The sequence below is a fragment of the Schistocerca nitens genome, chromosome 2, assembly GCF_023898315.1.
Source record: "Schistocerca nitens isolate TAMUIC-IGC-003100 chromosome 2, iqSchNite1.1, whole genome shotgun sequence".
NCBI lineage: Eukaryota > Metazoa > Arthropoda > Insecta > Orthoptera > Acrididae > Schistocerca > Schistocerca nitens.
This window is the reverse complement of record NC_064615.1, coordinates 919379046-919451134: the sequence shown is the minus strand read 5'-3', so window position 1 is coordinate 919451134 and position 72089 is coordinate 919379046.

Sequence of the window (72089 nt, the reverse complement as noted above, 5' to 3'; positions counted from 1 at the left end):
ATGGAAACCAAAGTTTTTGTTAATCATGCGTTTTGCGTTCTGCTGTAGATATTTCCACAGCAACAACTTTCATCCTTGAACAAATATTTCCTTGAGTCCAAACGAGAAGCGATATACCAATTTTCCTATATTTAGCATTCAATTTTTTTAAATGTAAATAAATATTTTCATACAAATTTTCATGCTTTATTGCACTGCCTTAGGGATTGAATTTCCATAAACAGTGAAGTATGTATTTTTTAAATTTTGGCTGGGAGGTCAAATACAATGTCATACATGTAGCCTTAAAAGTTATTTAGATGTTTTTAGTAAATATTTGTTCAAAAATCTTTCACTCTCTATTTTACCCCCTTAATGTTTAAATTTCCAAAAATGATGAAATACGTTTTTCTTAATTTTCTGATTGAGAAACAAAATAATAATTTTCGTAGTTCTAGTTTCAGAATTCCCTTAATTGCCTTTCATCTCGTATTTCACTTCCTTAGGAGTGGAGTTTCAGACAATTCATTTTTAAACGATACCTACCATGTAACAACGCCATCTCCAATGTTCAAGTTTCTGTCCTTAGCTGTTTGGGTTGCGTAGTGATAAGTCAGTGAATCAGTCTGACCCTGTTTCACCCCCTTTGTGGTTGAATTTCCTAGAACAGTGAAACACATTTCCAATCTTCAAGATTCCATCCCTAGCGGTTTGGAGTGGGCGATGATGACTGAGTGAATCAGTCTGACCCTATTCCACCCCCTTCGGGACTGAATTTCCTAAAACAGAAAACACATTTTTTTTTCTCTAAGCGAGAAGCCAAACATCAATTTTCATAGATTTAGCTTTAAAAATGCTTACACAATAAAATATTTTGATAAAACGTTTCACCGCTATTTCACCCCCTTAGCGGTTGAATTTTCAAAACAGTGACATACGTATGTTTTATTCCCAACACAGAAGCCAAATATAAATTTTCGTAGATTTAGCTTCAAAAACGCATGTGCAACGAAATATTTCCTTAACAACTTCAATCCACTGTTTGACCCCCAAAGGGGGTTGCATTTCCAAAAACAAAGAAACACTTTTTTGTAATTTCTAATTGAGTAGCCAAATTAAAATATTTCGCCCACTTAGAGGTTCAATTTCCAAAAAAACACTGAAACACGTATTTTTTTATTTGCAACTGCGAAAACAAATACCAATACAGCTTTAAAAATACTTTAGTACTTCTTTAATAATGATACATTTTCAAAAAAAGCTTTCGGTCACTATTTCACGTTTCACCTCCGCTGGGTTAAATTTCCAAAAATGCTGAAACATGTATTTCTTCATTTTTGACCGAGAAACTAAATAGTAATTAACGTAGGTCTAGCTTCAAAATTGCCTTAATGACGACTTTTTCAAAAAAAGAACTTCATCCCCTTAGGGTTGGAATTTCAAAGAATCCCTTCTAACGTCTACAGTATAAGATCCGCACCGTCCCCAGATTTCAAATTTCAGTCCTTAGCGGTTTGAGTGATTCATTGCTGAAAACAATACCATGCCATTCATTAGGAATTCACACTTTCCAGTTACAGCACAAACTACAAATGGAGCCATTGCTGTTGTGTTAATCCAGCTGATGCTAGGCTCCGACCAATGGTGTGGGTTGATGCAGAAAGTTTCAGGGAATCCCTTACTTGATACTGGATGTCGGACCAGATGTGAATGGGTTATGATGTGCTTGGTGCAGTATACGACAATCTTCGTTAGCGGTGGTCAGACGTCAGTAGGGTCCCAGATAAACATGCATCCCACCCAGTAAGCACCCTTTCCAAAACACGTTGATGGACATCAAGAAAAATATAGTTATCTCGGCAGCCCATGGCCATGTTACCAATACGAGATTATGATATGCTACACCACAGTTGATAAGCAGTAGGTTATCAGTCCGAGTTCTGGTCGAGATAAATACCTCATCACATCCAGTGTCAGATGTGTAGTGATCTAAAATTTTGTACATAGCTGCAAGTTCAACGACCGTGAATAGTTACAATTGAAAGAAAACAGCCCTCGATCACTATTTTTAACAAATTAACCGGGTTTCAACACTGCTAGGAGTATCTTCTTCAGAACTGAAATGAATGAATGGTCTATAACATGGTCACAGAATTATGACTAAAAACGTAAGATACAGAGTATAAGTACAAAATCATCATGAAAGACTGGCGGTACTTATATGTCATTCACAAAATAATAAATATGCCAAAAGGGCATTAGTCACAAAGATATTTTAGATAAAAAGTTGTGGTGGCGAGCCACTAAGCGCTGCTCAGTACTTGCGCGGTTACAGGTTACAAACAGACTGAGGTGCCCGCGTTAACAAATGCGGCCAGGTGAACATGGCACTGCAACGAGCGCGCCATCTAGTAGCCGTAGATACAATTAGGCTACTTCACATTGAAATATAGGCAAAAATGATTGTAAATGAACAGTATTTGGTATATAATGGAAAGCAATGTTTGTTTGATGGTAGCATATAACATAACATTTATCTACGTCGAAGCTTATAACAGTAAGATAAAACATGAAAACATTATTATGAAAATGTAGATAGGACTGAATGACAACTTGTAGAAAGCAATATTGACGTGACATACAGCCAAGAAGCATTTGATAATTAGAAAACATAGGACTACCTTAGAAGGAAAAGAATATTTCGGCAACATGTACAAGGATACCCGAAGTCAGATATCGAGTAACGGCTTTATACCGTTGAAGAAATTTTTGTGACGTAGCTGTAGCAAGATGTTTGAAAATCTCTAATTTTTCTAGAATATCTAGTCTACGCCCATTTTTTCGGTGTGCAAAATGTTGCTATCACAGATGGCTTTACGTGAATGACCTGTAATTAGAAGATGGTCGGCAAAAGACGAATTTTGGAGGCTACTGCCATTTTTTCTTGTCAAGTGTTCTTTATATCTGTTAGTGAAGGCACGTCCAGTTTGTCCTATATAGTAAGAGGAGCAAGTATTGCAGACAATTTTGTAGACACCAGAATTTTCTAAAGGGGAACGAATAAAATGTAAATTATAAATGAAGTTTATTTTCAAATTGTTATTAGTAGAAAAAGCAAGGTTGCAATCGTATTTCTTTCGAAGAATGCGTTGGATCTGATAAGAGATAGGCCCCACGAAAGGAATAGAGGAATATTTCTTTGAGTTAGACACGATAACAGAAGTGCCTAGCGTAGTAATTCTTTTAGCAGTTTTCTTTTTAACGACGTAATCTTCTATGTTAGGTTTATACTCGATGTTAACTGCTATTGTTTTAAGTACATTGATTTCGTCGTTGATCTTTTCTTTAGAAAGTGTGATGGAAATGGCTCGATGAACAGCAGAATGAAAGAAGGAATTTTTATGCGATTGTGGGTGAGTAGAAGATGCAGGATCGATATGGTCGGTATATGTTACTTTACGAAAAATATTGAAAGAAATTTTATTTGATTCTATGGTAAGCGTCAATTCAAGGAAAATTAATCGGCAAGCCTCTTTTTCAAATTTGATAGGGAAAGAAATTTTGTCATGAAGCTCATTGAATATGTTAAAGATACGCTCAACACCGTCAGTGGCTCCTTTGTGGATGATTAGAATATCGTCAACGTATCTGGAATAAGAAAGAATACCTTGTGACGCAATTGGAAAACAATTAAATAATTTTTCTTCCAAGGAGTTAATGAAAATATCAGCGAGGATACCAGCTAACTGATATCTGACTTCGGGTCTCCTTGTGCAGGTTGCCGAAATGTTGTTTTCCTTTTTTTTTTTTTTCTTTATTGTATTTCAATTCCCCATCGGAGCGGGCTGGCAGCAGCATAGGCGCTGCTCTTCAGCCGAAAGACATAGAACAAAACAATAGAAGACATTTAAAAAACAGCAAAGGAGAGAATAAGGTGAACATAGATATATAAAAGGGGGAACATCATGGAAGGCAATAGACAAAAAACGGGGTGACTGTAAAATGGAGATAAAAAACTGTTTAAAAGTAGCACACACATAAAAACCACACACTGCGGCGGTTAAAAGAACACAAGGCACAGTACGACAGGAGCATAAAGGTAGCGACTGAAGGCATAGCACATAACGTAACACTGACGGCGAACCTCAAGGCAGTACACAATTAAAATCACACCTCTAGACGCACACGAGAAACAGCACTAAACACAACACTGATGATGATCAATACAGAGGATCTGCCAGGCGCTAGGAGATGAGGGAGACCTGAAGAAGGGAGGGAGGGGAAGGGATGGGGGAGATGAGTGGGGGCGCGCGGAAGAGGGCCAGGTAGGGAGGGATGTGGGAAGGAGAGAGGCAAGTAGGGGGTGCAGGGTCTCAGGGGAGGGGGGGACGGAGGAAAATCCGCTCTGGGAGAAGGAGGAAAGAGGAAAAGGGGCCCTGGGGAGGGGGGGGGGTGAACAAGGCCAGGTTATAGTTGGAAGGAAGGGTAGATGTCACGGCGAAGTTCGTCATCTGGGAGGGGGAGGCGTTGGAAATTGCCCTGATGAAGGAGATGGAGGGTGTGGAGGTGGAGAGAGGGAGGGATACAGCGATAGAGGCGCGGCAACAGGCGGGGGGTGGAGAGGAAGGAGGAAACCAGAGGGTGGGGGGGATCAAGCCTGCGAACAATGTAAAGGATGCGGAGATGTTGGAGGAACAGGAGGAGGTGGGGGAAGGGGATCATTTCATACAGGAGCCGTGTGGGGGAAGGAAGGCGGATACGGAAGGCAAGGCGGAGCGCATGGCGTTCAAGGATTTGGAGGGCCTTGTAAAAGCGGGTGGGGGCAGAGATCCAGGTGACGCTGGCATAACAGAGGATAGGACGGATGAGGGATTTGTAGGTGTGGAGGATGGTAGAAGGATGTAATCCCCATGTCTGGCCAGACAGGAGTTTCAGCAGGCGGAGGTGGGAATGGGCTTTCTGCTGGATGGTCAGGAGATGAGGGGTCCAGGTGAGGTGTCAGGTCAAGGGTGAGGCCAAGGTATTTCAGGGTGGGGGTGAGTTGGATAGGACAACCATAAAGGGTGAGGTAGAAATCATGGAGGCGAAAGGAGCGAGTGGTGCGGCCTATGATGATTGCCTGGGTTTCGGAGGGGTTGAGACGGAGGAACCACTGGTTACACCAAGTGGTGAACTGGTTAAGGTGGGTTTGGAGCGTACGTTGAGACCGGTGAAGGGTAGGATAGAGAGCCAGGAAGGCGGTGTCATCAGCATATTGGAGAAGGTGGACTGGTGGGGGTGGCTTGGGCATATCAGCTGTATACAAGAGATAAAGGATAGGGGAGAAACAGAACCCTGGGGGACGCCAGCCGTGGGATAAAAGATACGGGAGTTGGTGTTGTTCTTTTCCTTCTAAGGTAGTCCTATGTTTTCTAATTATCAAATGTTTCTTTGCTGTATGTCACGTCAATATTGCTTTCTACAAGTTGTCATCGAGTCCTATTTACATTTTCATCATGATGTTTTCATGTTTTATCTTACTGTTATAAGCTTCGATGTAGAGAAAATGTTATGTTGTATGCTACTATCAAACAAATATTGCTTTCCATTATGTACCAAATACTGTTCATTTATAATCATTTCTGTCTATATTTCAATGTAAAGTAGCCTAATTGTATCTACGGCTGCTAGATGGCGCGCTCGTTGCAGTGCCATGTTCACCTGGCCGCATTTGTTAACGCGGGCACCTCAGTCCGTTTGCTACCTGTAACCGCGCACGTAACGAGCAGCCCTTAGTGGCTCGCCATCACAATTTTTTATCTTATATATCTTCTTGACCAACGCCCTTTTGGCATATTATTTTATGAATGACATATAATTACTGTTAGTCTTTCATGATGATTCTGTACTTATACTCTGTATCATACGTTATTAGTCATAATTGTGTGATCTTATTATAGACCATTCGTTGATTTGAATTCTGAGGAAGACACTTGTAGCAGTGTTGAAATCCGGTTAATTCGTTAAAAATTGTGGCCGAGGGCTGTTTTCTTTCAATTGTAACTATTCACGTTCTCTGAACCTGCAGCCCTGTACAAAATTTTGCGATTTTTGCCTGCCCAAGCATCCAAGGCTGCCAACAAATATAACGTTTTAAAAAAGAAAATACTGAATACAAGTATGCCTATTAATTCTAATAAACAAAATAAGGGGATTAGTCCATACCTACTTGAAAGCTTGTATTAACTTTGCTGTTTGTAAGAAAAATCCTAAATCCTTCAGACCTTTCATGAAAAATCTAATTTCTGATAGAATTGAAAGGCTATTTACCAAAAAAGGTCTTCTGAACGAAGAAGCTTATTACCAGTACTTAGAACTGACAAATATTTTTCATTTTAATTACAGTTTTAATATTGATGATCTGTGGAAGATAATTAATGAACAATTCAGAAACTTGTAAACTAGGCACAATACAGAAGCATGAAAAGAAACTCAGCAAGCTTTTCTATCTTTTCCCTAGTGAAAAATGTCCTCAGAGTACGTTTAAAAAAAGTAGCCATACTTTTTACAAAAGAATTCTGAACAAAACTAACGTTATTTTTACAGAGAATGAAACTGTCCTGCTGGAAAAAGGGCTCAAGTATAATGTCTCGCCCTACTTGTCAAATAGAAATGAGATTGAAAAAGTGTTTGTAGGTCTTAAAGTTGGTCTTGAGAGTAAAAAAATAGATAATGCTTGGCAAACTCGTATTGCTTATCACGTAGCTATCATTTTTTTCATGAAAAATACAACCCCTATTCATAACGTTACGCATAATGATAGAAAATTTGTCGTTTCCATTAATAATAAACTTAAAGAAGCAGAAGCCCTAATTACTAAGTCAGACAAAGGGTGCTCTTTAGTTATTGCTTATAACTCTGAATATGTTTCCAAAACCTTAGATTTCTTTAACAAAAATAATATTTCGGAGCTGCACGAGGATACAACTCCAGTTTTACAAAAAGAGGTCAGGACAGCCATCAACAGCGCAAATTAACTACTGAAACCGTTTCAGAAGAAAATGCTCATTAACCTGAACCCTCAGCCCCCAAAACTTCGGTCTCAATTTAAAATCCACAAACCTAATCATCCGATACGCCCGATATCTAATAGTATGCATAGTGCATACCACGATCTGGCCAAATTTCTACATGAAACTCTGAGAAATTCATTCGTTTTTGTAAGCACTTTTTCCGCCCCAAATAGTCACACCTTAGTCCTAAAAATAAAAGATTTAGGATGCAGTGCAGACACCAAGTTAGTTTCTTTCGATATCAAAAATCTTTATACTAACGTCCTCGTACAGGAAGCGCTTACAATTGTAGAAAAAAAATTACGTCGGTTCAAAAAAGTTATTTCCTATGGACAAATCACAGACTTCATGAATTTCAGCTCAGTCGTAGTCAAGTACAACTATTACGAATTTAATGGACATTTGTACCAGCAAACCGACCGTCTCGCTATGGGAAATCCGTTAGCTGGTATCCTCGCTGATATTTTCATCAGCTCCCAAGAAGAAAATTTTTTTAATTGTTTTCCAGCCACGTTACTAGGTAATCTTTCTTATTCCAGATACGTTGACGATATTCTAATAATCTACAAAGGATCCGCTGACGGTGTTGAGCGTATCTTTAACCTATTCAATGATCTTCATGAGAAAATTTCTTTCACTATCAAATTTGAAAATGAGGCTCGTCAATTAAACTTCCTTGACTTGACGCTTACTATAGAAACAAAATTTCTTTCAATAATTTTCGTAAAGTAACATATACCCGCCAGATCGTTCCTGCATCTTCTACTCTCCCACAATCGCATAAAAAAAATCTTTCTTTCATTCTGCTGTTCACCGAGCCATTTTCATCACACTTTGTAAAGAAAAGATCAACGACGAAATCAATTTACTTAAAACAATAGCAGTTAATAACGGGTAAAAACTTAACACAGAAGATGACGTCCTTAAAAAGAAAACTGCTAAAAGAATTACTACGCTAGGCACTTCTGTTATCGAGTCTAACTCAAGAAAATATTCCTCTATTCCTTTCGTGGGGCCTATCTCTTATCAGATCCAACGCATTCTTCGAAAGAAATACGATTGCAACCTTGCTTTTTCTACTAATAACAATTTGAAAATAAACTTCATTTATAATTTACATTTTATTCGTTCCCCTTTAGGAAATTCTGGTGTCGACAAAATTGTCTACATTACTTGCCCCTCTTACTATATAAGACAAACTGGACGTGCCTTCACTACCAGATATAAAAAACACTTGCTAAGAAAAAATGGCAGTAGCCCCCAAAATTCGTCTTTTGCCGACCATCTTCTAATTACAGGTCATTCACGTAAAGCCATCTGCGATAGCAACATTTTGCACACCGAAAAAAAGGGCGTAGACTAGATATTCTAGAAAAATTAGAGATTTTCAAACATCTTGCTTGAAAGGATAGCCCCATCCTTAACGAACAGCTACCGCCACGTCACAAAAATTTCTTCAACGGTATAAAGCCGTTACTCGATATCTGACTTTGGGTATCCTTGTACACGTTGCCGAAATATTCTTTTCCTTCTAAGGTAGTCCTATGTTTTCTAATTATCAAATGCTTCTTGGCTGTATGTCACGTCAATATTGCTTTCTACAAGTTGTCATTCAGTCCTATCTACATTTTCATAATAATGTTTTCATGTTTTATTTCACTGTTATAAGATTCGATGTAGACAAAATGTTATGTTGTATGCAACTATCAAACAAACATTGCTTTCCATTATATACCAAATACTGTTCATTTATAATCATTTATGCCCATATTTCAATGTGAAGTAGCCTAATTGTACCTACGGCTACTAGATGGCGCGCTCGTTGCAGTGCCATGTTCACCTGGCCGCATTTGTTTACGTGGGCACCTCAGTCCGTTTGCAACCTGTAACCGCGCACGTAACGAGCAGCCCTTAGTGGCTCGCCATCACAATGTTTATCCTAAATATCTCTGTGACTAATGCCCTTTTGCCATATTTATTATTTTATAAATGACATATAAGTACTTATACTCTGTATCATGCGTTTTTAGTCATAATTGTGTGACCATGTTATAGACCATTCTTCGATTTAAATTCTGAGAAAGACATTCCTAGCAGTGTTATAACCAGTTTAATTCGTTTAAAACAATGACCGAGGGTTGTTTTTTTTTTCAATTGTAGTGATGTAACTGTGTAGCCGTCAGGGGGCACAAAAATGGCGTCACCTCTCTTCCAGACAATGGGAGCAAAATAAAATGACGGGATCCCCAGTGGACCAATGTGGATCAATGTAGTTCAACTTTGCTTAGGCCACATCATTCGAGGTCTGAGCACCATGGGAGGGAGGTGCAGGTTTTGTCATAAACAATAGCAAATTGGTCACAATAATTTTCTTTGTTGCACTGCAAGAGGTCAGTCAATTGTACCATGTAGTGAAATATTTTGTAGATTATAATACTGATATAAAAAATGTGTTACAGTTTGTTGACAATGGTTTTTATTTTTAACAATTTGTATTTTTTCTTACAACGGTTTTGGATGAAATATCTCAGTGTTTTTGTTGTACGAAGCATTTTCACATGTATAGTAATTTGCATAGGCAATTTTTTACAAATAATTTTATTGATGTCATAGCACAGCCACTCTATTTTTACTTACACATAGATGCAATCTTTTTGTTTGCAAAGACATTTTCTTCTTATGACTGTCAGCTACATTTATTTACAATATTGCTGGAAGAACTTCCCATTTTGTTTCTGTATTCACATTCGTAAAACATTTACATTTTCTTTGTGATTGGTTTTCATTATCATTTAATATTTACATCTTTTCGTTCTGATTATTCTGATCATATGTTGTATTTACATTTCAATTAATGTTCTGTTTACTGTATACACCTCAGCAGGTGAAGAAGAAACCACACACCCCTCCCAGCCTCAAACCCCCCCCCCCCCCCCATACAAAAGTGTATATGCAATCTTTTATAAGTGCACATAGTATGCAGACAATATATATGCACACGTACTGTGCAATGAAGGATTCCTACTTTCTCATACAAAACTATGACACATAGCTCACCAAACTATTCCACACACACACTCACACATCCGTTACTTACAAGTAAATACAGATTCACACACTCAATGGCTCCAGAAAACAGTGTGAGTACAGGACGGTCCCAATCCTATCCACAAAGATGAACCATTTCTCGTCATGGCATGATAGAGCCCTACTTTCAGTTTCAGTGGAGTATGTACATATTGGTCTCTCAATACAAAGGTTATCTGGCGTCTCACGTGTGGATGTGCACCAACGACCTTCAGAAGGCGTCAGAGCCTTCCAGGACAGATGATAAATACCATTAGCCCGCCTCTGGGTGGCATCTGTATTTATACAGTAGGTGTAACTCTTAGATCTGAGCCCCACAAACTCCACAATCTGCAAACCAGTTGCTTCGCCTTTCAACAGGATCATAATCTTTCGTTTTAAAGTGTTATTACTAAAGGATTATTAGTCGCATATTCAGATGTTTAGAATACTTTGTAATTACTTCATATGGATCGCAGCTTTTCACTCAGTAGATAAAATTATCTATAAACATGTAAAGTAGCGGTGGTATTCAGCTTAGCAAAGTCGCAGTGAAAGTGATACTTGTGAAGTTTAGAGAGGCCCAGAACACACGTAACTAAACAGAAAAGTTCTGTGAGGGGCACTCAAACCTTGGCCACCTCCACAGTGACTAATCCTTCATTTAAGATGGTAATCCATTTGAAATTTGCTCTGGTGACGTAATCTCTTGCTCCATAGCGCCAGTCCTGCCAGTCATGTAACTGAGCCTCATAGAATTCTGTAAAGTTGTCCTCGGTTTTTCCAAAAACTGAATTATTCATTAATTTGTAACAGTCGTTTTGGGAAACACATGGCGTAAGAGGTGATGCTGACACGTTTCATCCCCAACCTGAGAAACTGCTGGAAGTTTCTGCAGTGAATTATGTGACGTTGTTTGTTCATTGGTGTTGCCAATAGTGTCCGGATGGCATCTTTTTGTGGGAATGGACTCTCTGGGCATAAAACCAAGTCGCTGTGCTCATCGTGCAAATAGGTGAGATATTCCAGCTCTACCTCCAAGACATATCCCTCACCAGCCTCCTCAGCGGGCATCCATTGGAAACCTTTATGCGATAGACTTTGTTGCATGACTAGCCCACGGATATTGTTTACATCCAGGTTAAGGCTGTAACTTAATTCGTCAGATGGCATGTACTCCTTGACACTCATTCGTGGGTTATTTGCCTTTGCACACCTGAGCTTCCACTGGCAAGCCCCTCATGAGTAGCGCATTTTAGAAGACCAACATGTCAACATTGGTGAAAAGTTCGATACTGACACATGTCTTTCTTAACACTGTGTTCCACGGAAGCCCAGATGCGATGAAATAGAAGGCAGGATCCAGGAAGTATGTGCCCCGGCATATACTCGAGGATTTCTCAGAGATGTCTATGTGCAGGTGAACGTCAGTATTTGGGCATTATTTTTCTTATTCGCCTAAATTAGTAATAACGAATTCCTGCCAAACACTCAACGTTTGCTCATACACCGCATTCATTATAGCCTGTTAGTTTACTGGAGAATGTGGTAACATTGGGCAATGTATTTTCGCGGAGTCTCTCCATTGAGTACAATTTTTGGTATGGAAAGACTCCCTTCTTCTTCACAAGCTGAAACCTAGCGTTATCGAGATATGTGGCTCAGTATATCCTCAGTAAAAATCGTTTCAGCAAGTTTCTGAAGAGACACTTGCACGTAACAGAGCGAATCCAGGGAGCGGATAGTTATTCATGGGGTGCTTCTCCTTGAAAACAAGATGTACTTCTCAATGGTGTCAGGAATGTCACTGGCCTTATCGTCCTTCAACCCAAAAACACTCGAATGTTCAATTAGACAGTGTGCATCATACCTACTCAAATTGTGGAAATGGGTATGTGCTGCGGGTATGTGTTGATGAAGTTAAATGCTTTGTCAGCAGCACCGTGGAACTTCAGAGTTGTACGAAAATGGTGTCTACGTGGAGTTCCCGCATCCCTATCCAACGACAGCCCACACTCAACTGCCTGGTTGTGCAATGCATAATTCTCCTCATAGTTGGTCGTGGGGAAACGAGCAACCATCTCGCAGGATTATCATCAACATAGATTCGAATTTGTTTCGACTAGAGTCGTATGTGCACACAACTTGATACGATGATACACGTTGTACGTGCCTTTCTGTGAAGGACGTATGGGATGCAGAGGAGTCGCCTTCTCAATGAGTGACAGAAGCAGAGGCACACGAAAACGTTGTAAACGACGAAGGGACATTTCTCCTGGTGGTGAACATTCGTCATCGTCAAGATCTTTTTGTTCTCAGCAGGCTTTACTACAAGTACCAGTTTCTGACTCGAGCAATTAATGAGGTGCGTTTCAAGACACTGCTTCGTGATAGTTGAACTGCGAAATATACAACAAGAATGTCGTTTATGTTCGTGTTTATTCATTTGGTAGGACATGTTTTGGATCTACGCACAGCGTTGCTTATCGCCATCGAAGATGAGCTACAGGTCTACATATTAGGGATCTTTATCAGATAACTCGGAAAAATTGAGGGGTTTAGCTGCTCTACGCTGTACTTCTTTGTTCTACATAGTGTGCTCACACTCGTGTTCATCTTCTGGCTCATCACCTCACATGGTGTAAACATGTATCGAATAATTAGCTTTCTGCCTGTATGATTTCGGGAAGTCTTGGAGATTTATGGGGAATGATATGGCATGGAAATTATAATGCTTGCAGATGTTTTGATTTATTTGTATCCTCAGAATCAAAGCTATAATTTCTATCGCCAGTCTTCTCCAGCGTAAGTGTGGAATAGAGCCTTTCTATCCAATGATGATGGGCCACCAATAGTATTCATAAGAGTTGAGCCAAGAACGCCCGTTCTTCTGCATCAGCCCAGGAATATTAGCCTATGACAATGGACCACCAATGGTAGCCAAAAGAATTCTAACCGATACTCCCACTTCTCCAGAACAAACGCCAGAAAACTCCCCTTTATAGGAGAACGCGACACTGGTCTCAGACAGTGTTCTAGCACTAGAGGACACTGGAACATCCTGAAGATGATCCCAGCAGAGGGGTAGGAAAGGTCGATTATTTTAGAAGGAAATATGACGCGGCCTAAGAACCCAGAAGATTTTAACTTTAGTGACAACGGCCACGAAAGTCTGCAGACTTACATATTAATTGTTGTTGTTTGACATTTTTAACGGGTTCATAAGCGATCTGTTGGTTAAGAATTCTACTTCAAGATCGCAAAATTTTCTTTATTGGTTATCGGTTTTGGCACACTGACGAGCCATCCTCAGATCAATGTAAAATGTTGTTCAGTGTGTGACAATCAGTACACATCATGACAATCTTACAGCGAAGTCGCCCTAAAAAGAAAAATCATAGTTAGTTACGTAAACTGAAAATGTTTATCACTAATCAAGCTAATGAGCTGACGCAGGTAATCAATAAAAGAAATTTGTGATCTTGATATAGAATTTTTGTCCACATATGAGATAACCCACTGTTTATCACGTCTGGTGTATCATGTCATAAACCTGTATTGACAACATAGCTGTGAGCCACTGAAATCCTACAACTTTCCTCGGTGTTTGTCAATGCGTTTGGGAAAGGATGCGAGATGAAGCACCAGAAGTAATGCGTCACTCGATGTTTACCTGTCTTTTACCGGTACTGGTATCCTACAGACATTGTTAAGCCAGAACCTTTCTGAGTATGTCTACCCCCACGTTCCCATGGAGTCCAAAACTAGGCTACTGTCACGTTTGAATGCTCCACAAATCTGGACATTTTTCGATTCGACCAACTGGCCAAATGGGGCCCTAAGATGAAGTCTCTTTCCATCTCTATGAAATGCTGATAACGTTACCTCATACGAGCACACGGCAACTCCGTGTCCTTCACAGTGATCATTCAATACCTGATGTTGTTGACAGCGCTTGTATATACTATGACGCCTGGTAACAACAGAAGACACGTATAACAGTAATGCACTCTTGTGACTGTCTACCTATCAGTAATAATTGCAATTCTAATCATTTCATATCTGCCTTGGTGATCTGATCATGACTTCTGGGTGCTTAAATGTTTTTTGTTACGCACTGTAATTGTATAGGTATGATACTTTGAACTGAAAGATTGCTGTCAAAGACTACAACTTTCTTACCAAACACTAAGTACTGTAATGTATATCACGGTGAAAAGAGTTAAAGACTGTTCTTACTTGTTTTGTAGAATTTATTCTTGAAGTAACAGAACAAGATAAGACAAAATAATAGCGTGCAGAGAGTTGGCTTCATAAACCAATGCCACTTGGAATTGTTGGGAAAGGTCTATTCTCTGTTTTTTACAAATTCCCGACATACCAACAGAAAAGGTATTTACCATCCATGGCATTGCAGTACCTCCGGGTGCTGGATATCTTTTCAATAAAAATAACTTCGGCTTTTCAAAGTTAGTGCTACTGTTATGGTAACACCTGTCTGATTAAATGATTCATGATCATGTTGTTGTCTATAGTTACATTAATCGTATTAAAATGGTTAATGTAAACATAGCTATCAAAAATCTGCAATCTGCTTTTAACCATTTATTACAGTGGGGACTGTTTTGTTTTTCGATGTATTATGTAATTTCGTAATTCATGTTTTCGTTCTTTAGATTTTTTTTACAGTGTGACTCTTTTATTAATAAGAAAAACTGTATACGTAGGGAGTTGACAGCAATTTCCATCTATTTAGAGTAGAGATTGACTTTTATATTTAGTTTTTGACACACACATTGCACTTAATACCATACGTTGTCATTATTAGAGAAAATATTAAGTAAATGTTTGTCACATTATGATTTTTATTATGTACTGTGATATTTTGTGATTCGTGTTGACCTGGGAGTGGTTCTCTATAACGAAACGAGTATCCTGTAAGAAAAATAAAGAAAAAGTGCGACTGTAGGCCAAAATAAATAGTTTTCAGTGCCTTTTTGTTGACTATGTGGTGTGTTTCCTTAATTTTGTATCTGAATTTTTTTGTAATTTTGTAGGATGTCCAGTTTTCCGGTTTCGTTTTATACATATATTAAAGATATTAAAATGTAATGTTCTTCCTATCAACGCCCATGATTCATCGGTATTTCCGACCTTATTTTCTCCTGTGTCACGCACATACGTGACTGCTATCGCCTCGTTGGATTCACAGCATACTGCTCCTGGCTCACATTAGAGGTTATCGTGTTAGAGTGAAGGATCTCAACGATGCGTGTTGATGACAATCTCCCTCGACGATTACGTCTGAACCCTCGACGTCCCCTCAGGGATATTCGACGTGGTTGCAGCAGACAATTGCATTTCATATTACTTTACCATGATTGCAGAATCACACGGGAAACTCGATTTCTGTGCGGTAAAATCTCGGATAAGTTGCCCTAGGCATAGGAGGTAAATGTCAAATGACGTCTACAGATAGCTGGCCAAGTTCGCAGTGCGTTCAAAGCGAAAAGCACATCTCTTTTCTATTTTTGTTTTCCTGGTGCTCCTATAACGTTTAGTAGTGACGCATGCAGCTGCATGAAAGGGATGTCCTCTGCCCGGCATTTGCTTGTCAACGACGCTTGAACTGCGAGTGAATGTCGCTTAGAGTAAATGGTAGTAGCTGGTAACGCCCGTTTAACAGTCCGCTTAAATGCATCGTTTAGAATGAAGATATTCGGTTTACATGTGTGTGACACCGAGTTCACTTTATCAAATGAAACCTATGGTTTTATTTGCCAGGGATAGGATCACTGTGCCCAAAAAAACTGTTGATTCAAAAACGTTCCACTTAAAAATCCTAAGTTCTCACTTTTTCTTTTTCTTTAGTCAAAAATGTTTGCAAAGAATGCTATCGTTTCCACCAACTTCTAATTTTAAATGAGCACTGTATTAAGCACTACAAGCCAGTAACGATTGTGCTCATTCTGAAGTGCACAAGGAAACGCTCTAAAACGAATCTATTAATGATGTAGGGGTTGTTGGAAGCTATTCACAGATGTAGCATTAGTCTACAGGAATAGTGCGACACCGGTCAACTATAGCTAAATACAGAAACACCTGCAGATGATCGACATTTCAAACACAGGTTGCACACTTTCTTTTGCGACTGTAATAAGAGCCTTACTTGGGCTATACGTTTCGCTTTATTTCAAAGCATCTTCAGTGATCACAGTAACAACGTAGCTTCTCTTACAAACGTGTTTGTCAACACCGTAAACAGTTCTAATGTTTTACATCGCTGCTATTGAACAGAAAAAAATGTTCAAATGTGTGTGAAATCTTATGAGATCTAACTGCTAAGGTCATCAGTCCCTAAGCTTACACACTACTTAACCTAAATTATCCTAAACACACACGCCTATGCCCGAGGGAGGACTCGAACCTCCGCCGGGACCAGCCGCAAAGCCCATGACTGCAGCGCCCTAGACCGCTCGGCTAATACCGCACGGCTATTAAATAGAATTAAATTAAAATTATTACTCACTCCTTTTTACTTCCCACCTTATTCCGCATTTTCTACACGTAGGTGTGCGTTTTTAGAACACTGCACTTCAGTGCCATTGGATGTATTTACTTTTTCATATTGTGTAGGTGCACTTAACAGCTTGTGTAGTTTGTGTCGACGTTGTGTGATACGACTGTCGTTTGTTTTGTTTTCTATGCTTGTGGAAGCATCTGCTGTTAGTCTGTGTGTGCTTATATTTCTTCCAGCAATAAGTGTGTGTGTGTGTGTGTGTGTGTGTGTGTGTGTGTAGCATAGACATATGTCATAACTTACGTGTGTCAAATTATTTCTTTGTTAGAGCTACTTTTTCTGGTGAAGAAAACTAACAACGGTCGGGAAAGCGGTGTGCCGATCATACGCCTCTCCATATCCTCATCCAGTGACGCCTATCGGTTGCGGATGATACGACCGTCGATCGGTACCATTAGGCCTTCCGAGGCCTGTTCGGACGGAGTTAACTAGGTGGATGATTATGGGTGGGTACGTTGGGTGGTTCTTGTGATACTGTTTTTGTGGTGTCTAGAGGGATTGTTATTTGTTCATGTATGTTTCATTGGTTTAGTAGTTGCGTAGTTTATTTAATAGTTGATAACATGTTTCTTTTCTGTGATTGACATTTAGTTTCTGGCGGTAGAACTTCAATAAATGTAAAGTATTTCGCATAAATAGGTGAAGAGATCCACTGCCGTTCGATTACACAACTGATACCAAATGGATGGGAACACCGCGGTACTGCCGTAACCCACGTGAGAGTAACCATAAAGAGCGATCTATAGTGAAAATGGCTGAATAAAAGAAACTATGCGAAAAGCAACTCTCAAATATGTCTCGTAAATCGACAAGGACGAGAAACTGAAAAAGGTTAGTGCCGACATCGACGCTTAGCAAGAATTATTCTTCTCACACGCTGTTCGCGAGTAGAACAGGAAGGGGAAGGAGAGAGGCACCGGCAGTACTCCGCCAAACACCTTAAGGTGGGTAGTGGAGTATAAATTAGGACGTACTAACTCTCTCTCTCAGTCTCTTTTCACACTCTCGTTGTGTAACAGAAATAAGTGCGTGATCGACTTTAAGGTTTGTTGCAGTGGTATGTATCTAATAACCACACACTTGTCGCATTACTCAGTTAATTTCTTATAACTTGATTAAATTGCAGGCAAGGTTATGGCAGGCGAAATCAAGAAGTGTCCATGAAACAAGTGGCTAACTAAAATGTTTACTGAACGCTTCTTGATACCACTAGTGACTGATTTGTGAGCTTCATCAAGAATGCAGCAGGTCTGGCTCCCTACATTACTGAACATCATATTTTTAGCCTTAGACAAGCAAGTGAGAAGGCGTACCTTAAGTGTCAAGAAGACCATCCAATATTTGTGACGCCTGCCACTGTGGCCGAGCGGTTCTGGGCGCTTCAGTCTGGAACCGCGTGACCGCTCCGGTCGCAGGTTCGAATCCTGCCTCGGGCATGGATGAGTGTGATCTCATTAGTTTAGTTAGGTTTAAATAGTTCTAAAGTCTAGGGGACTGATGACCTCAGATGTTAAGTCCCATAGTGCTCAGAGCCATTTCAACCACTTGAATTTGAATATTTGTGGCCGCGTGGTGTAGCCGTGCGGTCTTGGGCGCTTTGCTACTGTTCGCGCGGCTACCCCCGTAAGAGGTTCGAGTCCTCCCTCGGGCATGGGTGCGTGTGTTGTTTTTAGCCTAAGTTAGTTTAAGTTAAATTAAGTAGTGTGTAAGCCTAGGGACCGATGACCTTAGCAGTTTGATCCCATAGGACCTTACCAAAAATTTAATTTTTATTTTAATATTTGTAGCCACAGAAAATGAGTATTATTCTGTTTTCATAAATGCACTATGGGAAGCGATGGAGTATATAAGTAAAGAAGCACAGCAAATAACCCTTATTTGGAGAATGTGCCACCAAACGTTATGCAGAAGTAAACCTAGGGAGAAGCTAACTAAGCCATTCCAAACATCAAAAGGACGTAGTCCGGGTTGCAGGGTGTCACTGACTCTGTTTATTTTTGCAGCACACATTTGAATGAGGGAATGTATCGTGTGGAGGTACAGTGTAAGAGGTCCGAGCAGATGTAATTTCGATGTATTGCTCATGCGCTGCCTGCGATATGCAAGGTATAAGAAAATCTCTGACCAGAGAGCAGTGTTGACTGCAGTAGGAACTGTGTAGCTGTAGCAGTAAGTTGTTGCTAGTCTGGAGTCTGCTCTGGTCTGGTATGGTGTATCGTGTTGGCTGTACCCGGTCGCGGTGCAGCGATGTCGGAGCCTGAGTATTATTGTATAAGGTAAAAAGCAGCCTCAAATCGCATGTAAATGTTTTAAAACTCTCGTAATAATAATCTTCCTCATAAAAAGTAACTTTTAACAACCATTCATTTCAATTTAAAGAATTTACTAATTTCTCCCATCCATGATCATCCTGATTATTGCAATAGAAAAATCAGTTGCTTCCTTTCATAAATGACAGATAGGTCGGCCAGCATTGCACAGAGCTGTGCCGGAAAAATTTATTGTAAGAGCAGATATATCCGGCGACTTCATTGAGGTAAGAATTTTTCCTCTTTTATTCAGAATGATCTTTCAGGGCCATGACGCAGCATTGCTGTCGTCCAAAATTTACCAGGTTAAATTCACAGTGAATTATTGAAAAGTCATAAGTGAGCGACAGTTTAATTGAGAGGTTAGTTACATTGTATTATTACCAGGTTACTGAATTTATTTTTTTTATTGGGACGTTACACTGAATGTGAACGACGTAATTATAATTTTATTGTTGAGAGGTTTAGGAATTTTTCTGTTTTGAGCTACTAAACGTGAATATTATTTATGTTAATATTTTATGTTTTGAGGTTACGCTAAATGTGAATGAATTTTGAGCTTGGATTAAATCAGAAACAATTTTGTGGGCAGGTTACACTGAATGACGATATTTATTTATATTAATGATTTTAAATTATTGTGGGGAGGTTACAACAGGAATTCCTTTCTACCATGGAATGGCTCTGAGCACTATGCGACTTAACTTCTGAGGTCATCAGTCGCCTAGAACTTAGAACTAATTAAACCTAACTAACCTAAGGACATCACACACATCCATGCCCGAGGCAGGATTCGAACCTGCGACCGTAGCGGTCGCTCGGCTCCATAGTGTAGCGCCTAGGACCGCACGGCCACTCCGGCCGGCTCTACCATGGAACTATCTGCTCAGTGTTATTTGTCGATTATCAAATATTGATAGCACAAAGTAGGGAGGATACGAAGTTAGCGGAAGCATTAGAATGAGGCCGGCTTGCAATAAACATGAGCAAACCAGAGTGTCTAGTAACGGGAGGAGATGGAAGGCAAATAGTACTGCAGCAAGGGACTGTTAAAATAGTAAATTAGTTTAAACACCTTGGATGAACTATCCGTACCTCGGAAAGCTGTAAAGCAGAGTAGTTAGTTAGTTAGCTACAGGGTGTTTCAAAAATGACCGGTATATTTGAAACGGCAATAAAAACTAAACGAGCAGCGATAGAAATACACCGTTTGTTGCAATATGCTTGGGACAACAGTACATTTTCAGGCGGACAAACTTTCGAAATTACAGTAGTTACAATTTTCAACAACAGATGGCGCTGCAAGTGATGTGAAAGATATAGAAGACAACGCAGTCTGTGGGTGCGCCATTCTGTACGTCGTCTTTCTGCTGTAAGCGTGTGCTGTTCACAACGTGCAAGTGTGCTGTAGACAACATGGTTTATTCCTTAGAACAGAGGATTTTTCTGGTGTTGGAATTCCACCGCCTAGAACACAATGTTGTTGCAACAAGACGAAGTTTTCAACGGAGGTTTAATGTAACCAAAGGACCGAAAAGCGATACAATAAAGGATCTGTTTGAAAAATTTCAACGGACTGGGAACGTGACGGATGAACGTGCTGGAAAGGTAGGGCGACCGCGTACGGCAACCACAGAGGGCAACGCGCAGCTAGTGCAGCAGCTGATCCATCAGCGGCCTCGGGTTTCCGTTCGTCGTGTTGCAGCTGCGGTCCAAATGACGCCAACGTCCATGTATCGTCTCATGCGCCAGAGTTTACACCTCTATCCATACAAAATTCAAACGCGACAACCCCTCAGCGCCGCTACCATTGCTGCACGAGAGACATTCGCTAACGATATAGTGCACAGGATTGATGACGGCGATATGCATGTGGGCAGCATTTGGTTTACTGACGAAGCTTATTTTTACCTGGACGGCTTCGTCAATAAACAGAACTGGCGCATATGGGGAACCAAAAAGCCCCATGTTGCAGTCCAATCGTCCCTGCAACCTCAAAAAGTACTGGTCTGGGCCGCCATTTCTTCCAAAGGAATCATTGGCCCATTTTTCAGATCCGAAACGATTACTGCATCACGCTATCTGGACATTCTTCGTGAATTTGTGGCGGTACAAACTGCCTTAGACGACACTGCGAACACCTCGTGGTTTATGCAAGGTGGTGCCCGGCCACATCGCACGGCCGACGTCTTTAATGTCCTGAATGAATATTTCGATGATCGTGTGATTGCTTTGGGCTATCCGAAACATACAGGAGGCGGCGTGGATTGGCCTCCCTATTCGCCAGACATGAACCCCTGTGACTTCTTTCTGTGGGGACACTTGAAAGACCAGGTGTACCGCCAGAATCCAGAAACAATTGAACAGCTGAAGCAGTACATCTCATCTGCATGTGAAGCCATTCCGCCAGACACGTTGTCAAAGGTTTCGGGTAGTTTCATTCAGAGACTACGCCATATTATTGCTACGCATGGTGGATATGTGGAAAATATCGTACTATAGAGTTTCCCAGACCGCAGCGCCATCTGTTGTTGAAAATTGTAACTACTGTAATTTCGAAAGTTTGTCTGCCTGAAAATGTACTGTTGTCCCAAGCATATTGCAACAAACGGTGTACTTCTATCGCTGCTCGTTTAGTTTTCATTGCCGTTTCAAATATACCGGTCATTTTTGAAACACCCTGTAGCTAGTTCGCTATTTACATGTTCCATAGAGCGTTTGAACGATTCTTTTATCGAAATGATGTGGAACAAGTCAGTTTACAGGAAATGTACACATGGTTAGTGTTAACATTAATTAACAGATTATCATTTTATTCCTACTTATGCAACAACCCTTATAAACAGATGTGGAAGGCAGGATCCAGCAGGCATGAGGAGTAATTAAGATGCTAAATGGAGTTCTATGGAACAAGGGCAGTATCAAAAGAAACAAAAAAGAGTATACCGTGTGCGTAACTGCAAATTGGCGCCAGTTCGATATCGATACTTCGCGCACGTACCTTTTTGATCTGGCTGGGCGGAGCTTGTGATTTATGCCAGAAGAGGGCAGTAGTGGCTAGTAACAAGTCTGTTTAGAGGAATTCCCTGTTAGGTCCGGAGGAAGTCGACTCCAGGAAGTAGTAGTTGGCGTTGCTCGTGGACGGAGTGTACTGCGGCAGGGCGGCGTTGATGCGGAGCGGGCACGTAAGGAACGTGGCAACGCTGCTGTAAGGTGCCTGTGCGGACGGGGCCAGTGGGCAGCTGGCATTCATATGTGAGGCCGTAAACGAAGCAACAACCGTTGAGGAATCCGCAGTCCGTTCAGTACCGCGAACACGGTGATAGTACTGGTGACTCGAGATTCATTTGTTCCTGTAAGAGCATCCATTGTGTTTTAGGTCTGACTGTTGTAAGTGTACTGTCATATCTCTGGTTTGAAAATGGAGTATCTTTGCGGGCAGCCACCCCTGTAGAGAATCGAGCACGGACCACAAAACTGTCATGTGATGTAGTGTGTATCTCTGCATGTGAGAGGCATTGTTATTATGGAAGTTGAAGTACTACTGCAAGTGATACTATAGTAAAGTGATAAAATAAGTAAATGATTCAGAGGGAAGTGCGTCAAGAAGTGATTTAAAAATGAGCGGATCTAGTGAAGCAGGGGATACAACCCGTCGGCTTTGACCAATGAAGTCATACATTAGTCAGAGATAGTAATGTCTTCACTTCGAGGCATAGAAAATAAAACAGTTCTGTGTTCCGGATAAGCGCTATCATTTTACATTAAAATAATAATTCGTAATGATATTGAGGTAATTTGGAGTATTAGTTTGTTATTGTAGAACAATTTTTAGTGTCTTATTTTTGTTTATAGGAATGGATTTGTATGTTTGTGGATATGTAATTTTCGTTACTGTCTGTCTAGGCGATCTTCGGTTATTCCTCGATATTTACGTGTGGTAAGTTCACCTTCCCATTTGCTTCTTTCACGGTTTTTCACTATTTTGACATATTTCACTGTTTTATTCCACCCATATGTGTATTTTCGTCCTACGCCCGGGTTCCCGGGTTCGATTCCCGGCGGGGTCAGGGATTTTCTCTGCCTCGTGATGACTGGGTGTTGTGTGATGTCCTTAGGTTAGTTAGGTTTAAGTAGTTCTAAGTTCTAGGGGACTGATGACCATAGATGTTAAGTCCCATAGTGCTCAGAGCCATTTGAACCATTTTTTGTATTTTCGTTTTGTGAAGTACGTAATAGAAAGTTCTCAGCTGTCGATCTTCTTTCGTTTCCCAGCACTAGTATCAGTACGACATTTTCGAATGTGTACTTGCCACATTACAGGCGAAACCCCCGGCACAACTAAAATTTGTATCATGTCCTTCACTTCGCCTTTACATTGACGACACAACGAAAATTTTTATCCCATCCTTCACTTCGCCTTTACACTGACGCTATATATGTCAATTGGCGAGCAAGATACAAATGTTGCATATAGCTATATAGCTCAAGTAACGAATGGGATACTTTTAGCGTCCAAGGCAACAAGGAAACTGTACCCCATAGTGAAGTACGGGATACAAATTGTACATGTGTCGTCTTCTTGTCTCCGTGTAGTTCAATTGAGGTACAGGTTGCAAATGTAGCGTACGTCTATTTCCACCTTTTTGTTATCAGTGTACATATATATATAGAGGTCAACGGAAGACTGGTATACATATATTACATACGTAGGTCCTTCTGTCATCAGTAATACTGATATGTACGTAAGAAAAGACTATTAGTAATAGCGGAGACGAAATAAACAATACATCTGCAGTTTGTATCCTGTATTCCACTTAGGGTTTACTAAAGCGGAGGATACATCGTTAAAGGGAAGAACAGGACAGTAATGCTAGTGACAAACAAATAATTCGACTTAGACAAACTCGTATTCCGTACCGTACTTAAGCAACACACTTCGGATGAGCTTTTAATTTGTATCGAGTGTTTCATTTACGGTTACTGCACTTAAGCAATACAGTTTGAAAGAGTTTCGAGATACAACTGACATACATGTACCGTGATGTATTCTTTGCTAGTAATATATTTTATTCATTTCTTTCCATTGTATTTTGCGAAGAAATACTAAGATACAAACACGCGATATTATTAACGTGAAAATACTACTGACCCCTATATATGTGAAGTACAGTTCTTCTCTCTTGCATTCCTTTATTTCTGAACATTCTTCTCAGCTCTTTCATCTTTATAATACATGATCTCTGGCCAATTCTGACGTCATTGGTCAAAGCCGACGGGTTGTATTCCCTGCTAAACTAGACCCAAATGAGCAGTGCCGTCAATAACGTATTTATGTATCCTCTCGTTGCGTGTCGCACAGCATCGATCATCCGCGCCGTGTTCGTTCTCCCAGAATGAACTAATGTGAATCAGTAAAAATTAGTTACCATAAAAGAGTGCAATCAAGTGCCAGTGTCTTGTAGCGAGAGTGAGGACTTGCGTTCGGTCATCGCGTTCCGCATTTATCAACAATCAGCCTCGTCGCGACGGTTACGCGCACGCTCGTACAAGTGAGAACTGAGAACTGAAAAATCATTAGTAGTGTCAAGGAGGACTGGTACCAAATATCTGTGTATGCGTGACGAGCGTAAGAACTTCCGTGCGATCATTCGGCTTCCGCATCATCAACAATCACCCGCGTCGTGTCAGTTGCGCGTACGCTCGTCTTGAGTGATATTGTGGACTGGTAATCATCCATTAATTGGGATAAACACTTATGAATTAGAATGTAAACAGTGCAACCTGCGATTTCCTTTAATCGTCTCTGAATATAGTTGTTCATACCAGACGTCGAACAGTGTTGTGTTTTAACGTTGAGTGGCTCCCCTAAACCCGCTTGCATAATTCGATAGATAATTCCAGGCAAGCCAGCAGCTGTGTGGAGCAGAACAGTACGACCGCCGCGGGATTATCAGGTACGTGTGTGGATAGGGCGCACGGTCGAAACGACAAACACTTTAAGGAACCCCACCCCCATTAGTACTCTCGGGCGTGATACACTGTGTGCCGTGAATTACAGTACGGCTTCAGTAGTGAGGGCGTGTGGCCGATGTATTTTGATTAAGATTGAACAGAAATCGTCTGTGTAGCCGTATCGGCCTTCGTGTATTTAAGAGCAATTAATCAGGCAGGATTGTTATTTTAGCTGGTATCGTTGAGCTTCGCTTCCCTTGATACGGCCGGCAAGTGGATGTCTGTTTCATTACACTCCCAACTGTAAGCATTGCATAATGGAGCTGAACTTCTTAGCCGCTGTGGCTGCTTCAGTTGAACTGTGTGGAGCTTTGGGCGCCGTAGACCGTTTCATAAGTTAAAGTGCTATTTAACGATGCACGCTTTGGAACTTAGATTCAGTTTTAAGGACATGTCTTCTGTGCGGAATCATGAGTTGTTGTTTGCCATTTTGTGTACGCAATTATCAAGTTCCTTACCGGCTAGTGTGTCGTATTTGTGAAGTGCTCATCGACTGAGATCTGTCACGCCATTTGGTTAGGTAAATATTTCGCGTGAGCAATATTATATACTTACTAGTACTCGTTATTACGTGCGTTACAGATGTAAGGTAGTGGTACGGTGATGATTATGATAGCTTTCGGAGTCCATTCATTTCTGCTCAACGCCGTACCGGTATCTGCATTGTGGTGTTATTGTTCATTTCTCATGGATTTGGATACGTTTGTTTTTAATGTCATCTGCTTGCCTGTGTTCCTGTTTTGACACTACTAATTATTTGCTCAACTGTGTTGTAGTTCCATCAATTTTTGCAGACATATTTCCTTGAGGTATTTTGTTCAAACTCATTAAAAGCATAATTGTTAACAATTGTGAACTGATAAAAGTTGCCAGTTATTGGAAATTCTTTAAGGTTCTTGCAAAGAACGTTTTGGTCTGGGCCACTTCTGTTAAGTGTATTGAACTGGTAAAACAAATTTTTTAGTACTAATGTGTAATGGTTGCCGTCCTTGTGTTTAAGGTTGTGTCTTATGTAAGCTCACCAGAGTCTTGGAATTTATTTGGTTACTTATCCTTTTATGGAACTGGGGAAGCGATACGTGCGCTATTCTACGCTCTGAGAGTTAAAAGATAGGGATCATGGCTAATGTGAAACTTTCGTAATCATTCATTGTCTTGTTTAAATCTTGAGTAGTCTTTACGATAAATATTGAAGGTTAAGACTTAGTTTGCACAACCTGCCTCGTATTGACGAAACTTCCAATCTATAGCTAATTAAGCACCGTTATCTTCTAACTGGCGAAGCTTAAGACACACATTTTTTGGTAGGTACACATACACACACACATACACACACACACACACACACACACACACACACACACACACACACTTTAGATGGACGTGAAGATTAGAAGCTAGGTAATACCTGCATGTGAATACTTGACCTTCTTTGTGATGAGATTGGTTTCTTGGTTAATCTATGAAGTTTCATTAACTGAGTCTAGTGGACTGTTTAACATGTGTAACTGAATTATATTAAAATTAAATATAATGTTATTTAACATGTAAGAGCAGTTTACTTCTCCCAATCCAACCACAGACCTACCACACCAAAGACGATTCTGCAAACAGCTGTTGAATGCATGTAGACACATGGCACAAACCGATGAACCCTGGAGGAGCAATAGAGAACTGTACAGACGCTAATGATGGGTGGAATAAGCAGAGCAGCCAGGATATCTGGAACACAGAGGAGAAGAAATAAGAAAATTGTGGAGGTAATGGATATGGAACATCCAGTCGTGTGCGATCTCAATTCTTCACCCGCCTGGATGGTTTTATTTGCAAAGGCATTTTCCTCTTTGATTATCAGACACTGTTTACAATAACGCTTGAAGAACTTCAATACTATGTTTCCCATTTATTTAATACTTACATTGTTTTCTCTTTCTGCTCATTGTTTATTAATTTTAATCATATCTTTGTACTTACATTTCATTTGATGATTTCTGTTCCGTTTACAGTAAATACTTGAGAATGGGGAGTTGTGCAGTAAGTGAAGAAGTAAACACACACACACACACACACACACACACACACACACACACACACACACACACACACAGAGAGAGAGAGAGAGAGAGAGAGAGAGAGAGAGAGAGAGAGAGATTTATATAATATTATAAAAGAGTGTATATGTGCAGACAGTACTTAATATTACTGGTGATCACAGACTTTATGAACATATTACAGACACCAAAATTACAAGTAATTGTTTCCATTTTTAAATAATATTGTAATCAAGCATAGTTTGTGGCTGAGATTGTTTTGGCTGAAGAAACTTAGCTAATTACTTAGTTAAGCATCAAATATTAACAATTTACTGTAGGCAACAAGTAAAACACACGTTAAGAAGGTTGTACTGTGTGGTTGTAACGTTTCGTCATTTCTGCGTACCACGTTCACTGTACAGGGCTGCTTCTACCATTACGCAAGACTATGCGTCTTCCTAGATGAGCAAAATTTTAGGGGCGGAAAGTGCGGAAAAAACAAATAGAAACAGGGAAAAAATTGAGAAAATGAGGGGATACATGAAAAACAGGAAACATTAAAAACCGAGAACAAACAACAAGAAATTGACATTTGTAGTCCTCAATCAGTTTCAAAGGAACTGTGGACAAAGCATGAAAACTGAGGACTGTCCCCAGAAAAAGAGGACTTAGGTCACATTTGTTTAATAATTAACAGTGTAATATGAGATCTGCATTGCTCATTGCAGTGCCGTTGGATGTTGATGGTGGAGGCGACGGAGATATCAGGCAGACCGATGGTAGCCAAAAAGAGGGGTCGTCGATATTCAGTTATCGTCTAGGGTGGCAAAACACCAAGCAACGACCCCGTCGTCGTAGCTGTAACTAACGAAAATGAGGATCCAATGATAGAAATGTTGAATTTCTCAGAGGACACAGACCACATGACAGAAAGAAACTAAAGTTTTTGAATTACTGTTGGCTGCAATACACTGCATAGTTATCACATTATACAGGTAAATAAAATACAGTTATATGGTAGTGACGAAATATAGGACAGAGGGTAACAACGTTTACCTAAACATAAGAACTGAAAATAACACACAAACGGAGGAACGAAAGAAAAACTATCTAGGGAAAAGGAGTAAACAGAAGGACCGAAGCAAATACGAAACCCGGAGCTGATGAAAAAGTTCGGATCGGACATACATTCAGAGAGGAAGGCGTTCAGAAAAAAACGGGCCGGAGGCATAATTACAGAAACCTGTATGTTAGAAGTATTTACCCTGCCTGTTGAGACACTTGTTGAGACACTTGTCCCGCTGTGACAAAAGGCGGTGAATGGCTCCCTCATAAAATGTAACCAGTTCTGCACCTACAGCCGGACGTTGCGAAAAGGAAACCACTGTGAAAATCAAAAATATGTTTTATTTTCAAAAGTTAGCGACACTTTCAAGCTACATCTCTACGTAGTTGCCGCTCGGACTTATACATTTATCGTAGCGTTGTGCCAACTCTCCAATACTCTCGTCATAGAAGGCAGCCGCCTCCGCTTTCCGTCAATAGTTAACCCTGGTCTGCAGCTCGCTGACTGTGCCAGAATGTTGTCCTCATAGCCAGCGGTTCATGTGAGAAGGGATGAAACTCAAGGCAGCCAGTTACCGGCTGTATTGTGGGTAACCGAAGGCTTCCCATCAAAAACGCTGCAGGAACATCTTCATTGCCTCTGCAGAGTGCAGCTGAGCATTTGTTGTGAAGAAGGAACCGCATGACAGTTGTGTTATGTGGGTTGCATGACATCAGGTGAAATTTCTTACCAGGCACTCATACTTGACGGGAGACGCTATTTCCTAGATATATTTACGTGCTCACCTTAAGCTTGGAACTGGAAAGAGCGACGTGACCGGTCGATGGGTATACTAGAGACACAGCCCAGCACATCTGCGCAAAGCTTCAACGGATTTTCACAGTGGTTTACATTTCGCGATCGATCGTTCTTTACTTTCCCAATACCCCTTGTATTAAACAGCAATTAAATATGAAGAACTGGTTTCTTTATTTGTTTTATTTGGCCACTAGAGTTTTTACTCTACTGAACCATACGAATGCATATTTACCAATTGAAAATACAAGCTGTCAATTTTTTTCCCATAAAACGTGTATAAGAAATAGAATGATAAGAAAACTTACACATTTATATTATTAAATCACACTAGAACACGAATTTAATAATGAGTGATATAGACAAATGAAAATAGAAGTCTTTACTAAACTCTACAGATTTTTCACTTCGATCTTAAGAAAACTGAAAATCACTTTATACAGAAGAATGTCATTAGGAACCAAAACAGGTGACGCTGATTGATGGAGGAGATAACCCAAACTCACCGAAGTCTTCAGAGTTCCGATCGTTCGCTGTCGAATTGTTGTTGTTGTTGTTGTTGTTGTGGTCTTCAGTTCTCAGACTGGTTTGATGAAGCTCTCCATGCTACTCTATCATGTGCAAGCTTCTTCATCTCCCAGTACCTACTGCAACCTACATCCTTCTGACTCTGCTTAGTGTATTGATCTCTTGGTCTCCCCCTACGATTTTTACCCTCCACGCTGCCCTCCAATACTAAATTGGTGATCCCTTGATGCCTCAGAACATGTCCTACCAACCGATCCCTTCTTCTGGTCAAATTGTGCCACAAACTCCTCTTCTCCCCAATCCTATTCAGTACCTCCTCATTAGTTATGTGATCTACCCATCTAATCTTCAGCATTCTTCTGTAGCACCACATTTCGAAAGCTTCTATTCTCTTCTTGTCCAAAGTATTTACCGTCCATGTTTCACTTCCATACATGGCTAGACTCCATACAAATACTTTCAGAAATGACTTCCTGACACTTAAATCTATACTCGATGTTAACAAATTTCTCTTCTTCAGAAACGCTTTCCTTGCCATTGCCAGTCTACATTTTATATCCTCTCCACTTCGACCATCATCAGTTATTTTGCTCCCCAAATAGCAAAACTCCTTTACTACTTTAAGTGTCTCATTTCCTAATCTAATACCCTCAACATCACCCGACTTAATTCGACTACATTCCATTATCCTCGTTTTGCTTTTGTTGATGTTCATCTTATATCCTCCCTTCAAGACACCATCCATTCCGTTCAACTGCTCTTCCAAGTCCTTTGCTGTCTCTGACAGAATTACAATGTCATCGGCGAACCTCAAAGTTTTTATTTCTTCTCCATGGATTTTAATACCTACTCCGAATTTTTCTTTTGTTTCCTTTACTGCTTGCTCAATATATAGATTAAATAACATCGGGGAGAGGCTACAACCCTGTCTTACTCCTTTCCCAACCACTGCTTCCCCTTCATGTCCCTCGACTCTTATAACTGCCATCTGGTTTCTGTACAAATTGTAAATAGCCTTTCGCTCCCTGTATTTTACCCCTGCCACCTTTAGAATTTGAAAGAGAGTATTCCAGTCAACATTATCAAAAGCTTTCTCTAAGTCTACAAATGCTAGAAACGTAGGTTTGCCTTTCCTTAATCTTTCTTCTAAGATAAGTCGTAAGGTCAGTATTGCCTCACGTGTTCCAGTGTTTCTACGGAATCCAAACTGATCTTCTCCGAGGTCGGCTTCTACTAGTTTTTCCATTCGTCTGTAAAGAATTCGTGTTAGTATTTTGCAGCTGTGGCTTATTAAACTGATTGTTCGGTAATTCTCACATCTGTCAACACCTGCTTTCTTTGGGATTGGAATTATTAGATTCTTCTTGAAGTCTGAGGGTATTTCGCCTGTTTCATACATCTTGCTCACCAGATGGTAGAGTTTTGTCAGGACTGGCTCTCCCAAGGCCGTCAGTAGTTCCAATGGAATGTTGTCTACTCCGGGGGCCTTGTTTCGACTCAGGTCTTTCAGTGCTCTGTCAAACTCTTCACGCAGTATCGTATCTCCCATTTCATCTTCATCTACATCCTCTTCCATTTCCGTAATATTGTCCTCAAGTACATCGCCCTTGTATAGACCCTCTATATACTCCTTCCACCTTTCTGCCTTCCCTTCTTTGCTTAGAACTGGGTTTCCATCTGAGCTCTTGATGTTCATACAAGTGGTTCTCTTATCGCCAAAGGTCTCTTTAATTTTCCTGTAGGCAGTATCTATCTTACCCCTAGTGAGATAAGCCTCTACATCCTTACATTTGTCCTCTATCCATCCCTGCTTAGCCATTTTGCACTTCCTGTCGATCTCATTTTTGAGACGTTTGTATCTCTTTTTGCCTGCTTCATTTACTGCATTTTTATATTTTCTCCTTTCATCAATTAAATTCAATATTTCTTCTGTTACCCAAGGATTTCTACTAGCCCTCGTCTTTTTACCTACTTGATCCTCTGCTGCCTTCACTACTTCATCCCTCAAAGCTACCCATTCTTCTTCTACTGTATTTCTTTCCCCCATTCCTGTCAATTGTTCCCTTATGCTCTCCCTGAAACTCTGTACAACCTCTGGTTCTTTCAGTTTATGCAGGTCCCATCTCCTTAAATTCCCACCTTTTTGCAGTTTCTTCAGTTTTAATCTACAGGTCATAACCAATAGATTGTGGTCAGAGTCCACATCTGCCCCTGGAAATGTCTTACAATTTAAAACCTGGTTCCTAAATCTCTGTCTTACCATTATATAATCTATCTGATACCTTTTAGTATCTCCAGGGTTCTTCCATGTATACAACCTTCTATCATGATTCTTAAACCAAGTGTTAGCTATGATTAAGTTGTGCTCTGTGCAAAATTCTACCAGGCGGCTTCCTCTTTCATTTCTTCCCCCCAGTCCATGTTCACCTACTACGTTTCCTTCTCTCCCTTTTCCTACACTCGAATTCCAGTCACCCAAGACTATTAAATTTTCGTCTCCCTTCACTATCTGAATAATTTCTTTTATTTCATCATACATTTCTTCAATTTCTTCGTCATCTGCAGAGCTAGTTGGCATTTAAACTTGTACTACTGTAGTAGGTGTGGGCTTCGTATCTATCTTGGCCACAATAATGCGTTCACTATGCTGTTTGTAGTAGCTAACCCGCACTCCCATTTTTTTATTCATTATTAAACCTACTCCTGCATTACCCCTATTTGATTTTGTATTTATAACCCAGTAGTCACCTGACCAGAAGTCTTTTTCCTCCTGCCACCGAACTTCACTAATTCCCACTATATCTAACTTTAACCTATCCATTTCTCTTTTCAAATTTTCTAACCTACCTGCCCGATTAAGGGACCTGACATTCCACGCTCCGATCCGTAGAACGCCAGTTTTCTTTCTCCTGATAACGACTGTCGAATTAGCAACACGAAATCAAGATGTGATTTACATCAGCTTCTGACTCAGAATCGCACTCACAAACAGAGGAATCGTAAATTTTGATTGCATACAGATGTATAGTAAACGAGACATGGTTAAAGCGAAGTTGAATGATGATGGAAATCGTAGATCGGTCCAAATATATCCTCATAAACCAAGGCCTTGTGAAATTTGATGTTGAAATGCCGTATAATATCCAAGTTTTTTTTGTTGCGACACGTTTCACATCTCTTGCTATTGCTTTTTACCACGGATATAAATCTCATGTAAGTAGTTCATATATGGCCATTGTAATGTTTACGAACGGCGCACAAAATAGAACCTCATGTCTCATAACAACAAAAACAATAGAGAGTAACAGAACTACTCATGACAGTTTCTAGAACCGCACATCTCACAACAATAAAACGGTAGAAATTACCAGTAACTGCTTATGACAATTTCTGTAGACATTCCGTCATGCGGTTTTAAAAGCGGTCATTAGACTGCAACAACATCAAGGAAACATCATGTGATCCCAGGAACAGCATCCTCTAGGTACAACTGTAGCCTATTTGTATTTTTCAGAGTGGCAGTCATAAAAAAAATAATCTGTATAAAACGTCCTCGTCAGGTTTAAGATTTAGAGCTTCTGTTCTTCTCTTCCGTCCCATCATACTTCGATTCGCTCTTTGTGCGCCCCTTTCCTTAACGTTCTTTATAACACTGTTTTCGTCGCTGCTTCAATTCTTCATAAAGTTCATTCTGTCGAACGATTCTAAGATTTTCATACAATTGTTCTTTCTGTCAGTGCTTCTTCACATATACCGGTTCGCCTTCCTCTCTGTATGTATGTCTGATCAGAACTTTTTCATCTACTCCGGGTTTCGAACTTGCTTCGGTCATTCTGTTTACTCCTTTTCCCTAGATAGTTTTTCTTTCGTTTCGTCCATTTCTGTGTCATTTCCAGTTCTTATGTTTAGGTAAACGTTCTCATCCTCTCTCCTACATTTCGTCATTTCCGTATAATAGTTTTTTTTTAATTTACCTGTATAATGTGATATCTATGAAGTGTATTGCAGCCAACAGTTATTCAAAAACTTTAGTTTCTTTCTGTCATGTGGTCTTTGTCCTCTGAGAAATTCAGCATTTCTATCATTAGATCTTCCTTTTCGTTAATTACTGCTACGATGAAAGGGCCGTTGCTAGGTGTTTTGCCGCCCTAGGCGATAACTGAAAACCAACGACCCCTCTTTTTGGCTACCATCTGTCTGCCTGATATCTTCGTCCCCTCCACCACAACATCCGACGCCACAGCAATGCAGGTCTCATATTACACTGTTAATTATTAAACGAAGGTGACAGAAGTCCTCTTTTTCTGGGGACAGTTCTCAATTTTCATGCTTTGTTCTCAGTTCCTTTAAAACTGATTGAGGGCAACAAATGTCGTCAATTTCTTGTTGTTTGTCCTTGGTATTTAATTTTCCCTCGTTTTCATTTTCTCTCCTCATTTGCCCAATGTTTTCGCCGTTTAAATGTATTTTTCCGCCCTTTCCCCGGGAAAATTTTACTGACCTAGGAAGACGTCTAGTCTTGCCTAATCGTAGAAACGGCTCTGTTTGACGAACATGGTACCCAGAAATGATGAATCGCTATAACTATACAGTACAACCTTCTTAACGTGTTTTGTTTTCCTTGTTTCCCACAGTAAATTGTTAATGTTTGATGCTTAACTAAGTAATCAGCTAATTGTCAAACTTTTGAAGTTGCTTCAGCCAAAAAATCTCATGCACAAACTGTAGGGGATTATAATGTTATTCCAAAATTGAAAACGGTTTCTTGTGACTGGTGTCTCTAGTATGTTCATGATACATTATCACCACAGCAACATCTACTTCACGCCTGATGAAGCAATGGGAAGGACACATATGAGATTTAAGGCTACCATTATGATGTTGATTCTCCGAACTTGAAGTAGTTCATTTACCTTTTTGTATGAATGAGTTTCACCACACGTAATGCAGTGTATGACCACCAGTAAGATAAAATATTAAGAATTCTCCAGAAACAGTGTTTATTACTGAGGGGGATGGGCTGACCACAAAATAAATGTAGGAGACGTGTGACAGAACGTACACGGTGTTTCGGTAATAAATGTGTAAACACTTGGAGCTGCAGTACGTCGGTCGAGGTCGCAGAAGCGTCACGTAGTCGGAGGTCAGTCTGATAACTCTGAGAGATGTATACAGAGTTGTGTGGACGATACGTAACATTGCTGGGACGAGTCGTCAATGTCACCACTAGTCGTAAGTCGAATGCAATGTTTTGTAATAGGTTAGAATGCTGCAATAACTAGCGTCAGTACCCTTTGATTTGTGAAAACAGTTACATAACATAAATGGAGGTGGTAGTGGTGATGATGATGATGATGATGATGATGATACGTTGTTTTCGGCTCACGACAGCCAGGTCTTAAGCAGCCATGCTAATTTTTCTTATGAAACGAGTGTGGTTAAAACTGGAAAAACTATAAAAATTCAACAAGAATTCCGTTAAAACTACCTGCACGGAGACCCATAAATGTACCCCACGCGCTCTCGCGCGTACACACACACACACACACACACACACACACACATACACACACGCGCGCGCGCGCGCGCGCGCGAGCGCGCGCACACACACACCCGCGCACACACAAAATTCAAATACGAAAATTGCCGATTTCATATCTTCCCCAACTAAAATATTGGGCAGATCCTCACTTAGAATTGCTTCTGCCCTCGTCTCAAAAAATAAAATTCTCTCAGTTGAAATGTGATGTGTAGTGACCTGTATCTCACAGGCACGAAAGACTAGTGAGTCTTTTCATCGCAGCTTGAAGTCATGATTTAGTGGCCTTTTTCTGATTTTGAGAGCGGACAGGGTGACTTCAGCCCGTGGAAATGACCGGTATGAGGTACATCATGGGCAGATGGTTGATTTCGCTTATTGTCCCTCACTAGCTTGCACTCCAGTCTCACACTGTTGCATGGCTTAGCAGAGAGATGATAGCAGAGAGATGATAGCCTGCACTGGAATGGCACATTGTGCTATGCTTTCTTTTCTATAGTCTTTCTTGCCTCCTTAATCTACTTTTTCACTTCCGCAGATCCTCACGAGCACTAGTGCCCAGCAGTTCTTTCCCTGCTGTTGAAGAACTAGCAGTTTGTGAAAAATCGTTTCGTGTCACTTTCTTCATTGGGTAAATCTGCTGCAATGCTTGTAGGACTGTAACGAAATCACGACTCCATGAGAACCATTTTGCTTGACGATATGTCTGCTCCAGTGTCTTAAGGATCTGATGGATCTACTCACTAAATGCAGCGTACTGATTCGTAAGGCGAGTCTATTTTGTCAGCCACGGAGGCAACAGTGTGCAACCAACATCTGATTGTAGCGCACAGTGGAACAAATTATGCGTGTAGTCTGTGCTCTGAAGTCAAACTTGGATCATTCCATCGACTGGCGGAGAAGGATGATAAGACAAACCTCTCCGGAATTTCAACGAAGTTCACAATCTGCAGCATTTTCTGAAGGACTAACTGTGGGCATCTGGTTCTGCGTCGAGTGGAAGGCCTGAACCAGAGATTCTGAAGTTTCTGTGACAGGCTAGGCTGCAGCTTTCTAAATTTGCGCGATAGTTTTGGTGTGCAATTCTCGTCAGACGTTGCTACATGGGTAGTAGGCTGTGTGTAAGATACATACATGTTTTTTTTCTTATTTTTTTTTTTTTTTAGATTGGGTGACTCTCCATCCAGTCCGGATCACAGTAGATGTAGGAGAACTAGATGTATCAGTGTAAACACCGAAAAAAGTGTCACACAGAGGCGAGATTGTTAAAATTCTAGTGATCAATTGAAGAAGCATTCGCAGCAGAGTGCCGGAGTTTGAAGTACCCCTCAAAACCGGTGGAGTTCACATAAAACTAGGCACAAAAAATGCTTAAAACCCGAAGTTGACTGCAATGATGTATCTGGGTAAAATTTAAGTGTTTGAGGACTAGCTCATGGGAAATAGAATTGGAGCATTTGTCACATTAGACGAGAAAATAAAATGCGATGAGATAGAAGTTAAAGGTGTATATGAGATTGTTTAGGCGAGACACAGTATCAAGAGTGAGTATTAACTGATAAGTGACTCCCTCTATGGATAAGAAAACTCATCCCTAGACTTAAGCGAAGTTGTCATTTTGCTAATACGTATGTTTCCCAATCATACTGACACCATCGAAGAATACTTTTAATATTCATCAGTAAGTTGAAGTAAATCATAGTTCTGTAAATGATAGGGTATGAAGACATCCTACGAAAAAATAAAAATTGTATTCTACGATAGCTATTCAGAACAGATAACACGGAAGTCCATCCTTGACGCAAATATGTTGGATCTAGTTGCAAAAAACCGATATTATCGCTTTGAGGATGTCCAAGGCATTATCATTTTCAATGAGTCTGTTGTAACTACAGTGTATACTAAAGTTCAGATATTAACTATGACAAGTCGAAGTATTTAGATGTTCAGCAAAGTAGAGGTGTAATAGCTCAATGAATACTTCAAACATATGGATCTGGACAGAAGCGTGTGGAACTGTAATTCATGTTCAAGCAATATCTGACTATCTACTCAATAAACGTGTACCTAGTAGAACAGTTAATGATGGAAAAAATCTCAATGGTGCACTGCCAATATAAAGAAACTTTTAAGGATTCAGAGCGCAGAGACTTCTGCGTTATAAGTGTGGAACAAAGAATTTGGATGTAGAGAGGTGCTGAATGTAATGTGTTCGTGACTCCCTCAACGACTACGGTAGCACAGTATTCCAAAAGATCTCTCAGTAAACACAAAGAATTTCTGGTCATATGTGGAATGTGCTATTTGCGTCCAATAAGAAGACAGGAAGTATCAGGGCCATAATTATTAAACATACGCAGCTTGTGTTGAACAATGTTTATTAACCTTCACAGTTTAATATAATAAAGATCATAAATTTAACAATCCTCACAGGAGCACAATAAAAAGTTTTCTTAAACCCTTGTTGAAATATGCATAACAAATGCATGAAACATTAACAAAATTTCTGTTGGTGTAAATACTTAATACAACCAAAACTTGCCAAACTCTGATCCCACAAGACTATCCTGTACAATGACTTCCCTTTTGCGATATAAATTCATACCAAGGTATAACATTAAGGCATAACATAAGGCACACAAGTAATAATAAAAGCAACTTCTAGAACTTCAACACTTGGCGATGAACACATCGGGAACACTAACTTCTGACTAAGGAATAATCCAGTTGATGCCAGTACATGGAGGCACTCATTAAAATAACAAACAATTAATAAAAAACAGCGCCTGAGCATCTAAACATTCCCTGAAAACATACGCACATAAAGCCCTCCTTTGTAAAACTTAAACTTCACGACCAGCACACATGGTACAAATATAATAAACACATGGCTGATAAGGGAATAGGGAATTAATAAGGCGGAGCCCCCAGCAATCTGTCCGGCACTAATTACAGGGTGAAACCCAGTTTTACAGGTTTAAATTCATATTTCGAGAGAAAGGTGCATTCGCAAAGCGGCGGAGGAACGAGCTACAAAGCTTAACGACCTGACAGAGCCAGAAACAAAGAGAACAGCAATACTGAACTTAAGGACGAGATCGAGAAAGAAGGCCAGCAACATGGAGCCCCGTCTAACGAAACACAGCTCCACTGGCAACGGCGAAGTCGTCAAGCCCCGGTGCCACGTCCCACCGTACCGGAGGAAACACACTGTGCTCCGCCCAAATGAAACATAAATCAACTACAACAGCGACACTTGCCAATGCACATTCATATTACATAAAGAATAAAACGTTATACTATAGCCGGAAAGCTCGCAATTTTTTTTTCAAGCTCAACACTTAAGAATTCAAATAAACACTACAACACACACTTAGATAAGATTGCTCCTTGAAAAGTGATAGTAACAGCTGAGTGGTATTTTAAACGGGCAAGAGCCCACTAGAACTACACTTTCGTGGTCGCCGAGGAGGGACCCTGTGACCGCTGGACCCGTTTCCCTTTGGTGGCCCTTGGCCAGTAGGGAGTGCTTGCATTGCTGGCTCAGCGGCGTAAATCATTAAGGACGCTATCCCCGTCCGTGACGTAACGGGTCGCACAAAGGTGCGGGGACAGCCCGTGTCCTCCGCGAGCTAAGCTCTGAGATGAGACAACATAGTATTTCGTTACTCGCAAACTAAGGCGCAAATTTTGGTACTTAATCACCAAGGTTACAAGAACTTTTAGATATACAATCACTCAATAATGAGCAACTCACCGGGCTTCCTTACGTATAGCTGCAGATCCTCCATAAAGTGGTAGGAAACTAAGATGGAAAGCGCAAGCCCAGTTATCATGCCACGTGTGACGTGATCTTAACATGCCAGACTCGTCACCAAATTCACATTGAAGACAACATTAGTTGACCATTGCCAAATATAGATAAGCACACAATTGCACCTGTTCACATCGAACACACACCATATGCCCAGTCGAACGGTTAAAGCTAAGCGACGCTCCAACAAGCTCCTCTCAAAATGCTCGGCGTGACAAGGAAAGCCGAACACCACGCCTCGTGCCGGTACCCAAGCCTTTCCGCCACCTCCGGCTGCAGCACTCCAGTAATACCACGCGCAATGAGCATGCGCACCAAGTAAGGTCCAACCTTCCGACCCCGTTTTAACCGCAACCAACAGACCACACTGTGAGATCAGCTGCCCCGACGCTGCAGACTTAAATAGCCGAACCCGCGATGAAAAACCGACTCGCGGCCAGCTAAAGTGAAATCGATGGCAAAGATGACGCTACAAGAAAGAGGTACTGGCTATTAGTGGCACCAAATATTAGTGTCCAGACATTCATGGATGACACAGGAACTGAAACTGAGGCTAGCAAAAGAAAGGTATTGATGCTGAACTGCCGCGCGGGATTAGCCGAGCGGTTTAGTTGTAAATAAGCTGGAAAACAGTAATGCTTGACAAAGCGGTAGACCGGTTTACTTCCATATCTCCTTAAGCTGGCTTCTCCGACCCTAGGTTCCCTACCTCAAATTGCTCAGTGGAGCATTCTCTATGTCCAGTTACATTGTTGCACTCTCTCACGGAAACACCTTGTATGTAGGTGTAGACTGCAATCAGAAAAATCGAAGTGTATATCTTACGGCACAACACTATCTACCTGCAGTGCAGTGTTTCTCTAAAGTCTTAGTTCATACGTTTTGTCGTTCATCTCCAGAGGACAGAAATATAAACAAGCGGATAGGTTTAACTCTTTCCTTGAAAATGTCAATAGTGCCCTTCCCACTGTCAACCACACACTCAGCGGCGCTGTACTGCAGTACATCCATATTTGATGACACACGTGTTACGTCTTTAGACTCAGTTAATAGCGAGTTGGCAGGTGCCTGACAAACAGAGCACGTATAAACCGTCTATTCGTAAGATAATTAGGTACTCCGGCAGTTAAACAGCAGAATCCTGCGGGAGAACGGTTAGGTGGACATCAAACATTCGCTGCTGAGAAACCAACGATGCTCTGCGGTCGCAGAGAGACGGGCGGCCAGTCGAAGAGGAGGGACCCTGTGACCGCTGGACCCGTTTCCCTTTGGTGGCCGTTGGCCAGTAGGGAGTGCTTGCATTGCTGGCTCAGCGGCGTAAATCATTAAGGACGCTCTCCCCGTCCGCGACGTTAACGGGTCGCACAAAGGTGCGGGGACAGCCCGTGTCCTCTGCGAGCGAAGCTCCGAGATGAGAGGCGACGCTTCCTCAAGCGCTCTGTTGACGGGTTGTATCCAGAGCCCGTCGATGGACACCGTTACGATGACATGTTTACTACAGCCCAGATGGGTGCAACATAAATAAGTCAGTCTGGAGATGTATACAGTGTGCCCCATTTATCTTGAGTACCCCAAATAACTTTTTGCCCAGAAGTAAAATGAATAATGTGTCAAACAAATGTTGTTTACCTATCAAGCAGAATGGTTTCGTTTCTTGTATCTAACAGGTGTAGAAGTACGAAACCGGAATTTGGTGGCAATAATTACACGTCTGTTGTTTGAAACTGTTAAACAATATTTTATTCAAGATAATCTCCATTGCTATTTATACATTTCTCCCACTTCCCCGGCGGGCTATGAATGCCACGTCAAGAAAACAGTTCTTCTTTTGAAGTGAACCAGTGAGCGAGCAATTAACGTGCATTTTTCACACGAATTAAAGCGTTTTTCAGTGAGAGCGTGTCCCAGTGATGCAAATAGATGAACATTGGACGGAGAATAAGCCGCATGCCCTAGAATTTCCCTATCGAACGCCTCAATCGTTTCCCTCACCCGTTTTGCTGTGTGTGATGGGGCGTTATCATAGAGCAGTATGACTTTCTGTAGCCTTTTTCCATATTACTGTCGTTTTTCACGTATACTCGACGTAAATCGATCATTTGATGTTGGTAGGGATAGTGTTCACGATTTCAGCAGGTTTTAGCAGCTCATAATAGATGACACTCTTCTGATCCCACCAAACATAGAACATTGTCTCCTTTCGAAAGCGTTTGGTCTTGCAGTGGATGTCGATGGTTTGCCTGCATTCGCCCACGGTTTACGACTCTTAGGATTCTCAAAATACATCCATCACTAATCGACGGAGAAACGACTTTCTTTTTTATCCGGCGGGCAACATTTCACAAGTGGTCTTTTGATTTTCTTGCTGTCTTCATTCAGTTCATGCGGAACCCATTTTGCCACTTTCTGCACCTTTCTCATAACTTTCAACCGAAAAGAAACGGCTTTCTGCGTCTCATTCAATTGTTCCGCAAGTTCCTGTTGAGTCTGTCATCTTCATCCAATAACATTTGCAATTCGTTGGTTTCGAACTTTTTCGATGGTTTCTCGCGCTTGTCATTTCTCACGTCAAAATCATCACTTTTGAATTTTTTGAACCACTCGGAACACTGTGTTTTCCCAAAAGCATGTCTGCCGAAAGCTTGGACAAGCTTCCGATGCGATTATGCAGGAATATCCTTCAAATGATAACAGAAAACCAATGCTGTCCGCAAATTGTAGCTCGTAGGCACAAAACTCGACATGTTTACGGTTTTGCAACAGATATCGATGCATGGAACTTGTGTTACTGTGTCTTGAATTTCGTCGTCAGCCGTTACAGGAAGCAGATGGCGCTGCAGAAGCGGTCTCATGGTTCCTACACTGACGGCTAGCGCCATATATAGCGATATTCCGGTTTAATACTTCTACGCCTGGTATGTTCGTTATGAAGAAATGAAGAGCAAGTAAAATCATCTATTTTTTATTCGTTAATCTATCTTCTCTCTTCAAGACCTATTCAAAATAGTATCTTGTTATAACGTAAATATTTGAATTAATAAGAAACAGACAAGGGGATTTTTTGAGGCTTTAAATACAAGGCACAGGAGAAATCTAGAACACAAATATAAAGTCTTCAGAGAACGTAGCACTAACAAATGAAGAGGTCAATAACACCACAGTTCAAAAACTAGAAATCTGCTTTAAGAAGATCAAAACTTACTTGGCCAATCTTGCCGCAATAAAAAATACAATTATTAAAACTTATCAATCAGTAAATGAATCATATAATCTTTACTAAAGGAATTGCGGTCAAAAGTGCCGCGACTTTCAAAAGAAAATTATAATTATTTAAACAGAAAAATCCTAAGAGTGCTTTCTTTAAAACAGATCTTAAAATTTTAAGGTTAGCTCAAATTCTCAACTGACAATAATCAGACTTGGCAGCCTGGTTAGATTCTATCGGTAAAACTTAACTTCGTAATATAACCATTGAGAAACAATTTAATTCTCATTGCTCTGAGTGATGGTTACAGAGAAATCAGCCCTGATACAATAATTCAGTAAGAAAATAAACCATTTAAAACGTTAAGCTAAACAAACCACGAAATGAAACACCAATCAGTAACATTTTCATGCAACAGGGAAGGTTCAGAAATAGGGCAACAATCTCCATCCTCGTTCATTCTACACTGTTGTCAATCCAAGATGGTAGCTATCCCCTTCCTAACAGATGACAGATGTGGCAATGCCACAATTAAATTGATATCCACATTGATTAAATTGATATGCAAATTATATACATTAATTACACGAATTAATACCATTAAAATGGACAGAAATTAAAGAACATGTTGGTAACTTGATATAAAGGTAATAATTCAAAAATTGGTGTGAATTTCTAAATTTGGTGCTGTAGTTCACAATGCCACCACCAGAGAGTGATGCTGGACTCCCCCTCTGCCACTTCCCCCCTCCTCTCCACCACTTCTCCTCTTGTGAATTGGCATGAATAAGAGTGCTGAGCTGCTGGAGAGGGAGCTACAGTCTGTAACACTACGCTCGAGCGCACGATACTCTTTAAAGCCTGTACTATGGTAAGTTGACGGGCTTCACCTTATAAGAAAGGATTTTGGTATATGTGTTGACCGCGTGTACCCGAATGGAGGCAAAATCAGACTTTCACCCACTCAGTAACAACAATGATACGTCAAGCAAGTCTGAAGTGCAAGTACACGTTAGGACGGACAAGAAACAACACAGCAGATGCTACCAAATTGTTAATAATACGGTCGCCAGCCTAAATAGGCATTAACTGGGTTTCTTCCCAGTACAAGTTAATGTACGTTCATACAAAACCACACGTAATGACACTGCATAATATGGTAAATTTTAGAACCAGAAAATCTATTGAACTAATAATTTCACTTTCTGTACTAATATGAACAAGCCATAAATACACAACAATACACTATAATGTTTACTACAAACTTCGTACTGTCTATTGATCTGATTAAAATCGGGCATAGGTTACCCTGGAAACAGCACTTTCGAAACACACATACAATGTCAATTTTGAAAAAGGTAAAACACTAATAAATTTTGGTTTTATATTGACTTTAACTTTGCTGGTCAAATCAGTTCACTACACTTCAGAATTTAAATGAATAGAAAAGAAAAGGGTGGGGGGTGGGGGGGGCTGAAACTGTTATGATCACTGTACTGAAATTTTGGTTATTTAAATCATTAAGCACTCAAGATTTCTAATATATGATTTACTACTCTTTTTGTCTTATTTCTTGCTCATTTAACTACCATTATTTTTGTCTCAAATTGACTAAACTTCATTACTAAACCAATTTCAAAATTATCTTCCAACTTTATCAGACCTATACTATTTGCCTAAATATTCATTAACAGCAAAGTTCTTTAAACATCATTCTAACATAGATAGGTCTGTAGGTAATTATTATTAACATAAACTTTGAATCTTCATCTCGGGACACTCGGATTGCACATGTGGAAAGGACCCTGTCTAGGTTAGTGATGAGGATAAATAAATGCTAGGACAGTTCTGGTAAAAGTTAAGTTGTTATTGAACGGTAAGGAACAAAAGTAACACTGGTCCACACGAATACAGTACTAAAAGTTTCAACCTGTTCGTATCGATGCGGCGGTTGGCGGGCGGAGAGAGGGCGAGGCACAGAGCACACATATAATCACAGCAATGGCTCTTGATGTATCGACACTTTGCTTCTTCTTAGCGTCGCAATACTTTTCCATTTAGTGCCTATGGAATATTGACATGCTGTATAGGCGTCGGAAACGGCACATCCGAGGCTCAACGAAATCACGTTTTCCAGGAGAGCCTCCTCGATCCAGAACGTGTTTCTCAGACCGATGCCCAACTCCGACTACTCCTGCTGAGCCTGTTATGCCGTGCCGCGCCCGTGTGCATTTTCCCGCGCTCGCCTGCCATCCACCTTTTACCGCTCCCCTACAGACAGGGTATTCACCAAAGGTTTTGCATTCTACATATCCTAATACATTGCCTACGTATGGACCAGACGCACAAGTACAACTTTAACATCTTACAATACTTTCAACATTTCTTACATTTCCATTTTGTTATAACATTGCTTGCAATTTGACATAAACATTAATATTCACATCGAAAATTGTTTACAGTTTCTTTAACACAATGGCAAGAAAAGAAAAAGAAATGAAATCAGAATATCGATTACATTAATTCACCAAAAATCAGAAGAAAAAAATATTATATGTACAATAGTACAGCGTTGTTGTTGTTACACATGCCCCTGTTACCAGTAAATTTCACTAAGTGCAAATTTGATGGGAACACTAAATTTGACATTTATACAGTGGTTCTGAATCTTTGTGTGAATTTCCCATCCAAAAAATTTTATACCACAAGCTTCCTTTCACTCACATTATATAGGTCTATAATTTTTTACTATATCAAGAACATTTACCTATCGTTTGCTAAAGTGCCTTTGGCACAGTCCAACCTCCTATCACAACATTATTTAAATAGAAAATAACTTATTTTTACTAAATTTCTCAAAGAAATAATTTCAAAATCTGGAACACAAACATTTAGCTACAAAAGCAAATGCAAATATCTATACACGCTATAAGACAATTTGTTGCTGCTTGCATTGAATGGCAGTCCATTTCCGTACTTACTAAAAAAAAAACACACACAATAATATTTAGAAGAATCACTACATATATTTTTGCTGCCTATTATTTAGATTTGGGCAGTCCATTTCTCATCATTTTACCACATCACCTGTACCACACTTACAATTCTCCTTTAACTATTTATCTGCCCCCATTGGTGTATGGTTGTCCTTTATATTATGACTCATATATTGCCCACTTTGATTTTTGACAGTCCCATCTTTTATTTGGCAGCAGCATTCACCCTTTCTTTTCTGCCCTTTTCTCCATACATCTTTACATTTACAGTACATTTGGTAATCTGAAAGTCACATGAGTACATCAGCACACTGATATTGGTACACATACACTCCTGGAAATGGAAAAAAGAACACATTGACACCGGTGTGTCAGACCCACCATACTTGCTCCGGACACTGCGAGAGGGCTGTACAAGCAATGATCACACGCACGGCACAGCGGACACACCAGGAACCGCAATGTTGGCCGTCGAATGGCGCTAGCTGCGCAGCATTTGTGCACCGCCGCCGTCAGTGTCAGCCAGTTTGCCGTGGCATACGGAGCTCCGTAGCAGTCTTTAATACTGGTAGCATGCCGTGACAGCGTGGACGTGAACCGTATGTGCAGTTGACGGACTTTGAGCGAGGGCGTATAGTGGGCATGCGGGAGGCCGGGTGGACGTACCGCCGAATTGCTCAACACGTGGGGCGTGAGGTCTCCACAGTACATCGATGTTGTCGCCAGTGGTCGGCGGAAGGTGCACGTGCCCGTCGACCTGGGACCGGACCGCAGCGACGCACGGATGCACGCTAAGACCGTAGGATCCTATGCAGTGCCGTAGGGGACCGCACCGCCACTTCCCAGCAAATTAGGGACACTGTTGCTCCTGGGGTATCGGCGAGGACCATTCGCAACCGTCTCCATGAAGCTGGGCTACGGTCCCGCACACCATTAGGCCGTCTTCCGCTCACGCCCCAACATCGTGCAGCCCGCCTCCAGTGGTGTCGCGACAGGCGTGAATGGAGGGACGAATGGAGACGTGTCGTCTTCAGCGATGAGAGTCGCTTCTGCCTTGGTGCCAATGATGGTCGTATGCGTGTTTGGCGCCGTGCAGGTGAGCGCCACAATCAGGACTGCATACGACCGAGGCACACAGGGCCAACACCCGGCATCATGGTGTGGGGAGCGATCTCCTACACTGGCCGTACACCACTGGTGATCGTCGAGGGGACACTGAATAGTGCACGGTACATCCAAACCGTCATAGAACCCATCGTTCTACCATTCCTAGACCGGCAAGGGAACTTGCTGTTCCAACAGGACAATGCACGTCCGCATGTATCCCGTGCCACCCAACGTGCTCTACAAGGTGTAAGTCAACTACCTTGGCCAGCAAGATCTCCGGATCTGTCCCCCATTGAGCATGTTTGGGACTGGATGAAGCGTCGTCTCACGCGGTCTGCACGTCCAGCACGAACGCTGGTCCAACTGAGGCGCCAGGTGGAAATGGCATGGCAAGCCGTTCCACAGGACTACATCCAGCATCTCTACGATCGTCTCCATGGGAGAATAGCAGCCTGCATTGCTGCGAAAGGTGGATATACACTGTACTAGTGCCGACATTGTGCATGCTCTGTTGCCTGTGTCTATGTGTCTGTGGTTCTGTCAGTGTGATCATGTGATGTATCTGACCCCAGGAATGTGTCAATAAAGTTTCCCCTTCCTGGGACAATGAATTCACGGTGTTCTTATTTCAATTTCCAGGAGTGTATATTTACAAAGATTTGTTACATTTGGAATAAAATAGTTTCAGTATAAAATATAGCATATTTATTGCAAATTGCTTTCTGAGTGTACTTAGGTCACTCACTCCTAGGAACATACAGTTTCAGGTCCACAACATTTCTTACACCTAAAGGTCTTCTGGATTTTGGGTAGATCAGGTAGTAAGCATTATCGTGTGGAATGTTCTGTATTATATATGGTCCATTATAAATATATTTAAATTTGGAAATTTCATGGTTCAGTTCACTAGACTTTTCGTGGGTTTTTAAAAGAAAATAATCCCCAATTTTAAATTTTTAAACTTTCAGATTTTTATCGTGTCTTTTAGATCTAGATTCAGGTTTTTGCTTTGCCCTTTTTCTGAATAATTCATTCTTTTGACTCAACCCCAAGCTTGTACAAGGTGGAAACTCTAGTTTTTCTTCAGTTAAACTTTTACTCCTGCATGCTAACAAAATTTCTTCCGGTGGGAACCCAGTAGATTCATGATGTAAGGTGTTCATGACACTCTCAAAATCCGATATAAATCTACCCCAGGCTCTATGGTTATGACTGCAGTATGTTCTACACAATCTCCCGATTTCTCGCATGTATCTTTCAACCGGGTTGCTAGCAGGATGGTAGGCTGCGATATATTTAACCTCCACACCATTTTGCTCCATTCCTTCTTTCCAAATTTTGGATATGAACTGGGGACCATTGTCAGATAGTACTGCCTTGGGTTTCCGGATGGTTCTGAAGTATTCGACCATCCTACTAAATACAGCTTTTGCTGTTGCTTTTTTCAAGGGGTATAATTTTACAAACTTTGAGAATACTTCCAAAATTACTAAAATATATGCACAATTTCCTGAAGTCTTTGGGAGGGGACCATACAGATCTACTGATAATAATTCTAGGGTGTCTTCAGGTAATGTATTTTGCATTGGACCTCTACTAGTTCTGTTCGGTACTTTGGCCCTTTGACAGACATCACACGACTTAATTCGTTCATTTACCTTCTTACTGACACTATCTGCAATCACTATTACATTATTCAATTTATCCAAACATTTCTTTGGCCCACTATGCCCCAATGCTAAATGAAAATAGTCTATGACATCAGTATCAAATTGGTGTGGCCAACATACTCTCCATCCCTCAGTGGCTAAATCTTTCCTCCTATATAAAATGCCTTTAAAGATTTTGTAATATTTCTTCATTTGAGGATACTGTCAAAATATACCTTCACAGATTTCCATGTCGGATCCTCATTCTGATGGTATCTCATATTTTTTTTACATATTTGCTCAATTTTCCTTTTTCCTGAAACCTCTTTCATATATCTTATCTGAAAAGTACCCTCTTCACCATTTTCATTGGGCACTTCACTCATACCATTAGGCAATCGAGATAAAGCATCTGCCACATAATTCTCAGTACCCTTAACATAGCAAATCTCGTAATCAAATTGTTGCAGTTACAAAGCCCAACGAGTTAGCCTGCCATTAAGTAAACGACAATCTTTAAGAAAAATTAAAGCTTTGTGGTCAGTATGTATGATGAGCTTATGGCCCCACAGATAATTTCTGAATTTCTTTAACTCCCATATAATGGCTAACGCTTCCTTTTCCGATATAGTGTAGTTTCTCTCGTATTTTGTAATTTTTTGTATTTTGTATTTTATACTTTTAAATGCGATAGTCCTGTGTTCGATGTCTTTGCCCTCACAGATTTCTTGGAAAACTTCTATACCAATTCCATAAGCACTGCTGTCAGTACTCATGTGGAAAGGTTTTGACAGTATGGGGTGATGCAAAATATTGTCATTCAAAAGTTCACTTTTTAATTTTTCGAAATCTCTCATACACCCTTCAGTCCACACAAAAGCACTATTTTTCTTAAGTAGATTATTCAAATGAGGACTATTAAAAACTTGCCCCTAGACGAATTTTCTATAGAACCCACATAAACCTAAAAAGGCTTTCAACTGTTTTCTATTTCTAGGAGCTGGACACACTGCTATTGCACTTAACTCTTCTGGGTCTTTGCCAATATCGGTCGTAGTAATAATGTGCCCCAGAAACTTTATTTCCGACTTCACAAATTCAAATTTCTTCCACTTAAGTGTCATGCCCCCTGCTTGTCACTCTCATCTATTAACCTCTGGACATGGTACACCTCATACATGTTTGTCAAACCATCATTCCCTTGGTCAATCTCCAACAATAAAGAATCAATTTCTGAATCGACAACCTTCGCATTTTCCTCAAATTTTAATTCCAAATTCGTAGATGCATTATTAATTTTGATCACTTCCTGGCTACAATCAATAATAATCTTTTCTTTATCTAACCACTCTATTCCCAGAATCATTTCAGTACTCAAGTCTGGCACAACCAAAAAATCGTGTTCAAACTTCTGTCCTTTTATACTAAATTCAACCAAAATCTGGTTCTTTACCGGCTTGCTAGTCTTGCCAGAAGCACCAACAATTTTTACACCCGTCACTGACATTATTACTAGTCCAGGCTTATCACAAATGTGTTAGAATGGCTCTGAGCACTATGGGACTCAACTGCTGAGGTCATTAGTCCCCTAGAACTGAGAACTAGTTAAACCTAACTAACCTAAGGACATCACACTCATCCATGCCCGAGGCAGGATTCGAACCTGCGACCGTAACGGTCTCGCGGTTCCAGACTGCAGCGCCAGAACCGCGCGGCCACTTCGGCCGGCAAATGTGTTCGAAAAACGACTGGGAGATTGCGCTTATCTGAGATCCAGTATCAAGAAGTACTTGCAATTTCACATTATAAATTTCAACTGGTATTACAGTTTGTTTAACATTCGAATTTTTTCATTGTTGTGGTCTTCCCTAAGCAAATCCGGGTCGACGACAACATCGTCCCAAGATATGCTTTTAACATTCACCTCACCTATATCTGGCGGTTTCTTTGGTTCCGGGAGTTCAAAGTCATTAATTACTTGAACTCTATGTAAAATAGATCCTGAGTCGTCAGGTGGCTCTTTCTTTCTTTGTTCAGTCTCAACATGTGGATTTTATTTTGAAACTTCGTCATCATTACGTACAATATCGCCATTAGCTGTATTCCCATTATTTAACTATTACCGAAATATTTGTCATCTGAACTATCGTCCGAATCCGACCATTCTGGATCGCTTTCAGGTTCTAACATAAAAGCTTTTTTGAGACAGGCACTAAGTTCTCCCTCTGCATTTTCGTCAGGCTTTAATTTTAATTCAATATCCTCTTTTGGCAAAATGGCCTCATTATCAGCTTTACTCACATCCACTGTTACTTCATATTTAGTGTAATCCTCGTTGACTTCAATTACTTTCAGGTAATTACCTGCCCCTTCCCCACGGTGCCTTTCGGTAGCAGCTTGTACTGTTGGCGGATCATTAACAGAAGTTACTTCCTCGTCAATGCTTAGGATTTCATCCTCCAATTCCTTTCTATCTTTAATCTTCGTCCTATCGGCAGCACGCGTACTTTGCGCGGCGCTATTTACTCTCTCCTCTTTAAATTCGGGCCACGTCACCTTATCGACGTCCCTACTATTTCCTTTTCCACTAATTAACTTCCTTGCCTCATACTCCTTCTTAAAATCCTCCCACTCACATTGCTTAAGGCCTTTGTACAGATCGTCGATCTGCACACGCCAATCAGTTACTTCTGCAAATTCTTTCTCGCCTTTTACTTTATTGCTAACACTGCTAACCGCACCTCTCAGTGTATCCACAGTTTCATCTATTATTTTCTTTGCCACGGAATTACCACTCGTTATGTATTCACCAGTTCTTACGGCAATGTTCGTACCTAATGCTGCCGCCTTGCTAGCGGCTTCTCTCTGAACAGCTGTTCTGCTAGACTGGGCCGTTGCCCTCTGATGCTCCACTCGCCTATTAACAAGTATCGTTCTGCTTGGCGAAGATGACTCATTCGCTCTCGCACCTGACGCTTGTTTCGCAACAACACGTTGCGTCGTTCCACGCCTAACCTGTCTCATAACTTTACTGTCAGTTCGGTAACCTTTCTTAAATTGGGGCCGGTATGTACTGTCCGCTTCCGTTTGGCCCGCAACGTTCGCGAAAATCAGTTTCCCGCGTCGTTATTATTTTGCGCGGTGTATCCTCTACCGCGATCTGTATAACTTCCTCTTCCTCTACCTCTACCTCTCTGTATCATATTGACGCGAACCCCATCGCCGTCATTTCTCTCGTCATTATTGCGGTTATTCCTGTTACCAAAATTCTGAAAATTGGCACGACTTTCGCGCCAGTGGTCTTCGTCTTCGACCCTTTCGAGAAATGCTTGGAAGCTGCGATGATTGCTTCCCACGTATCTCTTTGAATCTTCTGGAAGCTTTTTGTATAGCTCCCATGTTATTTCAGAATCGGATCTTCTCCCTCTTAAGTGTGTCAACTTTCGGTACCAATATTCGCAGAAATCTTTCAAAGAATTTCTGCCCCTGTTATCATGAAGCTTGGCCATGATAAACTCGCGCCACAAATGATCCTGTTTTGTTCGGACCAATATTCTTCCGTAAACTTTTGCTTAAATTCTTCGAACGTCATTCTTTCGGTATTCAAATTAATTCCCCAGCGCTTAGCATCACCTGCTAAGGCGCTAATTACTACGTTTATCTTTTCCTGATCAGACAAGTGTTCAGGAAATATCCTCTCGCAATTTTTGATGAAATCTAACGGATGCCATCCGTTATGTTTCTTGGCGGGATCGAAGCGTTCCTCACCTTCCAATAGCTTCGTAAGTGGTGAGCCATTATAGACAACACCAGGCCTATCTTTAATTTTACTCTCAAGATCGAAAATTTTGCCTTGAATTTTTGAAGTATTTTGTACACATTTTTGCACACATCCGGTCACTTTTTCGCCTAAATCTCTTTCAGTGTCAGATACTGCCTTTTTCAACTGTGATATTCCATGTTGACATTCGTTTACGATCTCAGTTTTAAGACCGAAAACTTTTTCGTCTACTTTTGTTTCGACTAGAGGCTCTACTTTCTCTTGGATGTTGAGAATTTCAACATAAAACCTACTGTTAATGTTTTCGATTTCCTCCTGCATAGTATCCATATTTTTATTAATTGTGTTAATTTCAAACTTCATAGTATTTACCACAGAACTTAAATTACCCACTTTTTGTTCTACCTGTTCTATTTGTTTAGTGATTTTAATTCCTTGTTCTTCGACCTGTGCTTTAATCTGACCAACTTGTGTTTTAAGCTGCTCGTCAACGTGTGTTTTAAGCTGATTAACCTGATTACTGACTTGTTTTTGAAGCTGATCATTCTGTGTTTTGAGCTGATTACTTTGTGTTTTGAGCTGCTCGGCAACGTGTGTTTTAAGCTGATTATTCTGTCCTGCAATTTGTTTGGTTAGTTGTTCAAATAAATCGTTCATGCTTAAAATTTTCACACTGTTTTGTTCTACGGAATCGGTGTGTTCCGATCCTACTTCAAAATTTTCTATCGGTTCTTTCTTTATCTGTGGAGAATCAAACATGTCAGTGGATTCGTTCACGTACCCACTATCATCTACAAAGTCATCCTCTACTTCCTGTTTTATCCCTTGCTGTGTTCGAGGCAATCTCGACATTTCAATCTGTTCGTTAACATGTTCGTGATATTGTATGTACGCCAATTGTCTACCGCTAACGCCATCTGTTATCTGGCTGCGTACACTCCTGTCATTGCCAGCCGCATTTTCCATTTCGCTCGGCACATCTACTGTTTCTACGTTCTTGTCCATACTGAATGCAAATTACACCACACTACCGTACTTGACGTTCACTGCTATTTACTTTACTGAATATTATTACAATTCGTGTCACTGAACATCCACTGTTCGGTATTCACTTTAATTTGTGACCGACAACAACTGGATGTCCTGTCACCGGGAAGCCACTTGTAACACTACGCTCGGGCGCACGATACTCTTTAAAGCCTGTACTATGGTAAGTTGACGGGCTTCACCTTATAAGAAAGGATTTTGGTATATATGTTGACCGCATGTACCCGAATGGAGGCAAAATCAGACTTTCACCCACTCAGTAACAACAATGATACGTCAAGCAAGTCTGAAGTGCAAGTACACGTTAGGACGGACAAGAAACAACACAGCAGATGCTACCAAATTGTTAATAATACGGTCGCCAGCCTAAATAGGCATTAACTGAGTTTCTTCCCAGTACAAGTTAATGTACGTTCATACAAAACCACACGTAATGACACTGCATAATATGGTAAATTTTAGAACCAGAAAATCTATTGAACTAATAATTTCACTTTCTGTACTAATATGTACAAGCCATAAATACACAACAATACACTATAATGTTTACCACAAACTTCGTACTGTCTATTGATCTGATTAAAATCGGGCATAGGTTACCCTGGAAACAGCACTTTCGAAACACACATACAATGTCAATTTTGAAAAAGGTAAAACACTAATAAATTTTGGTTTTATATTGACTTTAACTTTGCTGGTCAAATCAGTTCACTACACTACAGAATTTAAATGAATAGAAAAGAAAAGGGTGGGGGGTGGGGGGAGCTGAAACTGTTATGATCACTGTACTGAAATTTTGGTTATTTAAATCATTAAGCACTCAAGATTTCTAATATATGATTTACTACTCTTTTTGTCTTATTTCTTGCTCATTTAACTACCATTATTTTTGTCTCAAATTGACTAAACTTCATTACTAAACCATTTTCAAAATTATCTTCCAACTTTATCAGACCTATACTATTTGCCTAAATATTCATTAACAGCAAAGTTCTTTAAACATCATTCTAACATAGATAGGTCTGCAGGTAATTATTATTAACATAAACTTTGAATCTTCATCTCGGGACACTCGGATTGCTCATGTGGAAAGGACCCTGTCTAGGTTAGTGATGAGGATAAATAAATGCTAGGACAGTTCTGGTAAAAGTTAAGTTGTTATTGAACGGTAAGGAACAAAAGTAACACTGGTCCACACGAATACAGTACTAAAAGTTTCAACCTGTTCGTATCGATGCGGCGGTTGGCGGGCGGAGAGAGGGCGAGGCACAGAGCACACATATAATCACAGCAATGGCTCTTGATGTATCGGCACTTTGCTTCTTCATAGCGTCGCAATACTTTTCCATTTAGTGCCTATGGAATATTGACACGCTGTATAGGCGTCGGAAACGGCACATCCGAGGCTCAACGAAATCACGTTTTCCAGGAGAGCCTCCTCGATCCAGAACGTGTTTCTCAGACCGATGCCCAACTCCGACTACTCCTGCTGAGCCCGTTATGCCGTGCCGCGCCCGTGTGCATTTTCCCGCGCTCGCCTGCCATCCACCTTTTACCGCTCCCCTACAGACAGGGTATTCACCAAAGGTTTTGCATTCTACATATCCTAATACATTGCCTACGTATGGACCAGACGCACAAGTACAACTTTAACATCTTACAATACTTTCAACATTTCTTACATTTCCATTTTGTTATAATATTGCTTGCAATTTGACATAAACATTAATATTCACATCGAAAATTGTTTACAGTTTCTTTAACACAATGGCAAGAAAAGAAAAAGAAATGAAATCAGAATATCCATTACATTAATTCACCAAAAATCAGAAGAAAAAATTATTATATGTACAATAGTACAGCGTTGTTGTTGTTACAAGTCCACATTTATTTTGAGGGGAAAAGCTCGGTTGTTGGTGTGGGAGTTGCATCTATTGGTAACTACATATCCTGTGCACTTTCATATTTCCGCCGCGAAACGATTCCATAAAATTTCGGCGGTGCAGCCGCATGAATTTCACCTCTTCTTTTAATATTTCGGCTGCATATCGTCCAGCCATCTTCAGAGTGAGCCGAGGTGACTGATGCTCCATCAGCTCCGTCTTTTTAAACCCGCGTACCGCGCTACTGCGCATGCGGCCACGGATATACAAGCCGCCAGAGACGTTGATGGGCAGAAAAGGGGTATAACACTTACATAAAATTAGATCTTTACCTGCACGGTCGATCCACACGGTGATAGAGGGAAGGGTAAGGATGGATTAAATACAGAAGAACTTTGAAAATAAGCAGAAGGGGAAGTTCTTTTGTGGGATGGGACAAATAAAGAGAGGATATCAGCCAAGGATGGACATGCTGAAAGATTAGACAGGCAGTTTGATAGTTGGAAAGGAAAAAGTGGGCACAACATTTTGAAGCGTTACTGTCAAGCAGACACATCGTAAGTGAAGAAAGGAATGGAGGGGCTAGAGAAGAAACTGAAGAAGAACAAGAGGCGGATGGAGATGACGATGCAGTGGACACAAACAACCATGGAAAGAAGAGCTAAAAGTAATTAAAAAGCAACTTGGGAATAACAAAGCTCCTGGACACGACCTAGTAACGGCGGAAATGATAAAACACGGAGGTGAACTATTAGTAAGGAGGACACATAAAATAATTACAATGGCCTGGGAAACAGAGAAGATGCCAGAGGACTGGACGTTAGCAACCATCTGCCATATACATAAGAAAGGGTCACGCATGCAGTGTAAGAACTAACTAGGAATACCTCTGCTTAGTATCGTCTATAAAATCCTTTCTACTTCTATTACAAGGAGAGTAAGTAGAAGAGCTGAAAAGATTCTAGGCGAGTACCAGGCAAGTTTTAGAGCTGGGAGGTCTACAGCTGACCATATCTTTACAGTACATATTATGCTGGAGAAGAGTTACGAATACAATGTAAGATTAGAACATCTCTTTATAGACTTTAAACAGGCCTATGACCGAGTTAAAAGATCAGCACTGTGGGAAAAAGTGCAGACATTCAAATTTCCTAAGAAGCTAATAAAAATAACTAAGATAACGCTGGAAAACTGCAAAAGCCAGGTTGAAGTTCAGGGATGTCTGTACAGATCGTTTCCAATGGAAGGAGGACTAAGACAGGGAGACCCACTGTCCCCAGTAGTATGCAACCTGGTATTGGAGAATGCAGTAAGATAAATAACCACAAACCCAGGAGTCAGTATTTACAACAGACTTCTGCAAATCTTAGTCTATGCAGATGATGTAGTAAAAGTGCTAGAAGTACTGAGGCGCTCACATCAGCCTTCAAAGAGTTTGAAAACGCTGCCAAGAACCTTGATTTAGAAATTAGTGAGACAAAATCTAAGTATGTTGTAACTGAGAGAGATTGAAGAAACACAGATGATCTACAGTTAGAAGGGTACATCTTTGAAAGAGTTGATAGCTTTATTTATCTTGGCTCAGTAATAACATCAGAAAGCAAAATGGAGGCAGATAAAATAAATCTAATTAAGGCTGCCGACAGATCATATAGAGCACTATATACCATGCTCAAAAGTAAGAACCTAAGTAGGAAACTAAAGCTGACATTGTACAAAACAGTGATCTCACCAGTTTTTATATATGGCAGCGAGGCATGGGTACTGACGGAGGCTTTGGAGAAGAAACTAAATGTATGGGAACGGAAAGTGCTGAGAAAGATTTTTGGTCCTGTAAAAGAAGGTGAGATATGGAGAATTAGGACTAATGAAGAAATAAGGGCTCTTTACAAAGAACCTCATTTGCTAACCTCAATCAAAACGGGAAGGCTACGATGGTTTAAAAGGACACGTACAACGTACGTAAAGGCTCCCGAAGAAGAAGATGATGGGACATCCTGGTGCCAGAAAGAGAGGCCGACAGCGTATGAGATGGCTGGGAGATATGGAAGCCGACCTGAGAACAATGGGAGTGAGGAGGTGGCGCAGGCGTGCTGAAGACAGAGACGATTGGAAATCTGTGATTGAGGAGGCCAAGATCATCAGAGGACCGTAGTGTTATGGAAACAGTCAGTATATCGTCCAGCCATCTTCAGAGCGAGCCGAGGTGACTGATGATCAATCACTTGCTCCGTCCTTTTAAACCCGCAGACCGCGCGCTACTGCACATGCAGCCACGCACACACAAGTCGCCAGAGACGTTGATGGGCGGCAAAGGAGTATAACACTTGTATAAAATTAGATCTGTGGGTGCAATGTCTATATCCACACGGTAATATCGATGTATCACTGTTACTGCACTCACAGAAAGTGCCGGATTCCATGACATTTCCAAGCTGAAGCCGCTATCTCTATTAATTAAATTTGCCTCCGACCGAAATTTCAATTGCTTCTTTCACTACTCAGTCTCAGAAAGATGAAGACGAGGATAAAATTTCGAAGTTACCGTACACCACGAGAGCCCTGTGTCAATATAGTGCTCTGCCACGTGCGAGTTATTAGGTTGTTAAGACCCAGGTGTACCTGAGATAATCTGTGCATCTCTCATGGGACTGTATGTGTCGTCTGTCCGATGTATGAACTGCCACACTTACAGGGGATCTTGTAAATCACAGGCTTCTGAACCACCACATCATCTTTAAGGGAACCCATGAGTGCTGCTGTCTTTGATGGAGGGCGAAAAATCACTTTCACTTTGTGTTTGCTGAGATTACGTCCTATTTTTGTCCATAGATTTCCAACGTATGGCAGAAAAGCCACGTATTTAAAACTTTCCGTGTCTTCTTCTGCTTTCCTTATGCCCTCTGTGGCTTTCATTTGTGAAGCCTTATGTATCTGCTGTGGAGAGTACCTGTTGGCTTCAAAAACTCTTCTCAATTGTAGAAGCTCGTCCTCCAGACAGCTCTCATCAGCAATGACGTGTGCTCTGTTTACCAGAGTTCTCAGAACACTCATCGTCTGCGAAGGATGGTGCATCTGTTTGCAAGTAAATATAAATCCATATGGGTTGCTTCCCAATACACTGCATGTCCCAAAGTGCCATCATATTTGCGTCATACCAAAACAGCCACAAATGGAGGGCACCCATCTTTTTCGATTTCCACCGTGAACTGAATTTGTCTATGGAAGGAATTCAGTTTTAAAAATTCTTTTAATTTATCGTCACCATGGGGCCACACTACAAAAGTGTTATCAACATACCTCCAAAATACTGTGGGCTTCGAGCTAGCAGATTCCAGCGCCTTCTCCTCGAAATCCTCCATAGAAAAGCTGGCCACCAAGAGCTACCGATGGCGACACGGTCAGCCTGTTCATAAAATTTGTTATTGATTAAAAAAATATGTCGTGTCAAAATATGTACAAATAAAGTTGAAATCTTTTTATCATAGGTTTTGACAACGAGAAATAATGTTTCAGGAAGTGGAGCCTTTGTGAACAACGACACTACATGGAAACCAACTAACATATCAGAACTGTTCAGTTTGAGTGATTTTAGTATGCCAATGTTGTGTGTTCCACGAAGTGTAATTCGTACTGTTCCCCTTCTTTTGTCATCGTACCTTGGTGTAAATCTTCTTTCCCCCGGAACTGAAGATGTTTTAATGTCAGTGTCAGTTCTTTACATAGCACAAAACGACCGGCCGCAGTGAGAAACTGGTGTGCTCTACCGTTCGATACTGTCCTGATATGATCGAAAAATGTTCTGTCTCTCGAAGCACGTGATGATCAGCTCATAAGGATATAGTCCTTGACTTCTGAATGTGTAGATAACATTCTACTCCTAGTAATACGTGGATGTTTCCAGGACAACAAAAATCCGGATCAGCGAGTTGTAGACCTGGAAGGTCCCATATACTGGGATCAATTATTTTTTCAGGCAAGGTATCAGTTATCTTCGTCAAAACTAAAAATTCGACAAACGGCATACACCGGGTGATCAAAAAGTCAGTATAAATTTGAAAACTGAATAAATCACGGAATAATGTAGATAGAGAGGTACAAATTGACACACATGCTTGGAATGACATGGGGTTTTATTAGAACCAAAAAATACAAAAGTTCAAAAAATGTCCGACAGATGGCGCTTCATCCGACCAGAATAGCAATAATTAGCATAACAAAGTAAGTCAAAGCAAAAATGGTGTTCTTTACAGGAAATGCTCAATATGTCCACCATCATTCATTAACAATAGCTGTAGTCGAGGAATAATGTTGTGAACAGCACTGTCAAGCATGTCCGCAGTTATGGTGAGGCATTGGCGTCAGATGTTGTCTTTCAGTATCCCTAGAGATGTCGGTCGATCACGATACAATTGCAATTTCAGGTAACCCCAAAGCCAATAATCGTACGGACTGAGGTCTGGGGACCTGGGAGGCCAAGCATGACGAAAGTGATGCTGAGCACACGATCATCACGAAACGACGCGCGCAAGAGATCTTTCACGCGCCATCTTTCGGACATTTTGTAAACTTTGTTTTTTTTTTTGGTTCTAATAAAACCCCAGGTCATTCCAAGCATGTGTGTCAACTTTTATCTCTCTATCTACATTATTCCGTGGTTTATTAAGTTTTCAAATTTATACTGACTTTTTGATCACCCTGTACTTGCTTACACAGGAGCCACTAGTATAGAGACGCAGTGTTGTGTTTTTGAGTGGCTTGCACCTATTCCTTGAATCGGTACTCTGCTGTGCCACCATTTCAGCCTAAGGCGATGTGCACATGTGTCCAATATGAAGCATGACCCAGATTCCAACAAATTACTGCAAGTCTGTCATTTTCCATTGATACTTTATAACTTTATTCTCTCTGTCGTGAGGAGTAACCCTTTGCCTGGGCTGATCTTCAATGAAAAATAACACGATGCACTTGACTGATGTTTGCCATTGTGTTCGTGTTGCATGTCACTTGGACACTACTTCCTTGTACCATCTTGTGCGCATTGTGACTCTGCGTATAATAGCGTGTGGTGTCGTTTACCGCAAGTATGACAACGAATGGAGTTAGAATCCTGTATTCATTGTTCAGACAATTGTAGCATAATTTGTGGCGCATAACAACGGCCTTTCGTTCGCTACATGTGGATTGTTCGAATTTGCTGCAGTTGTGCAACGAGAGGCTGGTGGCACATGACACGTGTAGTACTGATAGTTACGTATGTCTGTTTAGAAAGTCTAAACTGCATGTTGTTGGACGGATTCTGATGTTTATTAACAAGTACGTCTTGACCTAGTGGTACTGTAGCCCTGAGATATCTACATTTATTTTCGAGAAGAGTAAAATTTGCTTTAAATGTCAGAAAGCTCTGCAAACTCAGACTAGCTTCAAACTCTGCTCTTCTAGACAGTTGAACCCCTTCTATAGGGAGATGTGATGTAATTGTGTCTTGTAAAATTTAGCTGTAATGCCATCAGCCATGCACATTACTTGAAACCTGATCCAACAGTGCGTGAGTTTCTGATGGCATTAGCAGTTTCCTTGAATGTGCCGCTGCAATCAGTAGAGGATTCCTGCATCTGTTAAGAACCACATCAAAGGATAGCTTTACGTGAGTGTTCGTCATTGGAAGATGAGCAATTAAATTGTGTGTTTCACCTGTTAATGAACTAAGCAGAGGATGATATATAGCAATGTCCAGAATTTCCTTGTTATTTACGACGAGCAGCATGAAGAATTTCGGAATTGCGATACATCACCGTTATATGATGGCAGTTTTATGGTGGGGAGTTTGATGCTACGTTTTGGTGCATTCAAGGTAGGCCCAGCATCTGACGAAACCTCGTTAGCAGCATCGGCGTGATTCTTTTGAATCACTCTCGTTTTTTTTCTAAGATTTCTCGGTCCTCAGCATAAATCTGTACGTATTTAAACAATTTGAGCTGTGAGTGCGCATCCTCACACGTCTCCAAAATCTTCGACAACTGTTCCAGCCCGACGGTAATATCAAGTGTCAGATTTTCCTGTTACTTCGAATTCGCTTGCAAACATTAACACTTTGAGAACTGCTTGAGGCTTGTTTTCGCCAACGAGAGCGTAGTCATAAATTTCTTTCCTAAAGACTTCATCCATCATGGAAAGCTAACGGTGGCAGGAAACAGAAGAAGTAGCAGTTACATTGAGTATGAATTACAGAAAGCAGGATAGCCAGACCAAGTACTTAACTTTTAGATGTGTCGTGTCGATGCTGCTGGCTGCGTCTCCGTGTTGTTTCATTGCAACTCATCGCTACTGTACCATAGATAGATGGCTGCTGCTGCCCGTTAGTTCGTCAAATTTATCGCAAACCGTCTGCTGGCGAAAATGTATACAGTAAATGTACCTGAGGACCAAGAATTTATCAAGAACGTAAAACTGTTCGGATCTATTCGGACTGTATTGAATGACGAGATTTGAGGTAATCACTTACGGCTCACTATTAGGTTCATATTTACAAGTCCAAATACACAGACTTGCCTTTACACGGCGCGTGGCCACGAGCTAAGGACAGCACTGCACAGTTATGTGCCCTTGGAGGGATGGAGGGCGTTATTACCATTGTCCCTCCAGGTAGAAATATCTCCAGCGAAAGCAGAACTCTCAAGTGGCTCGGTAGAATATTTCGACAGAACATGATTAAAATACAGATGGTGTCAGAGCATTAGAGGAACGAAATCGATCACTACTCAGGCGATGTGTATAAGCCAAGGGATCAAGATGGTGGCAGAGGAAACAGAGGTTAGTGTTTAGTGGTGCAGGAGACTAAATTGTGAAGTGTGAGAAACAAGCTCCATGACAAATTAATAGTCCACCACTCAGCTGAGTGATACAACTTGGGTTGGCCGGAGATTATTGCATCACTACTCCAGAATGCAGTATATCTTAACCATTGTGTCACATCCATTCCGGCAGATGTAGGCTACATCCAATCCCATCATTTTCCCTTACACACTACTACTTACAATTAACAAGCACTGATGTACAATCATTCACATTGGATGGTTACGAGCGTAGTACATTTAACTTTTGTTAAGCTGTTACGTGGCACTTTATTTTGAAACTGTCACACATCCTGTTTGACAATGTAATATGCACATCCCGATAGTCAGCATAGTTGTTTCTTTAACGCTTCATGAAATCTGAAGACAATATTCATTGCTGTGAATCATTGCGCAGCTAATTACTTCTTCTTCTCCTTTCATTTTGTAACGATGAGGCGGACCTGCTATTTTCTGCAGCCTTGGGAGCTTTTTTTAGCTGATTCATGAAAGGGAAGTTAGATTAGAAGGACGTGTCATTAACATTTGAGCAATGAAAGCTGACCCCAGTCAGGTATAGAAGTCACTATGTCTCGTCTCCGCCCGCCAGACTAATAGGAGGGGGGCCCGTGAGCCGTAACAACTGCAAGAAGCTCGAAGGAATCCTTTCTGGCAAGATAAACATCTGAAACCTAGGTATAGCATTTATAACTTGAGACAGTGAGATCAGCCGTTGTCCATGGGCAGGCCACGAAAGAATGTTCGTTTTGATCCGAGTAACACGGACTGTGACTGGCGTAATTATTTCGGAAGAAGATGCATTTTCCCCATGTGAGTCTACGTGCAAGCGTATTCGCTTGCGGGAGATGGAGACCTGTAACATAATGGGAGAGGTCTTCTGCCTTCCTGTCCACGCTTCATCGCTGTTGGTCAACCATGACAAAATCAGTGAGAGCAGATATTTGTTAAATATGTTTACATGATTATTTATGGTCAGAAATCACAGGGTCTGCTGAAACTGGCCGGCTAGATTCCTACGCTGGCAGAACCAACGAAGATTCGGAGTGGAAAGTCCGAAAACACTCGCGACAGGGAGATAAGAGAGAGAGAGAGAGCTCGCCGTAGACAGGCAGGAGGGAACATTTGCTTCAGGTGCATCGTAGAGAGCGTACTTTAGCCAGCAGCAGAGACGGTTGCCTCCGAGTATAGAGGTCGAGCTGGCCTCACAACTTCCTACAGTTCCTGACACAATCTTCCATGCCCACACCACTTAGAGCGGTAAGCACGAGCAAGTGATGTAATCAAAAATGGTTCAAATGGCCCTAAGCACTATGTGACTGTACATCTGAGGCCATCAGTCCCCTAGACTTAGAACTACTTAAACCTAACTAACCTAAGGACGTCACACGCATCCATGCCCGAGGCAGGATTCGAACCCGCGACCGTAGCAGCAGCGCGTTTGCGGCTGAGGCACATAGAACCGCTCGGCCACAACGGCCGACAGTGATGTAATCACTGAGTAGAGAGGAGTACGAGGGTAGTTAATTTCCGTCCGTTTTTAACTGCACTGTTTTAACGTTCACAGCCAGTTAGCTGCTACCTTGACCAGCGTTGGCAAATCTGTTTGTGTTTATCCAGTTTTTCATGGTGTTCTTTCTTTAAATCACTAAACATTTTCATAGTCATTGGCTGAATGTGTGATATAAGTTCATATTATGCTTTCATGTATCCACCTACTTATGCCAAGGCTGTAGTTCATAATTACACCTGTTATGACCACTTGTTATTCGTTTATATGTTTGGTTCAGTGGGTAAAGAACTTGTTTAATGACTTTTGTCAAAAACCTGAATTGTTCTAGTGATGGTTGGTCTGCTTTTGTAGTCAGATGAACCCCTTCATTGATATATTCTTGTAAGGTGTGGTACTTTCATACTTAACTGGCCCACCCTTAGTATTTTTTTAAAAATAAGACTTTTTCCATTATACGACATTGTTTCAATAAACTTTGCATGATTTTGTTTCAATAAACATTGCATGTGGTTCATGGTGTGGGTTCCTGTAGTCATGTCCTAGTTCATGAACCACGGGCAACGTATGAGTGGCCAAGTAAGTGGTCCTGACAGTGGGGATACCAGTTACTTTGGAATAAGGCTGGGCATCTCGGACATATTCTGAGTTGTGGTCACCTTTGTGCTCATACGGCAAAGACTACCAAATCCACCGGTTAGTCCCTCAGCCGTTAGGGGTAAAACCCAATGGGACTCGGGGCAAGTAAGGCTAGCAACCTGCTTCCCTGGTACTTTAAATATGATGCTGGCAACAATCAGAGCAAAATGCCTCGGACCTTTGGAGGTGACGGAGTCCCACCTCTAACTGACAAACCAGGGACTCCTAAGATACGACTTGGCAAACAAATGGTAATGAGATGGGGAGCTATTAATATCAATGGGGGCTACTCTGGGAAGAAGGTAGAGCTGGCAGAGGCTGCAAGTAAGATGGGGCTGGACGTTTTAGCTGTTAGTGACATTCGGATAAGGGGTGAGAAAGAAGAGGAAGTGGGAGAATACAAGGTCTACTTGTCAGGAGTCAAAGCAGGAATAGCACAATGGGGTGTAGGGCTTTACATCAGGAAAGAAATGGAACCCAGCGTAGTTGCAATATGTAAACGACCGACTGATGTGGATAGATTTGACAGTGTCTAGCAAGAAAATTAGGATTGTGTCAGTATATTCGCATTGTGAAGGGACTGATCAAGATAAGATGGATAGTTTTTATGAGGCACTCAGTGATGTAGTTGTTAGAGTAAAGGACAAGGACAGTGTTCTGCTCATGGGTGATTTTAACGCCAGGATTGGAAATCGAACAGAAGGGTATGAAAAGGTTATGGGTAAATTTGGAGAGGATATGGAGGCCAACAGGAACGGGAAGCAACTCTTGGATTTCTGTGCCAGTATGGGCTTAGTAATCACAAACTCCTTTTTTAAACATAAGAACATTCACCGGTATACTTGGGAAAGCAGGGGAACCAGATCTGTCATTGACTATATAATAACAGATCAGGAATTCAGGAAGGCTGTGAGGGACACACGTGTATTCAGGGGATTCTTTGATGACACTGATCATTATTTAATCTGTAGTGAAATTGGGATTGTGAGGCCGAAAGTGCAGGAGGTCAGGTCCATATGTAGGAGGATAAGAGTGGAGAAACTTCAGGATAAGGAAATCAGGCACAAGTACAGAACAGCGATCTCAGAAAGATACCAGTTAGTTGAATGTAGTCAATTACAGTCATTGGAAAAGGAATGGACAAGGTACAGGGACACAGTACTAGAAGTGGCTAAAGAATGTCTTGGAACAGTAGTGTGTAAAAGTAGGAGGAAGCAAACAGCTTGGTGGAATGACACAGTCAAGGCAGCCTGTAAAAGGAAAAAGAAGGCGTATAAAAATGGCTACATACTAGAACTCAGGTAGACAGAGAAAGTTATGTTGAAGAAAGAAACAAAGCCAAACAGATAATTGCAGCATCCAAGAAGAAATCTTGGGAAGACTTTGGAAACAGGTTGGAGACATTGGGTCAAGCTGCTGGAAAACCATTCTGGAGTGTAATTAGCAGTCTTCGAAAGGGAGGTAAGAAGGAAATGACAAGTATTTTGGACAGGTCAGGAAAACTGCTGGTGAATCCTGTGGATGCCTTGGGCAGATGGAGGGAATATTTTGAAGAGTTGCTCAATGTAGGTGAAAATACGATCAGTAATGTTTCAGATTTCGAGGTAGAATGGGATAGGAATGATGATGGAAATAGGATCACGTTTGAGGAAGTGGAGAAAATGGTCAATAGATTGCAGTGCAATAAAGCAGCTGGGGTGGATGAAATTAAGTCGGAACTCATCAAATACAGTGGAATGTCAGGTCTTAAATGGCTACACAGGATAATTGAAATGGCCTGGGAGTCGGGACAGGTTCCATCAGACTGGACAAAAGCAGTAATCACACCAATCTTTAAACATGGAAACAGAAAAGATTGTAACAACTACAGAGGTATCTCTTTAATCAGCGTTGTGGGTAAAATCTTCTCAGGTATTGTTGAAAGGAAAGTGCGAGTATTGGTTGAGGAGCAATTGGTTGAAAATCAGTGTGGGTTTAGGCCTCTTAGAGGTTGTCAGGACCAGATCTTCAGCTTAAGACAAATAATAGAGAAGTGTTATGAGTGGAACAGGGAATTGTATCTATGCTTTATAGATCTAGAAAAGGCATATGACCGGGTTCCTAGGAGGAAGTTATTGTCTGTTCTACGAGATTGTGGAATAGGAGGCAAACTTTTGCAAGCAATTAAAGGTCTTTACATGGATAGTCAGGCAGCAGTTAGAGTTGACGGTAAACTGAGTTCATGGTTCAGAGTAGTTTCAGGGGTAAGACAAGGCTGCAACCTGTCTCCACTGTTGTTCATACTATTTATGGATCATATGTTGAAAACAATAGACTGGCTGGGTGAGATTAAGATATGTGAACACAAAATAAGCAGTCTTGCATATGCGGATGACTTAGTTGTGATGGCAGATTCGATTGAAAGTTTGCAGAGTAATATTTCAGAGCTAGATCATAAATGTAAGGACTATGGTATGAAGATTAGCATCTCCAAAACGAATGTAATGTCAGTGGGAAAGAAATATAAACGGATTGAGTGCCAAATAGGAGGAACAAAGTTAGAACAGGTGGACGGTTTCAAGTACTTAGGATGCATATTCTCACAGGATGGCAACATAGTGAAAGAACTGGAAGCGAGGTGTAGCAAGGCTAATGCAGTGAGCGCTCAGCTACGATCTACTCTCTTCTGCAGGAAGGAAGTCAGTACCAAGACTAAGTTATCTGTGCACCGTTCAATCTTTCGACCAACTTTGTTGTATGGGAGCGAAAGCTGGGTGGATTCAGGTTACCTTATCAATAAGGTTGAGGTTACGGATATGAAAGTAGCTAGGATGATTGCAGGTACTAGTAGATGGGAACAATGGAAGGAGGGTGTCCACAGTGAGGAAATCAAAGAAAAACTGGGAATGAACTCTATAGATGTAGCAGTCAGGGCGAACAGGCTTAGATGGTGGGGTCATGTTACACGCTTGGGAGAAGCAAGGTTACCCAAGAGACTCATGGGTTCAGCAGTAGAGGGTAGGAGGAGTCGGGGCAGACCAAGGAGAAGGTACCTGGATTCGGTTAAGAATGATTTTGAAGTAATAGGTTTAACATCAGAAGAGGCACCAATGTTAGCACTGAATAGGGGATCATGGAGGAATTTTATAAGGAGGGCTATGCTCCAGACTGAACGCTGAAAGGCACAATCAGTCTTAAATGATGATGATGATGATGATGAAACATTGCATGATTTTGTACGTCACTGTGCACCAGATTTATTGCATCTTATGGGTATGCTAAATATGCTCAACCGACACCTCATAAAGCACGCCGTACCAAAATGGCCATATACGAATGAAATGTACGTTGCAAGACTGTGTACGTCATCGTCATACGGCCTGAGGACCTGATTTGAAAGTATGTCGTGTTATTGGGTACGCAACGCGATACTCTCTTGTTCCATAGCCCGCACATTTGTGATGTGCTATGGCCACTGGCAGTGACATTTTTTCGTGACGTAATCTTTCAGCAAGATAAAGCAGGACTGCACGTCGCCTGCGTTGTCCTGAAGTACCTACGCACAGAGAGTGTTAGACTGTTTGTTTGGACAGTACGTTTTCTAGATCTCTCAGCCACTAAAACATCTGGTCATTCGTTGCTGAGGGAGTGGGTGACCACCAATCGCCAGCCACTACCATACATGAAGTCTGACACAGAGTTGAGGCGTCATGGAATTACACAGCCGCATCTATCATCCGAGCTCAGTTTGACTCCACCCTCGACACCCAGTCACGTCAGACCGTTCCAAATTTCATACCCTCTATACCCCCAGATCATATACAGATTCAATCACCTATTGCTCCTAACACGTCTACATGCGAAATAAGTAAAATGTTATTATCTGCTACTACTCCTGCTGTAAAAATTTTGATTGCTAGTGCAACGTTCAATGTCACCGATACGTCAGAATGACGACTAAGAGATACGAGTGTATTTTCGACCCAGAAACCACTGTCAGAGAAATTTTCTCTTTATCATCGTAATCAAAGCAATCTGTAGCCAGAAGACTACGCTCATCTCAGTTCTTGCTACAGTTTTGTTTTTCAAATAAGTCCAGATCTGGTTTTAGCAAATTTTCGTAAAGACATTCAATAAGCAGTGCTGATATGCGGTATAGGCTTTTTGAGTTGTGTCTCTCTGAGGCACTCCCGAATAGTGTGTGTTGTGGCTGTGCCCTCCTGTAAAGTTTTGTGGTTCTAGGCTGGATGAGTGGAGGGTGGTATGGTAGATGAGTGGCCGGTTTCCTCTGACTACAACACAAAACGCGCACTTGATTAAAATAAACTTTATTACAGGAATTACTTAACTTCAATGACATCCAATCTGAAGTTGTGTGGCTAACTGCAATCAAATAATAAGTTTTAATTCATGATTGTCCGTGTCCATATCACAACTATATACAATTGCTAACGTTTTTTCAGAGCTAGCAAAGGTGCAACGACTAACACTTTTGAGATCCGGTGGTCAAGGAAGGCAGGATTCGATTACGATTGTGGATGGAGCCGTAATCAGTTACTATTGGTTGGCTTTTCTTTTAATCACACACAATTTATTTAAAATCAACAACAGATAAAATAAGGGCAATAATTTAAGAATTGTTTCACGACTGAAGTCCTTAATGGCAATAAAATAAGAATTGTTTAACTTGTTGCATCTTACAAGTACAGTTATTAAAATATTGAAAACAAATCACCAAGGTCTTAAAGGTTAACTGCTAAAATACAATTGGCACATTAGAATTTTAAGACAAGTAGCGACAGTCATGGCTGAAGGCCCTTACCGCCAAGAATGGCAACTTTTAAAAAAATTTAACAACATACTGTCAAACAGTAAGGCAATAGCAAAAGTTAATTTAAAGACAGGCAACTGATCACCAAACAGGTGAGACAAAATGTTAGTAAACTTGGTAGCACAACCGTTTAAACTTGCTGTAACGCCAAGAATGGCAATTATATTAAAAAAAACTTTAGAAACATACAATAAAGCAGCAAATATAATAACAAGGTTAATTCAGAAGGACAAGCAACTGATCAGTGATCACCAAACAGGTGAGACAAATGATGGTAACTTGGTAATCCTATAGTAAAATAATAACACAATAATAAAGCACAAGGGCTAGTCACAGACGGTGCTCCAGGAATCGACCTCTGAGTAGGTCAGGCCAAAACACTTTTGCGAGCGATCAGAAGGGCAGCCAAAAGTTGCATTCACTTCACAAGATGGTAACTCAGACTAGTGGCAGTCTAACGAATGACTAATGATAATCTGCTGAAGCTACCTAACGTCCGATAACCACGATAGAACACCATGTCAAAGCAGGAACTGGAGGTCGGCACTACGTCCACCAACCGACCTAAAAATCAAGGAAACTGTGAAAACTACCCGCTTTACCGGACACCAGCGGCAAGGCGAGGAAACATACACTGACGTTACATACACTAACCTCCAGGGCAGGTCACAGGGGCGTTAGAGGCCACCAGGCAGGAAAAATATCACTGGTTGAACTTAAGAAATAGTAACACATAGAATTCAGCAATTAGTAACATGAAGTCGAGGAAAACTAATTAGATCCGCCTTAACGAAGCAGTCCCCTCGCTGCTCTTCGTCTCGGCGACACTGCGAGCAGCAACACGAACCCAAGTCACTGGAAAATCGCGAGATGTCACAGTGGTGGAGGTTTCACTGCTAGGATTAAAATCCACTTAACTTAAAGCTTGTTGGATCCGGTTGACGACTAGGTTGTGTACCCTCGCGACCACAGCCCTTCCATCTGGCAGTGCATGCGTGCCGCCAGCGGTCCTGGCCTTTTCCTCGCACTGCCCTCTTGGCTCCTCAGGAGTCCCCAACCGAACTGCTCAATCACACGACCTGGAAGATCAGCGACGTCACCCCAAAGATAGGGCCACAGTTACTACATATCGATAACGCCGCTGCTGCCAGCAGCGGACAGGCAACGCTTGCGAAACCAAGTGGCGCCAGTCAACACAAGAAGAATACAAACAACCGCAACCATGTCAACTAAACGATACAGTCTGGCCTCTAGCAGAGGACGGAAACCTACAGCAGCACCAACGCGAGCCGCAGCACGGCTCAACGGTGGAAGAAGAGAGCACAGTGCGACGTATTGAGGTGCAAAGCGAACTGATTCCCGATGCGACCTCCTGAGGTACTAAATTTGAGAGATTAAGCCAGCTCGGTCTCCGGCGGCGGCCTACATGCACGCTGCCCAGGGGGCGTTATCGGCGCGTAGCCTTGGGGCGTGTCTTTGTCTTTTCTTGTCATAGACGCGCCTAGTTCGGCGCCTGCTATACAATCTTTCCCAGTCCCAGGACACACTGCGAGCTGGAAGGTCACACGGCAGAGTGGGAGAGCGAGTGGACGGTGCAATCAGGGGAGTGATGTCCGATGTGATTTTGCGGAGCCAGCGTGGTTGCTGAGTACGAGTTAGTCCGAAATTTAGTGCGTACGTCGATGCGAGATGCTTTTAATAGTTTCCACAATGAAATATTGTCTCAAAACATGGTAGAAAACTCAAAGAGATTCTGCTCGTATGTAAAGTACACCAGTGGCAAGAAACAGTCATTACCGTCACTGAGCGATAGCGATGGAAATGTTACCGATGATGGTGCCACTAAAGCGGAGTTACTACGAGGCGTGTTTTTTAAGTAAGTACCGTTTCGAAATTAAAAAAAGATGTGCTAAGATATCTCAATAATTTTATTTTTACATGAAAGCCTGTACCTTAATCTACTTTTCTACATAATTTCCGTCAATATTGAGGCATATGTCATAACGTTGTACCAGTTTTTGAATACCCTCCTCATAGAAGTCTGCCGCCTGACTTGTTAACCACTGCATCACCACTGTTTTGACTTCGTCATCGTCTTGAAGACGCTGACCGCCCAGGTGTTTCTTCAAGTGCAGGAACAGAGGGTAGTCACTGGACGCTAGATCGGGGCTGTACGGAGGATGATCTAGAGTTTCCCATCGAAAAGATGTGATGAGATCTTTGGTCTGATTGGCCACATTCCAACGGGCATTGTCTTGCAGCAAAACGATGCCCTTGCTCAACTTCCATGGACTGTTGCTTTGATTGTGGTGTGACGTAGGCCACACATGTTTCATCGCCCTTAACAATTTGGCTTAAGAAATCAGCACCGTCGTTGTGGTACTGCTCAAGGAAAGTCAATGCACTGTCTAAACGTTTGGTTTTGTGCACATCCTTCAACATTTTCGGTACACAACGTGCTCTCAGTTTTCGGTAATTCAAGAGCTCTATCACTGTGCCACACAAAACACTACTAGAAACATTAGGAAAGTCACCCCGCGAGAAGGAAATCGTAAAGCGTCTGTTTTCTCTCACCTTATTGTCCACTTTCTGCACCAAATTTTCATTAACGACCGAGGGACGCCCACTCCATTGTTCATTATGCACATTTGTGCGGTCATCGTTAAATGCGGTCACCCACTTTCCTACCATTCCATTACTCATAATGTTTTCTCCGTAAACTGCACAGATCTCACTATGAATATCGATCGCTTTTAGGCCTTTTGCACTAATAAATCTTGTAACAGCCCGTACTTAACAGTTGACGGGACTCACGATTATCGGAGGCATCTTAAACACTCAGTACACAACGTAAACAAGGAAGAATCCGACTGTATTGGCGTCAGTGCGTAGATTAAGGTACAGAATTTCATGTAAAAATAAAATTATTGAGGTATCTTAGCACATCTTTTTTTAATTTCAAAACGGTACTTACTTAAAAAACCCGCCTCGTAAATACAGTTTTCCGTAATTCCTTTACGAAAGACGAAGTAAATATTCCAGAATTCGAAACCAGAACAGCTGTTAGCATGAGTGACATAAAATTAGATATCTTAGGTGTTGCGAAACAACTCAAATCACTTAAGAAAGGCAAGTATTCCCGTCCAGATGGTATACCAATCAGGTTCCTTCCAGAATATGCAGACACAATAGCTTCTATCTTAGCAATCATATACAACCGCTCACTTGACGAAAGGTCTATTCCTAAAGACTAGGAAGTAGCACAAGTCACACCAATATCCAAGAAAGGAAATAGGAGTAACACATTGAATTACAGACCCATATCACTGACCTCAATGTCGACAAGGGATCTCAGATCGTTTCCATATTTCTAGATTTCCAGATGGCTTTTGATACCGTACCTCAAAAGCGACTATTAATGAAATTGCGTGCGTATGGAGTATCGGCTGAGTTGTGTGACTGGATTCGTGATTTCCTCTCAGACAGGTCACAGTTCGTAGTGATAGACGGTAAATCATTGAGTAGAACAGAAGTGATATCTGGCGTTCCTGAGGGTAGTGTCATACGCCCTCCGCTGTTCCCGATTTACATAAATGATCTATAGATGATAATCTGAGCAGTCCCCTTAGATTGTTTGCAGATGACGCTGTAATTTACCGTCTAGTAAAATCATCAGACGATCAATTCCAATTACAAAATGATATATAGAGAGAATTTCTGTATGGTGCGATAAGTGGCAATGCGACAAACCCACTAAAGAGACAGCTTACATTACACTTGTCTGTCCTCTGCTGGAATATTGCTGCGCGGTATGGGATCCTTACTAGGTAGGATT